The 60,948-nt window shown below is 38.1% G+C and overlaps 2 protein-coding genes and 1 pseudogene across 4 annotated transcripts; 1 reads left to right on the top strand and 2 right to left on the bottom strand.

Moving 5' to 3' along the window:
- Positions 1-895: 895 nt before the first annotated feature.
- Positions 896-37,100, bottom strand: LOC149827867 (uncharacterized). 2 transcript variants are annotated; one of them, XM_090019698.1, is made up of 7 exons: positions 36,923-37,100; positions 2,871-3,012; positions 2,577-2,724; positions 2,417-2,492; positions 2,144-2,255; positions 1,930-2,021; positions 896-1,207 (listed from the first exon to the last, which is right to left on the bottom strand). In XM_090019698.1, the coding sequence occupies exons 1-7, from the start codon at positions 36,956-36,958 to the stop codon at positions 1,163-1,165; spliced, it is 651 nt and encodes a 216-aa protein (XP_089875824.1). In that variant the 5' UTR covers positions 36,959-37,100; the 3' UTR covers positions 896-1,162. The 2 variants fall into 2 exon arrangements, 1 of the variants encoding a protein (XP_089875824.1); XR_016434972.1 differs by having other exon boundaries at positions 1,173-1,207; positions 2,089-2,255; positions 36,923-37,083.
- Positions 37,101-46,237: 9,137 nt separating this feature from the next.
- Positions 46,238-46,639, bottom strand: LOC149827866 (secreted RxLR effector protein 161-like). The gene has a single exon (XM_090018585.1). The coding sequence runs from the start codon at positions 46,637-46,639 to the stop codon at positions 46,238-46,240; it is 402 nt and encodes a 133-aa protein (XP_089874711.1).
- Positions 46,640-55,757: 9,118 nt separating this feature from the next.
- Positions 55,758-59,756, top strand: LOC149827865 (pentatricopeptide repeat-containing protein At5g19020, mitochondrial pseudogene; annotated as a pseudogene). Its single transcript, XR_016434970.1, has 3 exons — positions 55,758-58,459; positions 58,538-58,750; positions 59,327-59,756. The product of XR_016434970.1 is annotated as a pentatricopeptide repeat-containing protein At5g19020, mitochondrial pseudogene (transcript).
- Positions 59,757-60,948: the final 1,192 nt, after the last annotated feature.

The raw sequence follows: 60,948 nt of genomic DNA, 5'->3' as shown, positions 1-60,948 counted from the left end.
AAGGAGCATTAATGACTGATGACAACTTACTTTGATCTATGTTATAGACTCACCCCTTAAGTTTTAATTTTTACCTTTTATTTTTAAAATAATAACAAAAATAAAATCAAGTAAAAAATGCTCTACGCTTAAACATGTGGTTGACCATGCTGAACTTTGTTTTCAGTCTTCCATTCAAGTTGAAGCATACCCATGCTACATTTCAATCGTGTCATGTCATAACGACAGTTGGAGAACTGTGATATAGATTAAAAGATGCTAGTCAAAGGTGTGTATATATTTGCAAGATGCACATATGAGCCAGTTGTTCACTTGCAGAACTATAATGACACATTTTTCACAATGAGACAGTTCAAGCAAATGTGGAAATTTTAACAGAGTAGCTCAAGATTGATCATGCAACCACAAGGCTATTCAAACCCCAATTGTTCATAAAGATTTGATCGCCACACAACAACTCTTTCAGTATTTGCCTCTAAGAATACATTGATTTAAGCAAGATGGCATTAGATTAAGACCAGCCTATCAGTATTTCTCAACAATCCTGTTGGCAAGGGTACTCGTAACTGAAGAATAAGCGTATTGGAGTATCGCTTCCTCTCGGATAATGAAAATCACGTAATGTTCCAAATTAAGAGCTAATGATTCATACAAGAAAAAAAAGGTGTGCATTTGTGAAACAAGTTCTGCAACTTAATTTGGTGCAATATTTGCTGTAAGTTGCAGGTTCTGCCAAGTTATCTTCAACTAAACAAAGATAAATACATCCAAGTATCCTCCGTTCTAGATTATAATGTATGGAGTAATGAACAGAAGCATTCTGTGCACATGCATGCACACAAAAATAACAACCTAAATGACAACTAGAACAACAACAAAAACGGTAGGCAACTTGAATCTTCAAGAACTATTAGAATTACACAGGACCGGTGTGAAGCTTACAAGGAAGCATTTTAAATACATATTACAGGAAAATGGCATATGCAGCTCTTTATATGCAACGTGAAGAATCAATTACATGAGATGCCTATTCAGAGACTTGGCAAATATGGCACTCATCAGTGGATTTCAGCAAGAAAACCGTAAGAACCACAAAATAATTCGAAGCAAGCCTTGACCATCCCATAAGGGTCTTACCAGCCTTTCAAATATCACAATGCATTTAGCTCCTGAGGAAAGCCTTCAATGAAAATGGCGGAGGCCCATCCTGGTAAACCATCAACATGAATACCTCAAATAGAAACAAAATCTGGCACACCCACATACAGCATTCTCGATAACCATCACCATCAACAAACTTGTTTTAGATGTGATAGACATGCCTAGGCACCAGGCCCCACAAGGCGCTTAGGTGAGGGCTAAGCAAGGAGGTATCACTTAACAACCACACACGCATACCACAGGCCCTACTAGATGTTTGCCTAGTAACCTGCGCCCTAGCCTTACCTAGGACTGGGCTGGCAATGAGCTCACATGGGCATGTCTTTAACTATACAAGATCAAGCCTTAACATATATATATTGGGCTCTTCTCTGTAATAGCTTGAAAAAAAATAACAAACAAATTACTAAACTGCATGGCGATAATGGTTTGTTCGCGTTGAAAACAGGTGCTCAGCAAAGGCAGCTCATACTTAGCTTTATTTCCTATAAAACTTAAAGAGGAAAAGTAAAATTCTCTAAAATCTGGTCAAGAATTTATTTGATTTCATTCATAAAACTAAAGAAAGAAAATCCTTAAGTGCATGATTTTAGACATTTTCTAAACCAAAATAACGAAAATATTTTTCCAATCTCGTGTTCTAGCAAACAGATGCATTAATATGAAAAACAGAAGATACATATATATATATATATATATATATATATATATATATATATATATATATATATATATAACTTTTCCAAGATAAGAACGATGGCACATTACCTTCCCAAGCTCTTGACTAAGACACTGTCTAACGGCTGCTGTCTGCTGAATAAGCCTTTCCAGTGATGGATAGCTAGGCAAGTTGGAATGTTCTGCAATAATGACAAGATTTGAATTAATGTTCACGGATGGAATTTTCCACTAAAGAAGCTGACTAACCAGGAATTTTAAAACCATCTTGCAGCCCACGACACAGAAATGTGGACATATATACCAAGGATTGCCCGGTTTAGACTATCAGCAACATTTTGGCGATAATCCATACTCAAGAGATGAAACATAGGGGATTTCTCTGGCTCCTCATAAGCTAAGAGTGCCATAAAATCCTGCAAAAATATCAAACAGGAACAAGGATGAAAGTTTGTGGCATCCACCTATAAAACTGAACAGAGAGTGAATACAGGCATGTTCCTTTCTACTATAGAGCAATAAAAACTAAATACTAAGCCCAACCAAAAAGTACTAACGGGAATAAAGAGAAAATTACTTCTAGCTTCTCAACAAATTTTTGTATCTTCCCGAATGGTGTCAGCTTGGTCTGAGCAAATTCCAGAGCTTCTGTGCTGCCATGAAAGACAAAGCCACATATTTCTTCTGCATTTATTCACTATGAACTACCAAGACAGACATCAAAACCATTTACTCACCATTTCCTAGAGCAGACAAGTTCCACAAAATGAAGAGTCAGAAGATCAAAATGCAAGTCTTGGTTTTTCTCCAGTAAATCATGTGCCAATTCTTGTGTCAACTCTATAGCTTTAAGAGCATTTCCCTCCATTGCAGAAAGAAATATTGCTGATATACATCAAGCAGAAAGCATATGATTAGATGATATCAGTCAACATAATGTAAAATATGTGAGTTTAGTTTTCTCAAATGGCCACACCAACATTCTCATAATTATAAATTATATAAGAATTAGGTTGTACATAATGACTCACGCTTCCTTTTCTCCATCTCCAGAGGATAGTCTGCCGGTTGATTCATCCCAGCACAAGAAATGAATCTCTCTGCAGTCTCCTTGAAGCAGTTGTGTAGAAGGTAAGATTGTATGATATTGTTGACATCACTATCATTGATAACCTGTCAATAGTGCCCCAGAGTAACAGACCCAATAGATATATTATAATGATACACAACACACTAAGACATCCCTAACTCACATGAAACTTAATACTTGGAAAAGGTGCTAAAAAGAAACAAAGACAAAATATGTATTCATGCAGGACTAAGCATGGTAAAAGATCAACAGAGATGGATATTTATATGCAATGGGGGAAAATCATAAAGAATTTTTGTGCATAATGATCTTCACTTTCACATGTTAATATCATCACTAAAACCAATTATTATGGCATAATTTAGTATCACATTAATGTTTCTAAAAAAATTCAAGAGTTGAAGCATGGCTCCTTTAATATTGAGAGTTTTCACATGTTATCAACATAATGAAGGCCTTGCATCTAATTATCCAAGTCTTGTAGTCCAAATTAACTTGCTGTTCGCAAAAATCATAACTCCCTTTCACATTATATGAAACTTGCATCAATTGATGTTTAAGGAACACATTCCAAATTATTACTACATAATCTTTTTTATTTTAGGTACAAAATCAGAAATATCTAATGACGTCCTTTGTTTCAATATGCTACATAATAATTTTACCACAGAGATGGTGATGCTTCAATTTTGGCAGTATCTAGAATTATTCACTTGAACATAAATTAATTTTAAAAGAAAAAATCATTCACGAAAGCCTGTGCAAAGTGGAACATTAAATGGTGATGCTACATATAGCAGAACCTGCCTTCATAGTGAAGCATTGTGCTAATTTGAGGTGTACCAACAGATCAATGAACGTCATTCATCACTAATTCTCAGTCTATCCTTGAAAGTATTTAATAGAGAGAAAACATGCTATGTGCCTATGCCTGTTCCTAAGCAAACATGATTACTGTAAAAGTTTTAGGATGCATAATTATGTAAACCAATCATGTTGGTAGAGCAAGTTTTCACTGAAAGATAGGGATGCAGGTCTATAGTAGTTTTAACTTTCAACAACTAAAAAGGATTTCGTAGGGCAGTGACCATAATGTGGCACGTGATGTTTTTGTGAAAATAATGAAATACTTGGCAGTCAAGAAATGAGATAATTATCACTTGATGTTTCTGTTTTCCCAAGAATAGGGAGGCACGTCATTGAATTCAGCTACCATTTTTTATATGTTATATGCAGTAGCCAATTGGTGTTGAATGATCTCAAAAATGATAATTTGAGAGGACAGACTTGAAATAAGAACCTGAGGCTCATTATGAAGTATGTAACTGGCAATCAGAATAATAGCCTCATGCAGCAAACACATTAGATAGTGGTCACAATTTAGGGTATGTTTGGTTGAGCCACACGAGATTTGGATTCTCATTTGAATGAGAATACAAATCTCATTTGACCTGGTAACCAAACAAAAAAAAATAATGATGTGAGGAACCGAATCATATTTGTTTTGGTTCCTCACCAACCCGTGAGATTCAAAATCTCACGGGCGACCATCACACCCCATGGCTGTCAAAAAGTAGACTCGTTGGGTCTCTCTCTCTCTCTCTCTCTCTCTCTCTCTCTCTCTCTCTCTCTCTCTCTCTCTCTCTCTCTCTCTCTCTCTCTCTGTGTGTGTGTTTTAGGGGCGCTGCAGCGCAATGGAAGGTGGAGGAGGCTCTCTAGAGAAGGACCAACCTGCAACTTATGCTGGGTAGAGAAGGGAGGTGTGTCATGAAGCTCGCCGGAGAGACAAGTTCGGAGGTTTCTTCTGGATTTTTTGGTTTGCAACCGACAATGATTGGGGGGTAGTGAAAGGAAACAAGGTCCTCCAAAACACATTCACCAAAACAACAAAGTGGACACTCAAAAAGTTCCACCAAAGCACCAAAAACACATTCACAAGCCAGAAAATGGGCTCACATACACAAACACCCATTAAAGGGGCAAACACGAGAAATAAAAATAATATTTTATTGATCAAGACTATACAAGAAGCATTACAAGGGTTTTACCCCATATTTATACACATGAAAGAGGGGCTCAAGAGAGAATCGTTGGGGGTCCAATGACTCTAAATAGAGCCGTTGGAACCCCAACGTCCCTCTAGGTTGACTAGTCAACTGATGTTGACTAGTCCTCTCCTAACCAAAAAGAAAGGAAAAAGAAAACTAGAAAAAGGAAAAACTAATCTTATCCTAACTCTAGTTACACATTAATAAATATACACATTTATATATATATATATAAACATATGTTATTTACATTTTTAACATTCTCCCTTAAACTTAAAGTTGGATAACCGAAAGTTTGTTCAAGAAAAAGTGAAATCTAGGAGCAGCGAGAGGTTTGGTGAAAAAATCCGCCAATTGATATTTTGAAGTAACAAAGGGAAGATCGATAGTGCCATGTAGATATTCCTCTCGTATATAGTGGCAGTCCATCTCGATGTTTTTGGTTTGTTCGTGGAAGGTCTGGTTGCTGGCAATATAGATAGAACTTTTGTTGTCCCAACACAATCGTGATGCTCCTTTATTCTGAACTCCCATGTCGGCCAACAATCTCCTCAACCAGACCACCTCCATAGTGGTTGTAGTCATGGCACTGTATTCTCCTTCAATTGAAGAGAGAGAAACTTTTTGTTGCTTCTTACACCTCCATGAAATCAACGAGTCACCTAAAAACACACAAAAACCAATGGTTGAGTGTCGGTTATTTGGATCACCTCACCAGTTAACATCAGTTTAAGCAATTAAATCTAATGATGAAAAAGCAAGCAAGAAAAGTCCTCAAAAAATATAAATTTTAATATATCTAATAATATACAAAAATGCTCCCATATGAACAGTGGTTGGAGCATATTGAAATTGACTCGTTGTATAAACTGCATGCACAATGCCAGGTCCCGTAATTGAGAGATATGACAGAGCCTCGACAAGTTTTTTGTATGGTGTTGGATTTTCAAGTTATAACAACCCCAACTTATCCTCGTGAAAGGTGGAAAAAAAAATTTAACAATTGTGTCATAGACTTAATAACTATGTCACATGGGTGCGGGTGCGGGTGCGACACGGGTGCGGCGCAATTTCAAAAATTTTGGACACGGGGACTCGGCTATATATATATTAAAATATATATATATATATATATATATATATATATATAAGACTCGGTCAAAGTTGTGCCCATTAGGGGACAGGTGATGAGTTGTGAAGGCATTCTGTACACTTTCTTCATACAGGAATAATTCACTTTTGGGCACTTTCTTCATACACTATAATAATTCACTTTCTTCATACAGGAAAAAACCACAAAAACTTGAGTTGTGCCCATTCTGTACTTAAAACTTGAAAGTGTACAGGTTTTTTAGTTGTGATGGGTTCTTTTCCTTACAGCTGTAGCCCAGAAAATTTTAAAAAAAAATTTCAAAAAAAAAATTCCAAAAAATGGACCAAAATGACCCTGGGTGCGTTGACCACACCCAGGGTCGGGTTGACCGAGTCCGAGCCGCACCCATGTCCGCACCCGTGTCGGTGCGTGTCGACGCGGGTGCGGCGACCTTGGAGCCGAGTCCGTGTGACATAGCTTAATAATTACCAAACCATAAGAGATTGTGCATTTAATCAACGAAAGAATAACCAACTTTATTAACCAATAAATTAATGTCATAGAAACAGAAATAAACGAATAGTCTGCAACATAGTCACTCTGACAAGAACATCATATTCATGTCACGCAAACTCACAGGCCTCATGTAGCAGTCACCCCCATCACTGAGCTCCTGGTCCTGAAAAACATTTTTAAATACAAGATAAGAATCAGAGATTCTTTGTACGAATTCCTCTAAAAATTCAAACAGAAAGGAAAGAGCATAAACCAAATTCATGCATAAATTTAGAGAAATATAACAACAATTTCATAATCAATTTATCATTCAAGTGTTTAAAATAAATACCATGCAATAACAATTTTCATACGAGAGAGAATAAATATAAATGCATGAACTAATGCAGAATAATAAAGATGCATGATTCAATGCACATGCATGAATAACTTATTAAGTTATTATCAGAGTTTTCTTTTGTATGCATGTACCTATTAAATGCACATAATTTTAGTTTCATTTTTTTATTAAACTCGTGGATACTTAAAACGGGCACAACAATTTCCGAAGTCTAAGGTAGATTTTCAGTTGTAGCTTAGCACACAATTTGTATTTTATTAGTAGGTTTCACACTTATTCCTCGACCAATATCAAGAATCAACAACATCCATTGGAACATTATAAATCAACATTTAATATTGTAACATCAGGAAAATCAGCATCCACTGATGTTACTTTCTTAGTATACCAATAACAACAGTTGTGTCAACAACACAACCCCCAAACAAAGTGGTTGAAATCTTCCTAAAATCATGGTCGACAGATGAACCACCACATCGGGTTCAGGAGCATAATGGCACACAAAATTTTAGTATCCTCACGGTTTTCCCAAAACCACCATCCAGGATACCCACACTTTGGAAGGGACATCCAGGAAGAAAATTAATTACATTGTTTGTCTCTTTTAATTTTTTTATGAATTCGAGTTCTTTACACAAGAACTGATTTGTAAATCAATATGCAAAACCCAACTCGAGACCTGGCCCGTTACCATTTTTTAATGGTGCAATTAAATTAGAAAGCCAATAACTCAGAACAAATTTTGCAAGGCATAAAAACAAATTTTAGAGCAACACATGCTCTTGGCCCACATGGCCGGCAGTGGTTCTCAACAAACCACATATATGCATCTTATGCAAAATTCTTAGTGAACATGTACACACTTGTTCAAAACATGTTCACAATGCACATTCGATTACACACAACAAGAATGCACATATAAAACAATTTGCATACGCATGCGAACAGATGCTTTCAACATATACTAACTGCTTTCAACATATACTAACATAGTCCAATTTAGGCATAAGCTCTCAAACATGCACATGATCATATTCTTGCAAACAACAAAATGAATTTCATAATTTGCAATGCGAGCATTTGCAACAGAATAATTGAATGAATAACGTATTTAACATAAGTACCCTACAGCCCATACGAATCAAATTTGAACATAACTACAATGTTTAGAAAAAAACATAGCATACTAACCCTTACAAATATGATCAAAATCCATGAGACACACCATGGAAACCTAACCAGATTGCATAAGAATCGAGAAGGGGCAAATCTGGACCAGAATTTTACCGGACCAAGTTCCAACTAGCATGCCATACTTAAGCCGCCTCACATGCGCAGCAGCATGATGGGCATTGGCATGTTGCTGCTGCAGGAATATACAGCAATATGCTGCAAACAGCGGAACAGAGATATACTAAAATCTGCAGCACCATAATGCCCAACACAGTCCACAAAAACAGACAGGCACAACATATTTTTCAGCAATTATGACGGTCCATATGGCAGCGTGAAAAAAAACAGATTTGAAGCATCAAACATTTTTGACATACATAGCAACATCCCAAACACTTTTGATATTTATGACAGCATCAAAACAGTTTGATACTCATGGCAGCATCAAAACAGTTTGATACCTATGGCAGCTCACATTTATTTACGAAAATTCATGCCCAACGACATGTTCAATGCATCTCATTGTTGCACTGAAGAGGTCAGCACCATGTTGCTGCTACACAGATACGCACGGCAGCATGCTGTCGACAGCATCCCATGAGCAGCAGCATGTTGCTGCTGCATACATGTGCCCAGCCACATGCTGTTAACAACATGCTATGGCTGCACAAGTGCGCAACAATGAACTGCCCTCAACAGCCACAAAAAAAAAATGTTTCATAATAGTGTTGAGGGCATGCCAACATAACAACTTCAAAACTGTTTTGATGACATTCTAGTGACATCTGCAACACAGGTTTGTTTATATAATCAATCCGCTAACAGTCAAGACAGAAATAAAGAAACAGAATTTTTTTCGACTGGTAAAGACACACACACACACACACACACACACACATACACATACACACACACACACACACACATATACATATATATATATATATGCATGCATCAAATTCAAACACGATCCAACTATATATATCAGCTAACTTGCAAATAAACATATAAATTCAAGTTTACAAAACATGATCAACATTCTGATCTATGCATGCACATATATGAATCAACTCGTAAAATCAACAAACAGAATTTTAGACACATTTTTTTTATGGTTCATGCTCATGGACTCGATAACTATAAATACGCAAGGCAGATTTATGAATCAAGCAATCGGTACATAAAAATACATAAGTCTAAATCATTGTCCATGAAATCCGCAACTAAACAAATACATGATCAGATTTCTTGAAATTGATAACTAAAGAAATACATGAAAGCGTCATTTAATGCATGTATACATACATATTTTTAATCAAGATTTTCCTTTTTTCATCTAGACTTGACATGAACCCAATTTAAGCATCTTTCTTCCCGTAAGAACCTAGAGAGAAACCCGTACCTTGGATTAGAAACGAAAATAGATCGAAAAAATCATCAGATAATGGGTGGAAATGACAGATCTTACTTCTTCTTCTTCTTCTTCTTCTTCTTCTTCTTCTTCTTCTTCTTCTTCTTCTTCTTTCTTTTCCCTTTTTCCTTCTCTCTCTCTCTCTCTAGAAAACGAAATCTAGAGAGAGACAAATTAACCCTCTTATAATTTTTTTTATTATTAACTAATTTGGGATCTATGTAGAACACCTATGTAGGTAGAGTTCTACTCCACGTAGAACTCCACCTTATCCAATAAATAAAATTTCGAATTTTAATTTATTTAATTTTTTTATTAATTATTTAATATTGAATTATTAAATAATTGATTTTTAAAATATTCCAGAGGGTGTCTCCCCCCTCTGGAAGTCCTCTCAACGTGGAATTCTAAATCAATTTAACCTTTAGATTGAATTTAAAGTTTTAAATTGGTTGAACTTGGATTTCGGGTCTAGATTCGGATCCAAGATCCAAATTCATATCCAAAACCCATATAGATCTCAACCTGGACTAGATCTTAGTTTATATGGATCTTGGGCTGAGTCCAGATCCATATGAACTTGGATCAATTGGATCGGATCAGAACGATCCGATTCAATCCCGAAAGTGATAAAAAATAGAGGCGGGTCATTTTTGAAAAACGTCATTTTCAGGCCAACCATAACCCAATTTCAAAAAAATAAAATATCAATATTCTAAAAATTACGAGACACATCTAACAGTATACTTTCCTAATTTCGCCTTTGAATTTCGCATGAATTTAACTTGAATTTCACTTGATTTTCGCTTGATTTTAAGGTTAAAAACAAAAAGTTTCTCAAATATTATTCGCCTCATTTTGGTCTGGTCTGCCCTGGGCCACGCCCAGACCCAGCTGACATCACCTATAATTGAGGATATTTTCTATGATTTTATCAACTTTATAAAACACTTAGCCAAAATTTCAGAAATTCAAAATTTAAAACTATAGAAAAACACACGATATTACACAAGTGGTTCTCCATCATCAATTTTCATTTTGATATTTACAACTTTGAGAATGCCAACCTTCTTATCATCTAAGATATCAGACCTGATAACAATATCTAAGGAAAATTTAGATTGAGTCAGTAAATAACCTCTAGAAGAATAAGCAACTTTTATACCAAGAAAATATTTTTAAAACCCCAAATTAACCATTTCAAAATGTGTTTGGAAAAGTCTTTTAATGTGTTCAACTCCCTGTTTGTCGTCTCATATGATGGTCATGTCGTCCACATAAAAGAAAATGATAATAATACATGCATTAGACATCTTAACAAACAAAGTTGTGTCAGTTAGACAAGATTGAAACCCAACATTAAGTATAACTTAATTAAACTTATCATACCAAGCCTTTGGCGTTTGTTTAAAGTCATACAATGCCTTATCTAAACAAAGAATCTTTATTTTAAGAATAACTATACCAGGCAGTGCTTCCATATAGACTTTTTCAACCAATTTTCTATTGAGAAATGCATTTTTAACATTCAATTGATATATAAGTCATTTCTTCATAGAGGCAAGGGCTACTACGATTCTAACTATGATCATCATAGCATCTGGGGCAAAGGTTTCCTCATAATCTATTCCTTACTCTTGGGAATATCACTTAGCAACTAACCTAGCTTTGTACCGTTCAAGAGTTCCATCATTCTTAGTTTTTATCTTATATTCTCATCGACAACCTATGGATTTCTTTCCTAGAGGTATATCTTGGATATTCTAGGTATTCACCTTTTCTAAAGCATCTAATTATACCATCATGGCTTCTACCTATTCAGGATGTTTCTTTGCTTCAAGATAGTTTGAGGGTTCAATATAGAAATGTATCAACGCCATGTAAGTTTGATACTTTGTGAAAATGACCCATAGGACACAAATTTTTTTGGGGGGGGTTAATATTTTGGATGACTTCTAGTTTGTATTTCTGCATGATTATTAGTGTATTCTTCAAGAGCACATGGATGTTCAAAATTACTACACCTAGAATATAGGATATAGTTTAGATTTCAAGATTGTTCTTTACTTATCTCATTATTATGAGATTCTTCTTCACTCACTATATCATTTTTGATTTCTTGATCTTCATCAAGATCATCAGCATAATCATCAAACTTTGGAATTAAATCCAACAGAAAAGAATACTCAGTTATTTCCTTAGGATTTTCAAAATAAAAAAAAAACTTTTTCTAAGACATTTCTTGAAACATACAATTTTTTATTTTTAAAGTCAAAACATCTATAGCCTTTTTGGTTATTTGCATATCCCAAAAAGGCATGAGTAGCACGAGGAGAAAGTTTACCATTTTTATAAGTGAAAACAAAACATTTGCAGTCAAAAACTCTTAATCTAGAATAATCAGGAATCAGTTTAAAAAGCTTTTCAACTGGTGATATATTTTTTAAGGTAACAGATGGCATTCTGTTAATAAGATAAATTGCAGCTAATGTGGCTTCGGCCCAAAATTCTTTAGGTACTTGATTTGAAATAAGCAAAGTTCTTATGGTTTCTATAATATTATATGTTTTCTTTAGGACAAGTCATTTTTGTTGTAGAGTGTAGAGATAATATTTTTGATATGTAATACCATTTAAGTCTAGGTAATCTTTAAATTCTTTTAATAAAAATTATTCCCTTGAATCAGTGCGAAAGATAGAGACATTTGATTGAAATTTATTTTTGACCAAATTATGAAAAATTTGAAAGTATGAAAAAACTTCAGATTTGTGTTTAAGTAAATAAATCCACGTGTGTCTAGTAAAAATCAACAAAAATTACATAATATGCAAACCCATCTTTAGACATAAGTGTTGGGCCTCAAACATCTAAATGCACTAACTTAAGCGGTCGTGTAGAGACAAAGTTCTTGAAAGGGAAATCTTTTCATTTTGCCAAAAATACAATCTTCACATGTAAAATTTTCAATATTACAAAATTTTTCCATATTTGGAGAGTATTGGATTTTGGATACATTAGGATGGCCAAGTCTTTTATGTCATAAATCAAAATCCAGTTTCTGAGCATTATAACAAAATGTATTTTTAGGTATTTCCAAAAAAATCATGTAGTATAAGCTCCCTTCTCTATGGCCTTCCCCAATCAGCTTCCCTGACTAGTGATCCTACACTCGACAACCAATAGAAGAAAAGGAAACATTATACCCATGGTCAGATAATTGAGAGATAGATAAAAGATTTAGGTTTAATTTAAGAATATATCTAATTTTTGGAATAGAGAACCTTTTTGAAAATTTTGATTCCCTTTATCTCAAGAGATGTTCCATCAGCAGTAAATACATTTGACCTGCTTGAGTTATGATATTCGGATAAAAAATCTTCATTTGTTGTCACATGAAATGAGACACCTCAGTCAAGAAGCTAAAGAGATTTATCGGGGTCAGAGATGCCAACAGAAGAGACCGCAACTCTGGTTAATGAAGCTATTTTGAGTAAAGGTTGAAGAGCTTCTATGAGTTGAGTCAAGGACATACTCCCAATGGATGAGGATGATTCTTGTGTAGCTAACAGAAGCTACCTTCTTCTCATAAGGTCTCTTTGGTTTAGGACAATATGTCTTGACATATCCCCGTTCATGACAATAATAGTAAATAATTGTTTTCTTCTCAAACTCATTGTCTTGCTTTCCATAATTATCATTGTTTGGTCTCCCATAATATGGTGGTTTTTAACCATGGACACAGTTTCCCAACTTAAAAATAGCTAGGATTGAATCATCATTAGACGTCTTCTTTTTTTAGTCTATTTTTCTTCGTACTTAGCTCTTCAATGGTATCTTCAATAGATAGGACTTTCCCTCTAAAAAGGAGAGCCGATTTGGTAGACTCAAACTTTGGTCTTAAATCATTAATAAATTGATAGAAGTATTCCACATCAATTTGTCTTTGGCGGAGTTCTATGTCTTCGAGACAATGGCATCTAGGCTCAAGAAGAGCTAACTCGTTCCAAAGATCAAACAACTCACTAAAGTATTCTCTAATACTTTTTTCTCCATGAGTCATAGTACGTATTTTGTCTTGTAAATTGCATATGTCTGCAACATCTTTAAGATAGTACATTCTCTTAAGATAATCGCATGCCTTGTTTGCATGTTTAAATTTTGCTAGACTCGAGCACTTTTTGATATCAACACTACTAATGAGCCAAGACATAATCTTGGTGTGCCTCATTCTTCACTCTTTCCATTTTTTCTCATAAGTGGTTATAGCATTGGTCTTCTCTACCTTCGTAAGAGGTACTTCTTTTTCTCTTTTTACCTTAGTAAAAATTAGTTTAGGTTCCAAATCGGACTCATCCCCACAACCCTTTCCCTCATATAAGGTGTTTCATAATTAAAGCTCATGTTACATTGTTTGTGTCATTGAGCTTGATTGGTTTTATGGTGACTTATCATTTCATCCATGTTTACAAGGGTTAAAAAGAGTAAAAAGAAGAAACCAAAGAAGATCACAAGCACTTTTACCAACAAGAGAGCACCTCTTATGAAAAGCATGAACACACGAACACTCCACCACCAAGAGAGCACCTCCAATAAAGAGCACAAACACTCCTCCACAAAGTGAGTACCATAATCTCACGAATACTTAAATGGACTTGTAAAAGAGACTTTATCTCCTCCAAATCTTGAGTAGCATGCTTTCCAATGCACCAAAAAAACAACTTGATCTCCAAGCTTTGATACCATGAAAGGAAACAAGGTCCTCCAAAAGATATTCATCAAAACAACAAAATGGACACTCAAAGAGTTCCACCAAAGCACCAAAAGAACATTCCCAAACCGCAAAATGAGCTCACACACAAACACCCACTAAAGGGGCAAACACAAGAAATAAAAATAATATTTTATTAATCAAGACCATGCAAGAAGCATTACAAGATAGTGGGGTTTTACCCCATATTTATACACATAAAAGAGGGAGCTCAAGAGAGTCATTGGGACCCCAACGTCCCTCTAGGTCGACTAGTCAACTGATGTTGACTAGTCCTCTCTTAACCAAAAAGAAAGGAAAAAGAAAACTAGAAAAAGGAAAAACTAATCCTATCCTAACTCTAGTTACACATTAATATATATACATTTATATATATAGATATACATTTATATATATATAGATATACATTTATATATACATATAAACATATGTATATTTACATTTTTAATAGGTAGCTCGTCGGATGTTCGATAAACTCCACCACCCCTCATCCAATACCCAAATAGGGGTTTTCTAGGTTTTTTATGTCTGCAACCTACAATGATGGGTGGAGGGGCCCGGGGGGAGCTCGTCGGACATCCGATGAGCTCCACCGTCCCTAATCTAAAACCCAAACAAGGGCTCTTTGTCAGAGAGCCTTGTTTGGGGCTTTTTCCTCTCTCTTTTTTGTCTACAATGAACGATGATGGGGGAGGAGGGTGTTAAATTATATTACGAAACCTTGTAATCTTATACATTTTATATATATAAAGGATGATACATATATACATATAATATATATGTATCTATCCAATTATATATATAAAATATATATATATTTCCTTATTTTAGTAATAGGGGTAGTTTAGTCATTTCCATCGTTTTACGCACATTCACTTTTATGAATGTCATTGTAATTTATTTTTATTTTTTTCTATTATTTTATTTTTTATTCCTTTTCTTTTAGTACCAAAAGGTACCTTAGGGGGCACTCAAATAGATGTTGGGCCCCTCTAACGGTCACATTTGTGACCGTTGGAGGGGCTCCAACGTCTATGAGTGGAGCCCCTCCAAGGCTCCTTTTCGGTTGTTATAAATAGGGGTTCTCCCCTTTGTATCTTTCATGGCTTTGGGTCAAAGCCCAAGTGATTAATAAAGTTTTTCTATTCTTTTATGCTTCTGAGCATTTGTGAGATTTAGTGGGTTGTGCTTTTGTGCACAAGTGCTCTAAGAGTTCTTATTGTGCATGAGTGCACGTGTTTTATCATCAAGAATATTAAGGTCTTGATCATAGTATCTTATTGAAGATACTTTCACAGAGGGTTCCTCATTTGAGACTCAAGAAGGGGCTGCCCTTGTTTGGGGTTTTTCAGCTTTTTCTTATTTTTTTCCTGCAATTGGCTATGATGGGAGGAGGAAAGGCGAGAGCACGTCAGACGTCCAACGAGCTTTTGAAAACTTTCCTCACAATAAACAAACATGAGAACTGGAATAAAATGATATTCCAAATCACATGATTTTGAATCTCATGTGATTCCATTTCACTTTTGTAAAACACAACCAAACATACACTTAATGTCAGTCAACATAATAGAATTGTTGAATCATATACAATAGGTTTACTCTCAAGCTTCCAATTCCTGTCTCATGCATCTAAAGCTAGATTGCAAGGTAGGAAGCATGATGGTGCTTTGATTAAAGTCTTGTTATGTTGCAAATACAGGTTTTGGGGTCAATTAACAGCTATTCATCATCCTATGCTAGATGAAAACAGTTTATATTACCTTAATAGTCTAGAGCTAGTACCAAAGATTGCATCTAATGGTCAAAGATCCTCTTTCAACTTTTAATTTTTTGCTACCTATTTTATTTGAGTATGAAGCAGTATTTGTAAATCTCAATCCTAAGAATAATACATTTAATAGTTTCGTACAATGTTTTATCATGCTTGTGGTCATGATCATGGGAGGATAATAGAGATTGGTCGCAGTTGTGGAAGGAGTGCTCCAAGTCATGGTTTTTATTCTTTTGCAACCACTATTGGTTGTGATGTGCTACTTACTCCTAATGTCAAAATTATCTTATATTTTTTTTAATTGAATTTCTTCGGTTCAAGGGTGGAGAAAAGAAACCATGGAACTAAAATAACTCCCTCAAAATTCCTTCCAAACGATAATGTAGCGATTTGATCAAATAAACCCTCATGGAATGAACACTCTGCTACTTTCAAACCCGCGGGTATTATTTTCTTTAATGTTTGTTCAATTAAGTGCAAAACAAATGCTTCATTTGCACATATTGTAGAATGCATCATCACTTTCTATCCAATTTATTGGCAGTATCATGGAAATATTGCAAATAGAATGATTCTAAAAGAAGACCAGACAATAATGCATCCACACCCAATGTGAAGTTCATAAGTAGAAATAGCAACGTTGGTCCAAACTTAGATAATGCAGCATTAATGTATCAAATTTGAGTATGAAGTGTAACGCCCCAAAATTTCAAACTTGTGAACCTTTCAGAAAATAGGCAAGAAACTAGAAAAAATCTCTTTCCTTTCAGAATTTATTTATGTAATCAGCGGAAGATCATTCTTTTTTTGAATTTAGAAAGAGAAGCTGACAACTTTGGGCACGTTATCTAAAAGAACCAAAACTCACTACACATGTTACTTGCAAAACACTTGGAAAAGCCACTTTCATTTAAAGAAGTTCCCAAATAGTATAAAATTCGGATATCCCAAGGAAAATTCGTGACAAAACCCAAAAACGTTCAGGACGCAATCTAAGAGCAGGAAAAAGAAATCTTGAAGTCATCTTGCAATCGCGTCATCGCCCGTGGTGTACCTAATCATCACTTGTACCCATAGAATGGGTTAGTTTCGCGAAAAACTAGTAGGTACATAAGAGAGACTACATGAAACCGAATTAAGAGCATTTAATTCAGCATGCTAAGCAGTTTAAAACAGATCAACAGTTAAACAGGTAAGCAGTTCAAAACAGATAAGCAGTGCAACTGTCAAACGCAACATGACGATTCATTTGATCGTAAGTTGTGAACTATCACGCAACTAGCAAGTCTTATGACCCATCAACCAGTGTGAACAGACTTATTTTCGATATTACTGGCCTGCGGGTACGCACAGACAAATCGTAGAAACAACTGAGACTAGTGAAAAGAAGTCATCACGGTGTAAATGTCTGACCCGATCCATTTATATATTGGATCGGGTCCAGACCCAATTAGTGTATATGTATATTAACATGTTCAAAGGGGTATTTTCGTACCCTAGTTTTTATTTTCTTAATACATTAAATAGATCGATAGGGTCAGCCGATGATCGACTGAACCCCTTTCTCTAAAAAACCTCTCTCTTCTCTCTCTCTCCCTCTCTCTCCTCTCTCTCTTTCTCTGTGACAGGCAAGGTGAGATCGAAGGCTCTTTTCTTTCATGGTATCAGAGCGGTGTGACGACTGTGCCTGAAGAATTGTTTCCGTTTCTCGGTGGCTCGATCTCACGGTAAAAGACAAAAGCTTTTTCAAGGTGAGTTCGTGATATCGACCCTCTTCACGGTGAGTTCGTGATATCGACCCTCTTCACGGTGAGTTCGTGATTTTAAATTGATCCTCTCTGGAAATATTCAGAGTGAGTTCATGATTCTGAAATATACATCTCCGAGTTCATGATTCTGAAACTGTTGCTTCGTGGGTTCTGGAAATCGACCCTTTCTGGAAGTACTCACGCCGAGTTCGTGATTCTGAAAAAGGATATTTCTGAGTTCATGATTCTGAAATTGTTGTTTCGTGACTTCTGGAAGTATTTCTGTTGTGTGAAAATTTTTGTTTTCTCTGAGTTCGTGATTCTGAAATATATGTCTCTGAGTTCGTGATTCTGAAAAGTTTGTGGCTTCTGGGAATCGACCTTTTCTGGAAGTATTCACGTCGAGTGCCCTGTCAGCCGAGATCTCGGTTGTGGTTATAATAAAAAAAAAAACTGTTCGTGATTCTGAAACTGGTGTTTTCGTGGGTTTTGGAACTGCTGTATCTCCCATTTCTGCTGATCTATACCTAAGTGTCAGACCAGGTTTCCATGGATTCCTCTTATGGACAGTCATGTCTGTCCTCAAGCTTTCTCGGTCAGCTAGTCTCTGAAAAATTGAATAACTCCAATTTCTTAACCTGGAAAAGACAGATCATTCCATTTATAAAGAGTCAGGACCTCTCTGGTCATCTGGATGGATCTGTTCCACCGCCTCCGGAATTCCTCTCACAGGAAAAGGCGGACGATAAAGGAGAACAATCTGTTGTTCTTCTTAAGAACCCAGCATATGTTACTTGGATGAAGAGGGATCAATCGTTAGTGGCCTACATCACTTCAACTCTCTCACAGGAAGTCCTCATTGCTCTTCCTGATGATTGTTCGGCCAAGGAACTGTGGGATGAGTTAGTTCGGACGTATTCACAAATTTCTGAGGCAAGAATTATGTATCTTAAGCGAGAGTTCCAAATGCTGAAGAAAGATTCCATGTCTGTTATGGAATACTTAAACAAAATGAAAGGCATCACGGACCAGCTGGCTGTTGTTGGGTGTCTTGTCAGTGAAAAGGATAAAGTACAACAAACCTTGAGTGGATTGGGGTCAGACTATCATGTTATGGCGACTACCTTATTATGTTTACCAGAACTTCCAAAGTTTGAAGATCTTCGTGCGAAATTATTGCAATATGAGATGACTTTGAAAGGATCTTCTGAAGATTCTCATGGGAATTCAAGAACACAAGATATGCTGGCCATGGGAATGAATTATGGCCGAGGAAGAGGAAGTTCTTTTCGAGGAAAAGGAGGCCAAGGGAGAAACACCTATGGAGGTCGTGGCATACTTCCGACACCCAATATACAAGGACAAAGACCCATTCCCACTTGTTTTCTATGCAACAAGAAAGGGCACATTAAAGCAAATTGTTGGTTTAATCCTCAAAACAAAGGGAAAACTCCACAAGCAGAGTCTAGGAAGGATGGCGAAGTAAAGGAGTTGCTGTTGGCAGCCTTGGCAGGATTGAATATGAAGCAAAATGATAAAGGAATTTGGTATGTCGACTCTGGAGCAGCTACTCATGTCACAAGTGATGCAGGTAAACTCTTGACTCTTACTCCTTATGTTGGTAAGAATAGCATAGTCACAGGAGATGGATCTCATCACTCAATCTCACATACTGGAAATGCCATTATACCAATGTCAAAGTCGTCTCTTAAACTTCTAAGTGTCATCCATGCACCTAATATTCAAAAGAACATTGTTTCTGTCTCAAAACTTGTTGATGATGCCAATGCTTCAGTTGAATTTACTCCCTCTTCTGTTTATGTCAAGGATCTTTGCACGAGGAAGACATTCGCTGAAGGAAAACGATGGGGCAACATGTATATCTTTCAAGAAGATCCTTCCTCCATTCATTCCGACTATTCATCCTTGAAGCCTCACCAACGTGAATTTTTTGATTCTGATTTCATATTTAATATTTCTGAATGTAATAAGCCAAGACTTTGGCATAGTCGTCTTGGCCATTGTGGTCGTCATTTTATTGAAAAACTTGTCTTGAATAATTTTATTCCTAAGTCCAGTCTCAGTTCAGAGGTCGTTGATACAAAGTGTTCTAGTTGTCTTTTATGTAAGAGTCATGTCTTACCATTTGCTTCCATCAATAAAAGAGCTTCAAGGCCATTTGAGGTCATTTGTTCAGATGTCTGGGGTCCTGCCCCAATTACTTCCCTTTCTGGCAGTAAATACTATCTTATTTTCATTGATAGTTACTCACGTTATACTTGGATATTTTTTATGAAGCACAAATCAGAAGTTTTTGGATTGTTCCAAAGATTTCATTCTTTTGTTCAAAATCATTTCTCTACCAACATTCTCAATTTCCAGTGTGATGGAGGAGGTGAATTCTCCTCGAATGACTTTGTTGGTTTCCTTCAACATAATGGGATAAAGAGAAGAGTGTCTTGCCCGCATACACCTCAACAAAATGGGATTGCTGAGAGGAAGCATCGACATATTATAGAGACTGCAATGAGCATGATGCACGGGAGCAATCTTCCTGTATCATTATGGACTGAGGCCTTTCACTCCACAGTCCATGTGATAAATCGATTGCCCATGAGTATCTTAGAAAATAAGTCACCATATTTCTCTCTTTTTGGCATACAACCTGATTACCATGCATTACGTGTGTTTGGGTCTGTTTGCTATGTTCACATTGACAGCTCACTCAGACACAAGTTCCAAGATAAAGCCTTAAAATACAGGTTTATAGGATATGCAGAAGACTACAAAGGGTACAAGTGCTATGATCCTCTGAGTAGGCGTGTCAAGGTATCAAGGAATGTAATTTTCGATGAGATGAACTTTGATGCTCAGGATGCTAATTCAACCCTTCATACTGATAACTCAAGCCCCAACATTGAGATATACTACCCATGGTTAAGCTCAGAACTCTTTTCAAATGGTAAAGTAGACTGTCTAGAAAATTGCAGTCAGAAGGAAACCCATGAGGAATCAGCAAATGGAACTCAAACGGAAGAAACTGTTCCACATGTCTTGGAACCAACAAGGTATAAAGGTATTGTGTACACCCGGCGAGAGAAAGAGCCCTCATTCGTCTCTTGTACGAGTACAGATCCATCTTCAGAGACAATGGATATCAGAAGATCCTCACGGATTCGACATCCACTTGACAGGTGGATAAGTTATAAAAATTTCTCATTGGATTTTCAATTGTTCTTGACATCCATAAGTAAAGAGGAAGAGCCCCTCATGTTCTATCAAGCTGCAAGTTCTAGAAGATGGGTAGAAGCCATGAATGAAGAAATGGAAGCTCTACATGAATGTGGAACATGGGAGATTGTACCCAGGCCACAAAACAGAAATGTTGTTGGGTCAAAATGGGTGTACAAGATAAAGTATAAACCAGACGAGAGCATTGAAAGATACAAGGCTAGACTTGTAGCCAAGGGATTTACACAAGAGGAAGGCCAAGACTTCGATGAAACTTTCAGTCTTGTAGTTAAAATGGGGACCATTCGCATTGTGTTGGGTCTAGCCATTAAATATGGATGGACCTTGAGCCAACTGGATGTAAAAAATGCTTTTCTGCACGGGGATTTAAAAGAAGAAGTTTACATGGAACAACCCACTGGATATGCAGAACGAGAAGCCAAAGAATATGTATGCAAGTTAAAGAGAGCACTCTATGGTTTGAAACAAGCCTCTCGTTCCTGGTTCGACAGTTTTTCTCTAGAGATACAACGGCATGGCTTCTCTCGATCCCTTCTGGATCACTCATTATTTATTCACAATGAACAAGGAGTCACTACTTTACTATTAATATATGTTGATGATATCATCATCACAGGGAACTTTCCCTGTAAAAGTCACATTGAGAAGGTGAAGAAGTTATTAAATCAGAGATTTAAGATGAAAGATTTGGGAGAGCTGCGATATTTTCTTGGGGTAGAAGTTGATAAAAGAAATGATACACTCACCCTTACTCAGCACAAATACACGTTGGACATTCTCAGCAGAGCAGGCATGACGGATTGTAAGCCGTTGACAACTCCAAGTGTCATTCATCAGAAACTGAGTTCAAAAGAAGGGGACATATATGAAGATCCCACTAAGTATCGCAGCTTAGTTGGCATGTTGCAATATCTGACTTTTACTAGACCTGATATAGTATATTCGGTTAATCAGGTATCCCAGTTTATGCATGAACCTCATATGCCACATATGGAGGCAGTCAAACGTATACTTCGTTAGCTGAAGGGTACAATTGATGATGGGCTGGTATACAAGAAAAGGGAATTAGATCCAGGCGGGGGCCATGAGGGCCATGAGATCGTCACCTATGATGATGCTGATTGGGCGGGTGATCCAGACGAACGACGATCAGTATCCGGTTATTGCAGCTTCATTGGGCCAAACTTGATATCCTGGAGCAGTAGAAAACAAAAGGCGGTTGCTAGATCGAGCACTGAGGCTGAATACAGATCCATGGCCACTGCCACGGCCGAGGCTACATGGATAAGACATCTCCTGACAGAAATGGGAGAACCGATTGCTCGGTCACTGTTGTTGTGTGACAATCAAAGTGCCATCAACATGTCTTTCAATCCCATCCACCATAGTCGAGCAAAGCACATTGAAATAGATCAACATTTTATTAGAAAAAAGGTTGAAGATAAAGAGATTGAGCCTATGTATGTGCCAACTGAAAAACAAGTTGCTGACATTCTCACTAAAGGGTTGACGAAGGACAGATTTTGGTTTCTGAAAAGCAAGTTGTACATGGTTCAGCACCATGCACAACTTGAGGGAGGCTGAAAAGAAGTCATCACGGTGTAAATGTCTGACCCAATCCATTTATATATTGGATCGGGTCTAGACCCAATTAGTGTATATGTATATTAACATATTCAAAGGGGTATTTTCGTACCCTAGTTTTTATTTTCTTAATACATTAAATAGATCGATAGGTTCAGCCGATGATCGACTGAACCCCTTTCTCTAAAAAACCTCTCTCTTCTCTCTCTCTCTCCCTCTCTCTCCTCTCTCTCTTTCTCTGTGACAGGCAAGGTGAGATCGAAGGCTCTTTTCTTTCAACTAGTTCGGGCGTCTGTTATTCTATGTAATTTCAATAACCCGAATAGCTAGTTGAGTCTGCTCCTAAGGGAACGGCTTTAGCCGAGAGATGATTCCCCAAAGGCAGGTACTTGGCAATGGATGCATCCAACTTCTGCAGAAGTCCATGGAATCTACCACCTAAGATAATGTCTGGTAGTCCCTTCCCCTAACTCCAATGACTGAGGAGGTCGGATCTTTGCTCGTGGGGTGGTTATTAACAACTTGTCCATTAGAGTGTGTACCGCTCTGTCCTCTCCCTTGAGAGACTACAAGAAGTGAATGAGTGCGTCAGAGGTCAATTAATTGACGACTCATTCTATATGCTCTGGTCTTTTGACCAAATGAGCATCTTACTTGTGAAAGTGATATAATTTTTATGTGTTTACAGCATTGTGCATTTAGCACTGTTCGAGGTCACACGACCGTCTCATCCGATCATCGCAGTACTAGCGTGTAGTGCACGACTACAAATACTCTAGGATGAAAGGGATATAGTTCATTAATAGGAGCCTCAACAAAAGTATTTCACAAAGATATAATGTTTCTCAAACTTTACTTTTGACATTATTTATCTTTTGAAACAGCCAACAGCTTGTGTGAACATTTGGCATGCGATTTTATAGAATCTCATCCGCTATTTGGTATCTACATGCCTTGCATGACTCGATACCGGCCTCGATGAACGTGATACGGGTTTCTCAACAGAACCCCGCAAATAAGTTCGCTCAAGCCCCAATTTGGGGTTACTCGAGATATGTCGAATAGACGAACAGAACCAGTCAATCGCATCCTTTCAAATACTTCAATTTGGGCAGTTTTTGATGCTTTTGCGCAGCTTCCTAAATTCTCAAGTCTACTTTGCAGGACTGCTCACTCGAAAAGCCAGGATCCCTGCTAGGGATCCCTCTCCTTAGATGAGGATGTATCGTTAAGCTCCTGACTCAACTCTTGTCGCAAGAGGGAGAGTGGTAAATGCCTCTTGCATCCTCCGTGAGAATGTCTTTTATAGAGCATGCAATGAGCGAAAACTTGAGCGTCATCTGCAATGGCAAGAAAATAACAAAACATTTACAAAAGCAGGAGCCTGGGCCAAAGCGCGACGGCAAATGAAAGACATGACAGAAAGTAAAGGACAAGAATCGCGAAACCACGTCCTTGAGTTAAATGCATACTCGTATAAATATATATATATATATATATATATGTGTGTGTGTGTATGTGTGCATATATATTTATTTAATTGTCCTTTTTAGTTAATTGAACTCAATTCAATTATCCAAGTCCTCCGTGCAATCTTCCCCTACCTTGGGGAGTTGCGAGATTGCTGACATCTGCGGGTGTAAGCGATTGACGGCTCGAGTCGTGAGGCACGAGCGGGATCCATCGTACGAGCTGCAAAAGCGAGACGTCAACATGCTATCTCAATCATAAAGGTAGAGAGGATAGGGGCGTTGCACCCCTGCCTAACGATGGTTCATGCAGAGGCAGGGGTTGCGCCCCTACCTTCCGAAAGCGAGAGTAGGCAAGGGTTGTGCCCCTGCCTGACAAGGTGGAATATAGGCAGGGGTAACGCCCCTGCCTAACAAAAACAAGGGAGGCAGGGGGCTTCACCCCTGCCTGCCGAAGGAGCAAGGAGGCAGGGGTGAGGCCCCTGCCCGTCGATCACAAAGGGGGAGGCAAGGGGCTTCACCCCTGCCTGCCAAAGTTAGTGGAGGCAGGGGCGACGCCCCTGCCTACTAGAAGAAGAAGGTGCAGGGAGGAGGCTCGACCCCTCCCCTGCACAAAAGGAGTGCACAGGGAGGGGCTTGGCCCCATCCCTGCCAAAGGGTACGCAGGGAAGGGGCTCAGCCCCTCCCTTGCATACAGGGGGTACAAGGAGGGGGCTCGACCCCTCCCCTGCCGTCAAAGGGAGCAGGGAGGAGGTTGGGCCCCTACCCCGCTAAAGGTGGTGCAGGAAGGGGGTTCGACCCCTCCCTTGGTCGTAGGGAGCACAGGGAGGGCTCGGCCCCTCCACTGCCGAAAGGAGACGCAGGGAAGGGGCTCGGCCCCTCCCCTGTAAACAGAGGCCACCATGAGGGGGCTCGGCCTCTCACTTTCAAAATACGGCACAGGGAGGGGCTCGGCCCCTCCCTCGCTAAAAGAAGTCTCAGGGAGGGGGCTTTGACCCTCCCCTACGATTTAGGGCAGCAGGGAGGCGGCTCAGCCCCACTGCTTGTGCAACAGAGAGGTGAGGGAGAGAAAAACGAACAGAGAGGAGGAGGCTGTGCATACCTGGAGGGTTGCCGGAGGGAAGGTCGTCGTCGTGCAAGCATCGTCGGAGGCCGCTGCTCGGCAAACGCAAGGAGAGTGGGAGAGGGGGTCGGGTACCAAGAGAGATACGAGAGAGCGAGAGGCGGTGGCGAGGGTGCAAAGAGAGAGAGAGAAAATGGCAGAACAAAGGGGAAGGAGGTTTCGAGAAACCTCCCCTCCCCCCCCTGTCGCTGTGTGCTTTTATAAGCACGCAACCGACTAACACCTAACGGATCCGGGTCAGGCCTGGCCTAGGTCCAAATAAATTTTTATTTTATTTTTTTGTGGGTTTTACATGCAGACCATAGGAAATGGTTCATGGCATGTGGATATAGGGTCGTTATCATGTAATGAAGTATGCGGAAGAATTCAAGAATGCCAAAGCATTCACAATGTCCAACACGGACAAATGAAACAAGCACAAGAGAGAAAATCCACCAAGGGATATACGAAGGGCCTTATAATAAGGCTACACACATAAAAGAATATTTCTTTTATTGAAGAGGAGCTCTCTAAGAGCCATGCAAAATACAAGGGGGGTTCCCCCTATTTATAAGAGAAGGGAGACCAAAGGGAGCTCCCAATAGAGTCGTTGGGAGCCCCCAACGGTCACAATTGTGACCGTTGGGGGCCCCAACGACTCCATTGTGGGGCCCCTTTTTGGTATCCCAAAATACATTTAAAAAACAAAAAAACAAAAAATAAAAAACAGCAAAATAAAAGAAATAAAACAAGTACCCCTATTGAGTACTTGTGAAAAGACCATAAATACATCTATATTTATATATATATATATATATATGTATTATTACATATGTCTTAACACCCCCCCTCAAACTTTACGGGGAAATGACCGAAAGTTTGCCAAGAAGGAACAAGAAGCGAGGAGCAGGCAGGGCTTTGGTAAAGAAATCTGCAAGTTGATATTCTGAAGTGACATATGACAGTGTAACTGTCCCACGAAGATATTCATCACGTACATAGTGACAGTCCATTTCAATATGCTTAGTCCTCTCATGAAAGGTGTGGTTGCTGGCAATGTAGATGGCACTTTTGTTGTCGCAACAAAGCTTCGAAGCACCGGTAATTTCGACTCTCATATCTTGAAGAAGACTTCGAAGCCACATAAGCTCTATTGTAGTAGTTGTCATAGCCCTGTATTCTGCTTCAGTAGAAGACAATGAGACTTTCTGTTGTTTCTTGCACCTCCAAGCAATTAGCGAATCTCCTAGGAAAACACAAAAGCCAGTAGTTGAGATTCGATCATTTGGGTTTCCTCCCCAGTCAGCATCAGTATAAGCCAGTAAGTCTAAGGAAGAGAGTGAGGATAAGAATAGCCCTTTAGTCAAAGTATTTTTGATGTATCGAATGATCCGGAGCACAGCACTCATATGCACAGATGTAGGAGCATGCTGAAATTGGCTTGCAGAGTGCACAGCATGAGCAATATCTGGCCTGGTGATAGTCAGATAGGTGAGGGAGCCAATGAGTTGCCTGTAGGGCGTAGGATCATCCAGCAGAACTCCATCCTCCAGTCGAAGTTTAGCATTGATAACCTAGAGAGTCTCCACCTTTTTGTCATCTGAAATCCCAGATTTAGAACATATGTCTGCAGCAAGCTTCATCTGTGACAATATATACCCTCGAGGAGAGTATGTTACTTCTATACCAAGAAAGTACCTAAGAAAACCCAGATCAGACATATCAAAATTATGTTTTAACATATTTTTAACATTAAGAATACCACTTTCATCATTGCCAGTGATGATCATATCATCAACATAAAGCAGAAGGATGATGATACTATTACCTGCACGTTTAACAAAAAGAGCAGTGTCAGTATAACATGAACGAAATCCCAATTTTAACATGATAGCACTAAATCTATCATACCAAGCCTTAGGGGCTTGTTTAAGACCATATAAAGCTTTTAATAACCGAAGAGTTTGACCTTGGTTAACATTAATTCTCGGCGGAGGGTTCATATATACTTCTTCATTCAACTGACCATTAAGAAAGGCATTTTTAACATCTAATTGAAATATAGGTCATTTCTTAGATGATGCTACCGCTATTAGAGTTCTAACGCTTGTCATGCGAGCCACGGGGGCAAAAGTCTCCTTATAATCAATGTTATATTCTTGTGAATAACCCTTAGCAACTAATCTAGCTTTATAACGTTCTAGGGAACCATCACTTTTTGTTTTGACTTTGTAGACCCATCGACATCCTATAGCTTTTTTATTTGAAGGAAGGTGAACTATTTCCCAAGTTTTAGCCTTATTTAAAGCATCTAGTTCAACTTTCATTGCTTCAACCCAATGAGGAATATTTTTTGCTTGATTATAGTGGGAAGGTTCATAGTAAGAATGCAAGGCAATTAGACAAGCTCTATATTTAGGTGAGAGAGTTTCATATGAGACAAACCTATTAGGTGGAATTGATTCTCTAGAAGAACGCCTAAAGAAGGTTTCTTCTAGGGGTTCATTAAGCTGCAAGAATTTTTCTAAAGCACTAATAGGTTGTGCTTCCTCACGTCGAGTGTATACTTGGAGATTGTCACCACTAGTTGGTGATATACCATTATCATGAGTATTTTCTAAAAATTCCGGATGACTCAAAAGGTCATCATTTGAGTCTTCTAAAAGATCATTGATAAACATATAATCAATTTTATTTGGTTTTTCCAAAATTTCAAATCCATTTTCATCTTCTAAAAAGGTCACATCTTTGGAGACAAATAATTTATTGTTCTTATAGTCAAAGCATCTATAGCCCTTTTGATTTTCACCATATCCTAAAAATACGCATTTTATTGCTTTAGGTGACAATTTATCTCTTTTATGTAAAAGAACAAAGCATTTACACCCAAAAATACGAAGACGATTGTAGTCGGGTGTCATATTGAAAAGTTTTTCATAAGGAGAGATATTGTTCAATTTTGAAGATGGCATCCTATTGATTAAATAGGTGGAGGTTAACATGGCTTCGGCCCAAAAACTTTTAGGAATATTTTTGGAAATAAGTAAGGATCTAGTGGTTTCTAAAATATGTCTATGTTTTCTTTCCACTAGACCGTTTTGTTGAGGAGTTCTTGGGCAATATTTTTGATGACAAATGCCATGTTGTTTTAGATATGATTGAAAATCATTTGATAAGTACTCTCCACCCGAATCGGATCTAAGAATGGATATTTGACTTTGAAATTGATTTTGAACTTTTGCATGAAATTCTTTGAAGAAGTTAAAAACTTCCGATTTAAAGTTAAGAAAATAAATCCATACATATCTAGTATAATCATCAATAAAAGTAACATAATACGAATAACCACCTTTGGATAGAACCGGAGATGGTCCCCATACATCGGAATGCACCAATTCAAAAGGTCTTGTTATCACAAAAGTTCTAATAGGAAAAGGAGTAGACTTCATTTTTCCAAAAATGCAATCTTTGCAATTGATATCTTTTTCTTTACAAAACTTGTTTCCAAAAGGAAAAAGATACATTTTAGAGCAACTTGGATGTCCAAACCTTTTATGCCAAGTTTCAATATTTTTGTCTTGGACATAAGTACAAAATGAGGTATTTGGAAGTATTAAGTTATCCATAAAATAAAGGTCTCCCTTCCTATGGCCTTGCCGAATCCGCTTCCCGGACCGGAGATCATGCACAAAGCATCCTTGGGATGAGAAAGATATTTCACATCCATGGTCGGCTATTTGAGAAACGGAAAAGAGGTTAAGATTTAATTTAGGAACTATTTTAACTTTTGGAACAAGAAAAATTTGAACATTTTTAGAATCAAGAGTTCTAATACCATTTATTTTGAGAAAAGTTCCATCGGCCGTAGAGACACAAGATATTTTTGAATTGGTGTGCACATTGGTTAATGCATTTTCATGATGAGTCATGTGAAAAGAGGCTCCGGAATCTAAAATCCAAGAGTACGTACCGGGAGGTGATGATGAGGCAATGGCGGCACCGGAGGTGGAAGAAGTAGCCTTTAGAATTTGTTGGAGAGCCAAGGAGATTTGTCCAAGAGTATCTTTGAGATCCCCGTTCTTGCCGTCATCTTCTTTGGTGGATGATTCTTCAACGGAAGTCACCTTTGACTTGAATGCCCCATTTAGCTTTGGGCAAACGGGTTTAATATGTCCCGGCTCATAACAATGATGACATATAATCATTTTTCTTCCTTCACTCCCTTGCTTACCAAAATGAGGTGGTTTGTATGTTTCAACATGATTGCCGGGTTTAGATACGGCAAGAACTTCCTCTATCTTTTTACCCATGCTATGCCTAGTCTCTTCTTGAGTAATCTCGGCAATAGCCTCTTCTAAGGGAGGAAACGTAGATCTATGGAGAAGTGAGGATCTAACTTGTTCAAATTCGGGACGAAGCCTAAATAAAAATTGAAATAATCTATCTTGTTCCATTTGTTTTTGTCTTAGTACCACATCCTCCATAACCACCCATTTAGGCTCTAAAAGAGCCAATTCATCCCACAAAGGATTTAGAGCACTATAATAATCTTGTATGCTCATGTCACCTTGTTTTGTGGTTCTTACTTTTTCTTGCAAAAAATAAGCTCTTGCAAGATCCTTTTGGGTAAACATACCCTTCATAAAAAACCAAGCTTCATTTGCTCGGCGGAATTTTGCAATATTTGCACATACCTTGAGTTCGACATTATTCATAAACCATGCTAGGATTTTTGCATGGTTGCTCTCCCAATCTTCCATTTGGTGATTATAATCTTCAATGACCTTGAGACGAGCATCGCCTTCAAGTGCTTTCTCTTGATCTCCTTCCATCTTTGTGAGCTTAAGTTGGGGTTCCGAAACGGTTCCCATTACATAACCCCAAAGCTTCTTGCCTTTGAGATTATTCTCCATTGCGGATGCCCACATCATGTAATTTTTCTCATTGAGTTTGAATGATAGATCGATCTTGACTTCCATTGCTACAAAATGAAGATGTGAGAAAGAAATGAAGTAGAGAGAGACACGATTTTACCTTAGAAGATCGTATGGCTCTGATACCATGTAATGAAGTATGCGGAAGAATTCCAGAATGCCAAAGCATTCACAATGTCCAACACGGACAAATGAAACAAGCACAAGAGAGAAAATCCACCAAGGGATATACGAAGGGCCTTATAATAAGGCTACACACATAAAAGAATATTTCTTTTATTAAAGAGGAGCTCTCTAAGAGTCATGCAAAATACAAGGGGGGTTCCCCCTATTTATAAGAGAAGGGAGACCAAAGGGAGCTCCCAATAGAGTCGTTGGGAGCCCCCAAAGGTCACAATTGTGACCGTTGGGGGCCCCAACAACTCCATTGTGGGGCCCCTTTTTGGTATCCCAAAATACATTTAAAAAACAAAAAAACAAAAAATAAAAAACAGCAAAATAAAAGAAATAAAACAAGTACCCCTATTGGGTACTTGTGAAAAGACCATAATACCCCTATCGGGTATTATGGTAAATACATTTATATTTATATATATAGATGTATTATTACATATTATTACATATGTCTTAACAGTTAATCACGTTTCTGATAATACAGATAATTTCATATGTTAATCTCCTATATAGGAAAAGGGAAATTTATAACAATGGTAACATGTACATTGTACCCTATGTCTCATAGAGACCTTGCACATATTCTTACATCTTCAGTTTGAGTCTTCCATACACTCTTTTTGTTCCAAAAAATTAAGCACTTTTGTTTTTGTCTCGTCCTATTCATAATTATGACTTTAATGTTATTTTCTATGGACATCCCAATTCATAGATGTGAATCTCAAACCTATGCATATGGATATTCCTGATACTCACAAAGAAAATAGTATGTGATTTGGGCACAAAGAGAACTTGGACAAAAAGAAATGGCCTCCTGTTGTTAAGAAGGATCCATATACAAATCAAGTATTTGCTAAGAATGATCAGCATTGAAACATATATGTGTTAAAAGCTATGTCACATGGACTCGGCTAAGGAGGTGTCGCACCCGAGTAGACACGCCCCGACACGGGTGCGGACTCGGGTGCGGCTTAGGACTCGGCCCGGACTCAGTCAACGCCAAGTCGAACTCGGTCAACGAGTCCAGGCCGAGTCCGTCCACATTTTGGACTCGGTCAACTTTGACTGAGTCCAAAAATGTCCATTTCGACTTTTAAATTACATTTTGGATCTGGGTCGGGTTCGGACCCGACCCAAATCCAATTTTCTTTTGCAGCCGAACCCTAAAAGGGGTTTATCGACAGGGGGAGGGGCTTACCCTCTTGATTTTGCTTCTCCCCTTCAGCCCCTACAGCTTTCTCCTACACCCACGCCGGCGATCCAGACTCTGGCGACGGTACGCACAGGCAGCCACCGTCTCCCCCTCCGTCAACAGGTATGTCGATCAACCCTCCCTCTGCTCGCAGCCTCCCTTGCACCCTCTGCTCGAAGAAGAGGGGCTTGGGCCCTCTCTGTGCCTCCTATTCACAGAGGAGGGGCTAGGCCCCTCCTCGTTTCGCTTATGCCAGGCAGGCCCCTCCCCCTGTACCCTCTGCTCGCAGAAGAGGGGCTCGGCCCCTCCCTGTACGTCTGATTCATAGAGGAGGGGCTCAGCCCCTCCTCGTTTCCCTTTTATTGCAGGGGTAAGAAGTAGGAGTGGGGGAAGGAGGGGGCTCGGCTGACAAGCCGAGCCCCCTCCTTCCCCCACTCCTTACCCCTGCCGAACAAAAGGAAAACGAGGAGAGGCAAGGCCCCTCCTCGTTTCCCCTACTGCCTTTGGCTTTTTGGCAAGGGCGAAGCCCCTGACACGGATAAGGTTCAGCAGGGGCTTGCCCTGCCCCTCTTTTTTTGTGTTAGATAGGGGGTAGCTCCTATTAATATTATTTTGAAATTTGAAGTGTTTATTAACTTTATTTTATTTACTTATTTTCTTTTCAGATTTCACTTTTCAGATATAATGGCGAGTTCTAGTGGTAGTGTCAATACATTTAGTTCAAGTTCTAACCCTGAATTAGAAGTTTCTCAACCACTTTGGAGGCTTGTGACAAAAGGGGTAAAAGCTAGTAGTGGTGGTGGTGGGAATGTGCAGTTTCATTGTAATCTATGTAAGATTGTTTTCACAGGTTCTTATACGCGTGTGAAAGCACATCTTTTGCATATTCGTGGTTAAGGAATTAGGGCATGTTCTGGGGTTGACAAAAACATGTTAAAGCAATTAAAAAAAGAACAAGAGGAAGCTGAAAAGAAGAAAATTGCATAGATGAAAAGCGATTCGATTAATTTGTCTTTTCCTATTGCTAGTGATATACAAGAAGAGCTTTTAAAGAAAAGAAAGATGGAAAGCAATAAAACAATACAAGCATCATTCAAAAACATGGCAAGAGCAGAAATTGATAAAAAGATTGGTCGATTCTTTTACTCAAACTTAATTCCTTTTAATGTAGCTAGAAGTCCATACTGGAAAGATATGATTACATCTTTGGCTAATTGCAATTTGAGTGGTTATGTGCCTCCTAGTTCAGAAAAACTAAGAACAGTCATTCTTGCAGAGGAAAAAAATAGAATTGAAGACTTGTTAGAGACTCAAAAATTTGCATGGAAACGACATGGAGTGTCGATTGTTTCTGATGGGTGGACTGATATACAAAGGCAACCACTGATAAACTTCATTGCTTACTCACTTAATGGGCCAATCTTTTTGAAGACTGTTGATGCATCTGGAGAGTATAAAGATGTTGAATATTTAAAGAGATTATTTGTCGAAGTGATAAAAGAAGTGGGTGAAGAAAGTGTGGTGCAAATCATTACTGACAATGCTCCAGTTTGCAGTCGTGCAGGAATGAATTTGGCAAGTGAAGATACATATTCACATATTTTTTGGACTCCTTATGGAGCACACCGTTTAAATTTGGCACTTAAGAGTATATGCAATCCATCAAAAGATAATGCACATGCACATGAAATGTGCTTATGGATTGAGGAAATAGAACATGATGTTCGAAATATTAGAAATTTTTTTGTAAACCATCACCATGCCCTTTCTATATTTAATAGGCATTCTGATCTCAAGTTACTGAAAGTTGCTGAAACTCGTTTTGCTTCTCTCATTGTTATGATAAAAAGAATTAAGCAACTCAAGAATGCATTGATGATGATGGTGGTTGATCAAGATTGGGATTTTTATCGTACTGAAGATGATGTCAAGGCTCAAGCTATCAAAAAATGCATCTGTGATGATTTTTGGTGGGATAAAATTACATATTTTGTTGAATTTACAGAGCCTATTTGGGAAATGTTGAGAGAAGTTGACAGAGATGTACCCATGCTTCATAGAATTTATGAAATGTGGGACAATATGATTGAAAAAGTTCAAAGTATCATTTTTAAACATGAGAAGAAAGATATTGCACTTGATGATTCAGAATTTTACAATCATGTACATTCAGTTTTAGTGAGAAGATGGGATAAAAGCAATACACCTTTGCATTGCATGGCATACTCTCTCAATCCAAAATACTACGCAAAAAAATGGTTGACAGCAGGTGTTGGTCGTGTTTCTCCAAATGAAGATCCTGAGATATCAAAAAATAGAATGATATATTTGGGAAGACTTTTTAATGATCCTCACATGTTTAAGGTTATAAATAGTGAGTTTGGCAAGTTTTCTACTAAGAGATTTGATTCTTTAGCAGCACTTGTGGCAAGGGACGAGGAAGATCCCCTTAATTGGTGGGCAACATATGGATCAGAGACACCAAATCTGCAACGTCTTGCAATGAAGTTGTTATCCCAACCTGCTACATCATCTTGTTGTGAAAGAAATTGGAGTACATATGCTTAAATTCACAACATTAAAAGAAACAAACGCACTAGTAAAAGAGCAGAGGATTTAGTTTATGTTCACTCAAATCTACGATTAATTTCTCGCCGCACCAAAGAAGAGTATAGGTATTTTTTTTTTGTATTCAAAGTTTGTATTTAAATATTTGCATTCAAAGTTTTAAGTTATATACTAATATAGTCATTTTGTGATGCAGTTGTGGACCATCCAAGAATTGGGATGTAAATCCAGAAGATTTTGACTTGGAGGGAGAACATAATTTACATACTCTCAACATGGACTACCTCGATCCTGTTTTTCCCTCTAATTCAGACGATGAGGCAGATTTATGATAAGTTTTGTTGTTTATCACACTCACAAGCTTCTTTATGTGTTATATTTTGGTAAGTTTGTGTTGTTAAGAATTGTTTTTTTATTTTTGCTTTAAAATTTACAATCTTTATGTGTTAATTTATTGTTATATATATATATATATAATTGTATATATTTAAAAAATATATATTTATAATATATATTTTTTAATATATATATATATAGCCGAGTTCCCGTGTCCAAATTTTTTGGAATTGCGCCGCACCCGTGTCGCACCCGCACCCGCACCCATGTGACATAGGTTAAAAGCAGCTCCTATGGAGGAATGTGGTTAGTTAGCATCTTTTATTCTCGTGTTAGATGTTTAAATTCATGATAAAGAGTGTAATAAGCTATGGCATAGTCATCTTGATCATTGCCATAATGAGTTTTTAGATGCTTTGCATAATAGTGGTGGTATATTCTGTTTTTTATGATAATTTCAGTTTAAGCATGTGAGAGTTGCACATTTTGTAAAAGTTATCTTTTACTATTTAATAAATAAAAGAAAGAACCTTTTCATACTCTCCATTCAGATGTTCAGGAAAGAACTTGTAATTATTTACTCAATTTTTATACATTATATGACCTTCATTTATGATTACTCTTTTTTGAAATGAAATTTAATGTATTCTCTGTTTTTAGGAGTTTCAAGACCTTTATTGAGATCAACTTGAGACATGTATTAAAATTTATAAAAGTGATGGAAGAGAAGAGTATAACCACATCGCTTTTAAGTAACTGCTTGTAGATAGTGCAAATAACTAAGAAATTTCTTGTCCCTACACATAATGGTATAGATGTATGAAAGAAAGTGCAAACATGGTTGAGACTGCTGGTACTATGCCCTATGCAAAGGCTTAAGGAAAGACCTTCAGTCAGAAGCCTTTCATAGTATCTTTGAATAATTTCATGCCACCTAAGATTCTTGAAAAAATCTCCCACAAATACTTTTGAACAAAAATCTAACTTACGCTTTCCTAAAGGTGTGCAGCTGCATTTGTTATGTCCATACATATAGATAGTGATATGTCAGTTATAGCTGATCACACAAAAAATGGCAGTCCAACAATGTAATGCACATAAATTTTAACTATCACCTATATGAAGCAGGCCAGACATTTTGTGCAATCGGTAACCTCAGAAGAGATCTGAAAATACTGCAAAAATGAGGTGCCCCTATCATTTGCAATTCCATATCTAAAAGATTAGCAAAAACAGAGCTTGCAAGATAAAATCCAACACATAGAGATGGCCTCAACTTGCTGAAGTGAAATGATATGCTTGTTCAAATTTCAGGACCTATGCAAGTGGTGGATTTTGCAACTGACCAAATATAATAAGCTACAGCACTGGTAGAAACTAGCACAGTTACAACCTAGATCACTGAAAAGTCGCACTTGGAAGTCATGTATCATCCACATACCAAACAAGGTAAGTCATGTCAGCAAATTCTGGCCAAACCAGACTCCTGTTGCCAGATTGTCATGCGTAAGATAGAAAATCCTTTGAGTAGCCTTGCATATAGCTAAGACTTTCATTTAACTAAAATTTTCAAACTGAATGTCAATCCATAGGAGACCAAAATCCATTTCTTTTCTGACAACCTATGCATCACACTGGATTTACCATTTTGGGGAAACGTTACAGATGCACAAACATAACAGTCCTCAAAAGGGCTCCGCACAGCACAAACATCGAGCCCGGAATAAAATCCTTGATAATGTGCATTCACAATCCCTTACCATGAATGACACTATTGAATTCTATACGACATCTCCTAAAAGTGCACTAACACTTACCCTCCAAACAATGCAAAGTCTATACAATGAGATGTTCATGATACTAATAATACATATTGTTGCAACATGATATCATATAACCAGATTCTAGTACAAGATACAAAGTACCCAAAAGAAGGGTCATATAGTAGAGTGTTCCATATTAAATGATGCTTCCAGTAAGACAATAATGCAAATACAACGAACATATTTCTAGTCGTATATGGAATTAAAATCTTTTTGTAAGTTACAATAGTAGCCATCTCAATGCAAAACCCATTCATACAACCCCCCACCCCACCCCCAATCACCAAAAGAAAAATCAAACTTTTGAATAAACCAGAGTCAGGGAATCCCACAGTTTTAAACCATCCAATCTGAATAATAATGGACAAACTCATAAAATAATAGATCACATCAAACTCCTACCGTCTCTATCACGGCCAACAAAGGGAAAAATAACAAAAAGAGATGTTTTTCTACCATTTGCAATCACAAAGAAGAAAACCATTTACCGAATACCGCCATGTATAACTTAGACGCCACACAATCCAAGCAACAGCAATACCATCAAAATAATCAAACAAGAGAATCCAAACTCCAATCAGCCAAAAATAAAGACACCACATAATAGTTTCTGGCACTAATTCCATATTTAATCTGATACACTAATAATCCATCAGATTCAAAAGGAAGCACAAAAGGAAATCCATACCACATGCTCATATTGACGAGAATCCACGTCCATCATCCAAGATGGAATCAAAAGCGAGAAAAATAGATCACATCAACAATTGTTGGGTACCACCAAACACGTTGAAGAGATCAACAGAGAGAGAGAGAGAGAGAGATGAACACGCGAGAGTCCCGGTTACGAATGGGATCATTCCGTCAGAAGTTTCTACGTTAATCTAGATATTTATTTTCTTAAAAGAAACGAACTTCCCCCCTTTGTGTAAAAGCGCTCGGTTCATGTCTTGTGTATACTCCTTGTGGGGCACACGCGCGCATCCTAATGTTACTCTTTCGGTCTTCTTGACCGAACCGGGTTTCTGACTCGGCACGGCTTGGGAGAGGCTCAAGAGGAGGAACACTCAGACTAGGTCAACACCCTCTTGGCTTGGGACTTGGTCTGCAGTCAGTAGGATCGCGTCCACCGATTGTTAAGTATCCCAGTCAAAGACTCGGCTTGATGCAAAAAGACCTAGTATGACTGCTCTTAGTTGAACATGACGTGAAATTAAGCGAGCTTTTTGCGGCTAAGGGGTAGACCGAGTTACCGAGTCGAGTTCAACTAGTCGGTATGCAATGTCAAGTAATTATAAAGGAGTATTGATTTCCGCTATAGTAGTAGGAAGATGGCAGTCCTTGACTAAGTCATCGAGTCGGGTCGGCGCCCTGAATCAGATTGCTAACCGCATTGCATTATTATTGTTGCTTAATTAAGAAGATAATGACACAATTTTGGAGAAATTAAGGGGTTTGTTTTGCTAAGTGTCTAAGTTTACTTCTAAGGATATTAATTACATGTGCATGTTGCTTATTTACCTTATATGAGATCAGGTTCCATCACATGGCACACTTCGAGTGTGCCTCTGCATCTAGCAGCCCTCCATCTCGTTTTGAGCCCCAGCTCGAGCTTTTAGGGCTTTCATAAACTTGTAAAGATCAAGTGCAATATGATTGCACAAATATTTATGCATTAAGCACCGAATCACCCTCCGTCTTGAAGACAGGACTCTGCGCAGAACCTAAAACCTGATGGAGGGCGATGGAGTGCTTAATGCACAAAAAATTGTGCAATCATATCACACCCGAACCGGACTCTTAATAAATCATGTTGTTGCATGTGGGCCCGAGGCAACTAGGTTTGCACAGGGTCCCTCCGTGAGGTACTACTAGCAAAACAATAGTGAAACATTGCATATGGAAATGCTTAGTTACGAAATACCGTGAGATTTGTGAGATTTTTTTTAATCTTATTAAAAATTCTCAGCCAAAAACGAATGTGTTTTTTTAGATAACCAGGAAAAAAAAAACAGCCTTCCTCACCAAGTTTATAGGTAAGGAGTGTCAAACCCTATAGGGTTCGAGTATGGTGATGGTGATAAATAAGAAGACCTGATTAAGACCTAGGTCTGAACTTGAAGGTTCGATTAATACATGGATCCGGGTATAGTTTGTCAAATTTTATAACACACAGGGGCCCGACCCGAGTTTCGATTATGACCCACAAATTTTCAATGTAAAAATGATATAAAATATTATTTTATCGAGTATGGCTCGGGTCTGGTTCATGTAGTTCTTATCGGGTCTGGGCATTAGGGATGCACACCGAACCAAGCTGGCTCGGGCTTGGCTCAGGTTTGTCTGCTTTGTAAATGAGCCGAGCTATCGAACCGCGCTTGAACGACTTATTGAGCTTGATAAGGCTCAGTTCATTATAAACCCCATATATATATATATATATATATATATATATATATATATATATATATATATATATATATATATATATATATATATATTTGCAAAAGAATTCAAAATTGCATTGTTATCCTAATGGATAGGGTGTTAGGATGTGCATGTGCATACACTAAATGGATGTATTTTTGGCACGTGCACCATGACATGATTGTTCATTTGTTTACTTTGAGAAAGTGTATGAATAAAAGTATGCAATTGGCATGGTTATGTGAACACATGCATATGAATATAATTGTTCATGCATATTTCTAAATTGGCATATATGATTATGCGTTGAAAAGCATGTGAAAAGAATGCATAAGTGGCATGTTCTTTATAATTTTTGCATATGGATGCATCGATGATCAAAAGTGGATCATCGTATGTGGTGAGAGCCTTGAGCATATGTTGCTTCTTGGTTTAGTTGTTTTCATGCATCACAAAAATCAAAGTTAATATTATTGTTTTAGTTATAATTTTTTATGTTGTCACGAGCTATGGTCCTGTGAAGAGGTTCGTATGTTGATTTGTGAACCTGTGTTATTAATTCTGCATGTTGAATTGCAAATTAAAGAAGTTAAATGAATAACAAGATAAAAGAAAAGAACAGTGTAATCTACGCTTTTTCGATCTCTCTTCTATAGTATGAGAATCCTAGACATTGTGGTTTTGGGAACCATAAGGATACTAAGATTTTGTGTGCGTTGTTATGTCCCTGAATCCGATATTGAGGTTCACCTTCCGACCACGATTTTAAGAAGATTTTGTCACTTTTCTTAAGAATGGTTTGTAGACACAGATGTTGTTTTGGTATACCAAGAAAGTATCATTATGGTTATTGATTTTCATAGTGTCTTAGTATTAGATGTTGATTTCTAATGTTACGATGGATGGTGTTGATTCCTGATATCGATCAAGGGCTAAGTGTAAAATCTAGTAATAAAATACAAATTATATATTAAGCTACAACTAGGGACCCACTTGACCTTAAAAATTTTGGCCCATTTTTAGTATATGAGGGTATCAGTAATAAAAAAATGAACTAAAGCTTATATGTATTTAATAGGAACATGCATATAAAAGATAATAATTTATTCATGTATGTGCACTGAAATCATGCATATTCCTGATATACATTAGATCATGCATATTTATTTGTTCTCTTATGATGTATTGGCGATTGCATGATATTTGCTTTTTATTGCATGATAAATGTCTTTATTGATTAATTGATGTTCCATATTGGTAATAAATGTTTTCTCTTGCTTAACGATTGTTCCATATTGCTTGAATGATTATTTGGATTATGAATTTATCATAATTGCATCTCTTTAAAATATTGTATGAATTTTATTTGTGTTTTTTTACTTATTTGACTATATGCAGGATCTTTGGATTCTCACACCCTTACTTTTGAGTTTTTACAGTCTATCAGGCCCAATGAATGGACTTGCTTTGCGATGAGCTACAAGGGCTATGCGACTACTTGATAGATTCTTTTGGGACAGCATGACTCCACATTTTTTCTTTATTTATATTTATTTGCACGTGTCTTTTGGACTCTATGAATTTAATTAATAAAGTTGGTTTAGTTTGGAAGATGGGTATAAGATATCTTGTGGTTGTAATTGTATTATAATTGTAAAGGCCTCGGGTCTCTAAGAATGTTTCTGTAATTATTTTAAAAAAAATTACCACTTTTTCATGTGTACGAGTTGGGGTCGTTACACCATGATCCATCTGCGTCATCCTACCCTCAACGCAAGGCAATGTATAATGGCAATAGAAGGGAATACATGAGACTGTACTCTCAACACCCATAGGAGGAATTATAGGAATGGTTGTTTTAGAGACAACCTCTTGAATTCCAAATAGATACCTGGCTTTTTCTGATACCTGGCTCTGCTGGTAATTTTGTATCTATTTGAAGATATTATTAATGTTATTTTCTGTTGTTTTGGTGCCTATATATGTTACATATTATAATTAAGTCATTCTAATGTGAAAATGATGACTCGCCACACGAGAAAGAATCTGACTCCACCCGATAAATGGGCAAAACAATGAGGGTTCATCATAGAGACCCTCAATACTCTTGCCATGATTATTCGAGATCATGCCCACAATAGACAAGGTCGAGAGTCTATTCCTAGGAATTGTATCACAGGAGGGGTTATATACAAAAAATTTCTAAAATTAGAACATTCGATGTTTGCTAAAAAGGCCAACCCAGAAATGGCAAAAAGCTGAGTTGAGGAGATTGAAAGAGCTTTCTCAGTATTATCTATGCAAGAAAACAAGAATATAAACTTTGACACATATAATTAAAGGATAATGCTCAGAAATGGTGGGACACCATCAAAAGAATTCATTTATCTAGAAACAACGTAATTCCTTGGGAAGATTTTTGAAGGATCTTTTTAGAGAACTATTTTCCTCTTCATGTAAGGGATAAGAAGAAGGTAGAATTTCTCAAATTATGTCAAGGGAGCATGAACTTAGTTGATTATACTACTAGGTTTCAAAACTTGAAAAGATATTGTCCCAACCTATTCATCGAGGATAGTGAGAGAGCGAATAAATACATAAGGGGACTAAAGGAAGAGCTTCGCTTCAAAGTCCTAACAAGCATGCCACAAACTTTTCAGTAGTAGTGGTTGCGATCACTTTGCTGAATAATGAATATGAGCAGTTGAAGTGAAGTTTTAACAAGAAGAAGACAATAGAACAAGGAGGAAACGACAAGAGGCCATATCCTGATGGCCAGACACGACGACCACCATTTCAAAAGAAGAAGTTCAGAGGAAAAAACTCTAATGCACCCACCCCAAAACCATCTCAACAAGAAAAAATTGCTCCCCAATAATAATTCAACACCACTTGCCCCAAGTGTGGTAGGGAACATCTGGGGTAGCCTTGCCTCAAGGACACGAGAGGTTGCTTATATTATGGCAAGATGACCCACTACATCAAGGATTATCGTAAGAAGGCAGCAGATGATCAGAGGAGAGCCTCAAGAGGAGGACAATCATCCTGACAACCTCAACCTCAACAGCAACCACATAAACCAATAGCAGCAGGTCGCGTTTATACCTCTACTATTAATCAGCTCACTAAGGGCGACCTAGTGCAAGGTACAATACTGATTGTTGGTCAAGATGCATTTATTTTATTCGGATGTGGTGCTTTACATTCATTCATTTTGGTAGATTTTGCTAAACAGTTGAATATATTCATTGAACCTCTGAACAACACATTAGAAGTATACAATCCTATAGGATACACTTCTCTCTATGTAACTTATATACCAAACCTAAGTGTTGAAATAGAAGGACAAAACCTGCCTGTGGATGCAATCCTACTTGATATGATGGAATATGACTTTATATTAGGCATGGATTTGTTACACCAATACTTTGCTAAGATCCTATGTCGAGAGGAAAAAGTTGAATTATCTCGACCCGAAACCTTTATGTTAGAATTCAGATTCTCAAAACTTATACTGAAAGATTGAGTGATATCGATGCTAAAGGCTCAGAAATACATGAGGAAAGGTTGCACAACCTTCTTGGTTAACATATCATCGGTAGAGCCAATATTTGTATCTATTGATAACCTATAAGCTCAGAAATATATGAGGAGAATGTCTTTCAAGAAGAATTACCAAGACTTTCTCCTCATCACAATGGAAATGGGAAGAAGTAACAATGGATTTTATTATAGGGTTACCCAAAACTCGGAAGCAACATGATGCCATCTGGCTAATCGTTGATCGTTTAACTAAGTCAACACAATTTCTGTCAATCCGTGTGAATCAATCTTTGAAAAGTTTGAACGAGTTATATATTCAAAAAATTGTTAGATTATATGGGGTGTCGGCTTCGATCATCTCTGATCATGACCCTAGATTCATATCTCGGTTTTAGAAGCAACTCCAACAAGATTTGGGGACACAATTAAAATTTAGTACCACTTTTCATCTCCAAACAGATGACCAATCAGAATGAACAATACGGACTCTGAAAGATATGTTATGAGCTTGTATGTTAGATTGGAAGAAAAATCGGGATTCTCATTTACCACTTTCAGAATTTGCATACAATAATAGTTTTCATACTAGTATAGGATGGCACCATACAAAGCTCTATACGACAAACCCTGTCGATCCTCGATTCATTGGGATAAAGTGAGAGGACGAACAATAGATTCACTTATTGCATTGCAGCACTATACATAATAAGTAAAATTGATTAGGGAAAGGCTGCGTACATCTCAAAGTTGTCAAAAGAGTTATGCAGATCTAAAGGACAAAGAACTCACTTTTGCCATTGGAGATAAAGTTTTTGTCAAGGTATCTCGGACAAAGCATGTATTTATATTCGGAAAGAAAGGGAAGCTAAGTCCCAGATATGTCTGACCCTTGAAGATTTTGAGAAGAGTCAGTGGAACAGGTTACCAAGTTGAGCTTCCTCTCAAGTTTTCGCAAATTCATAACATGTTTCATGTTTCAATGTTTAGAAAATATATCCTTGACCCATCTCACATTATCCAGTATGAAGATATAGATATTCAAGAGGCTATGAGTCTAGAAGAAAAACCCATAGAAATCGTTGATCAAAAAGATCAGGTGCTAAGAACGAAAATCATTCATCTTGTTAAAGTAAGATGCCAATATCATAGAATTGATGAATGCACCTGAGAGCCGGAGTACACCACGAGAGAAAGTTACCCCAAGTTGTTTGTATAGAGCCTAAAATCAAAATTTCGCACACGAAATTCTTTTTTGAGGGTAGGTTGTAATATTCACAAAATTGCTGAATAAAAAAAAGAGAGAAATTCCTTGTTTAAAGTCAAAAATATATATATACGCCTCTAGAGAAAAAAGGGGTTAAGGGCAAAATTATAATTTTTCTAATCTATTTTAGAATTTTAAAGATGGAATTGCATTCATATCAAAATTCTAAAAAGAACGATTTTAATTTCATAACAATCAGACAAAGGCATGGGCACCCCTTCCTTTAGAAATCAAGGGGTTCAAAACCATGGATTGTCCCATGGTTTTGAGGGGTGGTTTAGTTAGGTTTTAACTAGGTTAGTTAGTTTTTTAGTCTAGTTACATAGGTTAGTTTAGTTATCTTTTTACTCAGTTTCCTTTTTAAAGTAGATCCCTAGTGAAAATTTTCTTTCACCTTTTGGGGTATAAAAATGTATGGATTTAGATAAAGAAGAGTTCTATGGGGTTTAACTTAATCTAGTCAATAAGGATTGGGACAACTATGACCTTCAAGTCATATTTGTCCTTGAAATTCTAGAAAAATACCACTATGCCCCCAGAACTTACTGGGAGTGCTCTGGATGTGTTCTGAGAAGTATTTTTCTCGACCTGTGATCCATCGAAATCATCTGATCCAAACTTCAAGTCATAAAAACCCATTTTTTATTGTTCAAAAGTTTGAAACAAAAAAATCAAAATTTTACTCAAAAAATCTCGAGTCAGGGGTTTCGAAATCATCTATGAGCACGTACCCCACTTTTGCAATCGTGAGAAAGATGAACACCTTGTTTTGCTATCATTTGAAATTGGTGTCATCAAACTAGGACAACATGACCAACTTCTGGTTTTCAACCTTCAGAGTCATCATTTTGCAGAACTATCGCTTGAAAATTGTTAAAAATATTGCTTAACTTAGTGGGTCACGCAACTAAGCTTGAACCAAGTATGCTCGAAGGCATGCATATACACACACTATCTTTTAAGCGATAGTTGCCCTACTTAGGATCATTTTTTTATGCAATGAGTACTCGTGCAACTATGCTCCTAGGATACAACCGAGCTTTCACCTTCTCGTGAATGATCAGATCACACCCTATACTGGGTGAACCCAACAACCTTGACACAAACCACCATGAACAACCTCTTGAGTAGCATTGAATTAGGTATGGATATGAATTCTAACAGCAACTGCTTCGGGATTTGAACAATAACTAGATATGGGTCTGATATGTAACCAGATCTGGATCCTAGATACGAATTTGAACTATAACTTGATCTGGATCATGGATAAAGATCCAAACTATAACTGAATTTGGATCTTGGATAGGGATCTGAATTACAATCATATCTGAATCTTGAATTAGGATCCGAGCTACAATTAGATTTGGATCTTGGATAGGGATCCAAATTAGAATCTTGAAAACCCAAAAGAGGGGAGAGAAAGCTCGTGGGAGAGGAAAAAATTAAGAGAAAGGGGAGTGGACAGAGCTGAGGATGAGATAAATGTGAGAGGGTTGGAGTTTATATAGGCCTCAGGCCACCCATTAAAGCCATAATGGGTCTTTTAGAGACCATCACCTTAAACAACCTCTTGAGTAGGGTTGAATCAGGTATGGATTAGGGTTCTAACATCAACTTTATTAGGATCTAAACAACCGAATATGAGTCTAATTAGTAACTGGATATGAATCCTAGATATAAATCCAAACTATAGCCAGAGTTGGATTTTAAATAGAGCTTCAAACTACAACTGAATTTGGATCTTGGACAGAGTTCTAAACTGCAACTGGATCTTGATCTTGGACAAGGATTCGAACTGCAATCAAATTTGGATCCTAGATATGATCCAATTTAGAATTGTGAAAATCCAAAAGAGGGGAGAGAGAACTCATGGGAGAGGGAGAGATATGGGATGTAACACCCCAAATTTTGTATCCCGAAAATCATGAAAATTTGTTTTTTTTAAATACTTTTGAATTCTTTTATAAAATTGCAATAGAAAAATCAAATGGAACAAAAATCTGGCGCATTACATTCTCGTTTATATTCAAACCATACATGCACTTAAAATTCAGAAATTAAACATTTAAAAATTGAATAAAAGTTTATACATGTCCAAATTAAATATAAATATTCATTTAACAAATTAAATTAAATTATCAGAGTCTTTGAGCAACTAAAATTGCTCTCTATCCAAAATGTTCAGAGATTGAGAAAGGCATGGCTCGGTCTCCATCACAACCTCCCGTCATCGCATATGAGCTCATTTACTTCTTCAAAACATCAAAATCCATATAGGGTCAGACAACACTTGTCTCAGTAGGGTAGAATTATATAAAATATGTAAATTAGGAAAAGTAAGCAGGAATTACTTCCTAATTTTATGCGCTTAATAAAAGTAAATACAACAAATTTAAGCATGTATTTGTGAAACTAATCTTAAACCATAAATCATTCAAACATAAATAATTAAAATTACATGAATGGTTAAGTCAGTGTACATGATTGCAGGATTTCAAACAAGCCCATCCTCTTAACATGTTCGACATATAATCCCGGGGCCAAACCCTTAGTAAGAGGATCAACTATCATTTCCTTAGTCTCAATGTTATCAATATACACCAAAAGATTCTTTGTCCTCTCCTTTACAACAAAATATTTCAACTCCATATGCTTACAAGATGTAGTACTTTTGTTGTTATTGGAGAAGGATACAACGACTTCATTATCACAGAATACTTTCAGTGGTCACCTAATGGATTCAACCACCTGAAGTCCTGAGATGAAGTTTCACAACCAAATGGCCTGTGAAGTTGTCTCGAATAGAGCTATGAACTCAGCCTCCATGGTGTGGGCAGTAGTAGTGGACTGCTTCTCACTCCTCCAAGAAATCGCACCACCGGCTAGCAGAAAAATGTATCCTGTGGTAGACTTTCTACTGTCAGGACAACCTCCCAGATCTGCATCTGAATAGACAATAACCTCAAGGTGGTCCGCCTTTCTGTAGATCAACATATAATTCTTTGTCCCTTGCAGATAGCGCATGACTTTCTTAGCAGCCTTCCAGTGAGCAAGACCAGGATTCGACTGAAATCTGCCAAGGACCCCGACTGCAAATGATATGTCAGGGCGAGTGCATGTCTGAGCGTAGTGCAAGCTGCCGACCACTGATGCATATGGTATCATGGTCATCTGTCCTTTTCTTCTTGAGTCTGTGGGTAGTCTTTAAGGCTCAATTTATCTCCTTTTAATATGGGTGTCGTAGTAGGAGCACAATGCTCCATCCCATATCTTTTGAGAATTTTATCAATATAAGCTTTCTGAGAGATGCCTAGTACACCTTTAGACCTATCTCGATGAATCTCAATGCCGAGAACATAGGCAACCTCTCCCTTAAGAAATCGTGCTAATGGTCTTTCCCGTTGATCCACCTCAGTGAAACACCCATAGTACTCGCCACCTTGATCTGATCTAACTATTTTTATTACGTCCCCTCTTTGTTTCTCTACTTCTTTCTTGAAGTCTTTGAAAATATTATAGACTTCAGACTTTTCAAATAATAAGTAGAGATACATGTATCGGGAGTAATCATCAATGAAGGTGACAAAGTACCTTTCTTCTGTATAACAAGGAGAGAAGGGTCTACATACATCCGTATGAACAATTTCCAACTTGTGGTTGCTCCTTTTGGAACCTTTCTTGTATGTGTTGGTTTGCTTGGCCTTTATGCAATCCAAACATGGTTCCTTAACTGTGAAATCAATGGATTTAAGAATCCCTTCTTTCACAAGTTGTTGGATCCTATCTTTAGAGATATGATCGAAACGACGATGCCAGAGCATATAGGATTGCTCATCTAATAAGCCACATTTATTGCCAATCAACACATTTTCTGAGGAAAGGGTTTCATAAAATTGGACATTAGTTTCCAGACGATACAATCCATCACATGCATTCGCAGAACCAACAAAAACTGAATTCTTATAGATAGTCATTTTTGAATTTTCAAATTTAAAACAATATCCAATGAAATCCAGTTTTGACACCGAAATGAGGTTTCTGCTGTATGTAGGTACATAAAATGTATCCAATAAGTCCAAAATAAAACAATTTCCTAAAGTTACTCTACAAGTTCCAACGGCCATAACATGTGAGCGCATCTTATTTCCTGAGAAGATGCTCCTTTCATGATCCGTTGGATTCCTTCTGTTCAAGAAGACCTGCAAGGTATTGGCAATATGTACAGTGGCACCCGAATCAATCCACCAGCTATTAGTTGGAATGTTGATTAAATTACATTCATGAGAGACGAATGACAAATTACCTTTCTTTGTCAGCCATTTCTTGTGCCTCATGCAGTCTGCCTTTAAATGTCCCTTCTTCTTGCAAAAGAAGCACTTGATAGAAGATTCTTCATGGGACTTGGGGACTGACCCATTGGACACAGACGCATCTGAGTTCCTCTTTGCCTTTTTCTTAAAGACATTCTTCTTTGGTCCATGCCTTTTGTGACCTTTATGAGAAGATACGTGAGCACTATGTATCTTCTCTCCTTTCAGTCTCTCTTCTTCCTCAACACACTTGGACATCAAGTCATTGAATGTTCATTCATCATTATGAGTATTGTAGGAGATCTTGAAAGGTCCATATTCACTAGGCAGAGATGTCATTATTAAGTGGACCAGAAAGGAATCAGATATGCTGACTTTCATGTCATTCAATTGAGTTACCATATTTCTCATTTCTAGAATGTATTATCGGATGTTCCCCCCACCGGTATATTTCATAGATATTAACCTTGTCATAAAGGTGTTAGCCCTTGCTTTATGTGAACTGACAAACTGTGCCTCTATAGCTTCCAGAAATTCTTTTACTGTTCTGCATGTGGGTATGGCGCTCCTGATATTCTTAGCCACACGAGACTACAAAAGAAGTAGACTAAGTCTATTTGAGCGCTCCCACTTATCAAAATCAATTTTCTGTTCAGCTGTACTATTGTCAGTTAAAGGTGCAGGCTCAGGCTTGCGCAGAGCTAAATCTAGATCCATATAACCTAATGTGATTTGTACAATTTCCTTCCAATCATTAAAATTTGAGCCGTCTAGAAAAGGAATATGACTTGGACCATCAGAAACCACAGAATTGGACACTGTAATGACAAAAAGAACATAAATATTCAAGCACATTCAAGATTTGAAAAGGTAAATGCAATAATAAGACCTCTTTATCATTTACACTTTTCTAGGCAAATGTTAGGGGTCATTATGGTCCCACTTTGGTGAGTACCCATAACACGCAAATGCACTTCGCCTCCCACTATTTGATAAAACTGAAAAAGACATGTAGCCAGAGACAAGTCGACATGGCACCTTTGGGTGCTACATGTTTCATGTACTGGGATACATTCCTTTCATTTTATCCTCCTAGACTCTGAACATGACATCACTGCCTTTGGGCAGTCCATCATTTAATCAAGTCTAACACAATTCTAATATTGACTCATCCCATTATTGGTACAAAATAACTTAATTAAGCATACATTTGATCACTTTGGTGATTACAAATGCATTTTAATCATAATTCAAATACCATTCTTTATGTCAATATTGTCCATATGATGCACAAAAATACATATTTCTAAGACATTAATGAAAACATCATGCATCATAACATAATGTGAGAAATAAACTAAGTGTTATACATGTAAAGTGCTTAAAACTTCTTAATTGATTCTAAACTGAATGAATCAATCACAACCATACTCCAAAATGGTCTAAGAGAGCCCCAAAAACATTGAACCGACACCATAATCATTCAAACCGATCATTTTATACATAAAATATTAAAAAAGAATGAAGAAACAGTGAAAATGGCTTCTGAACCGGTCATAAAGCAGTGAAACGGTCAAAAAAACCCCTAAATCGGTTTGAAAAAGCTTTGAATCGATAAAAAAAGTACTAAAACAGTCAAAAACCGGTTTTATAAAACATCGAACCAACCCTCAAACGCCTAGAACCAATTCAGTTATGCCTAGAACTGGTCCCAGAAAACAAGAAACCAGTCTGAAACTGATAGAACCGGTCCCAGAACCAGATGAACCGGTTTTGGAACCGATTTGTCCAGTTCCAGACTTATTTGTTCTGGAACGGGCTTTTCCAGTTCCGAACAGATCGGTTCTGGAACCGATTTGTTCCCTGTTATTCGGTACGGGAACTCGATCGGGTCAGGTTCAATGAGGAACAGTATTCAGGATCCAAAATCCAAATGGATCCGGGTACCGGGTCATTAGTCCGGGTCAGATACAGTGTCAGACCCGGATCCAGAAAGCTTTATTGGATCCGGGTTGCGAGTCCGGGTCTCCGAATCTGAAGGAGACCCGAACCCCGAGACGGGTCGGGTCATGACCCCCCCGGATCGGGTCTGTAAACACCATACCCGATCCAAAAAGTAAAATAAAACCTATTAGGGTTTTATTTTCATTCTTCTCGAAACCTCAGAGAGAAAAAAAGGGGGAAACGGCTGGCGGTGGGCCGACCACCAGCGACTGGTGGGCTGACCATCGGTGACCGGCGGGCGGACCACCGGCGACCGACGCCTCTGAAGGAACACAAAGCATCGCCGTTTCTCGGCGTTGAGGCTCGTCCCAAAAGCAAAAAGGGGGGTAAAGTCGAGGCAGCGGCAAGCGGACGTCGGTCCTCCGACGACCGGCATCTCCGACAGCAAGGAGCAGAACAACATCGGGAAAAGGTTTTCCCGACGTCACTCAGCCACCTTACACCGGCAGACATCCCTCGGATGCCGAATCAAACCCATTTCTCGGCGATAAACCCCCTCCTCTCTGGCGCTTCAGCCCGCGGTGACCTCGCATCCAATTGTCCAGGCGGTAAGGCCCTTTCCTTCTCTCATTTTTTTTAGCAGTATCCCGACGACTGATGTCGTCGACCGAGACACGAGAGAAGAGAAAAAATGGCATAGCCGAGTCGGGTCTCAAACCGAAACGGTTTGATTCCCGAGACGAACGATTCGACCCAGTTTAATAAAATTGGGTCTCTCTACGGGTCAAGTCTAACTGGATCTGACTCAGATCCAAAAGGATCCGAGTCAGAACTGGTTCCAAAAATGGACCCAACCCTAAGGAAAAACACTGGTTCCTGTTTTCCTTCTTTTCTGTTTTAACAGAAATACAAAGAGAAGAAAAAACATGGATCGTAGGGGGACGAACCATACCTATAACCTGGCTATGATACCACATTGTGGAGAATCATAGGAGAAACACATTGTGTATAACACGTTGGTGAAGAGATATCGTCACATACATGTCCCTGCCATGGCGTTTATGCGAGAGACGGACGATCTCCTCAGCCGAACTGCTCCTGTCGATGAGTACAGACCTTCAAACAGTGGATGAGCAGAGACCGGTCTCTGTAAGCCTTCAATTTCACACACAGCCACTGCCCCATCATGTGGTGTATATGTAGGTATCCAAAGGATAGTTCCGAAGGGTCACCCTACATCATACCAAAAGGTATGATGTATGAGAAGAGGCACTTCCGAAGGGTCACCATGCATCATACCAAAAGGTATGATGTATGGGAAGAGGCACTTACGAAGGGGCACCTTGTTTCCCAACAAAAATAAGTTCTATAGTGAGAATACCAATTTAACCAAATTTTTTATGTAAGGTACTCGTATATTTTTTTCTGCATCTACAATATATCCTCACACATTTTTGCAAATTTTATGCTCCATGCTACATAGGCCAATGAAAAAAAAATCAATTCCTTAATCATAAAAAGGTGCATGACCAAAATCAACAACAAATCTTATGTTTCATAATGGATTTTGTATGCCATCAAATACTCTAATAGATATAAACCTTTATCTTCTATTTGCCCCTACAAAGGTATGTTTAACTTGCTAATCTATTTCAAGAAATGTTCAAGTTTTAAAGTACGACAAATGCGAAGAACAGCAAATGAAGAAATCTAAAGTCACCTTCATATCAAGCTAGCATCTTCACATTCTCCACACTAACCTAGTCACTTCTCTACATTTCAGAAAATTTTGTGCACGTAACATGTATCAACATACAAAAAAATATCTACATATATTGAGCTCCTTAATTAGCTAGATCTCTTCTAGAAGAGTATCATGTAATCAGAGAACTCCTGAAAGCTTACATGATCTAGAGAGGGTCATTCCTATCACTGAGGAGGTCCATGAAAATGAAGAGAATCTTAGGGCCCACAGGTACTGTTTAGCTAGCAAGTTCATATATAATTGCCTCAACATCCTCATGCTCAACACAAAGGCCAAGATGTTATGGGTCCAGGTGGGGAGAGGAGTCATTCTTTATGCCTATAGGCAGGGAAACAGACTATTATATAATCAATACAAAGAATGAGGAGGATATGAGCATGGTTCTCAATTAAGGGCCTTTGTTCTTTGGTATCGAAAAAATGTTGGTGTCTAGGCTAAGAGGTTTGGACCTTCCTTTGATCCCATATTGGATGATTTTGGAATCAACTTTTGTTGAAAAAACAAGGTACAATATCTGCTTAAAGCCTATTTTATGACAGACAAGATCAAATTGAAAAACAAATCACAAAACAAATAGTTGGCTTTTATATATAGGAAGGTTACATTGAAAATCAAGCTACAACCGTCTTAAAGATTAAGACATTACATCATAAGAAGAGCTCTGTTAAGGAGGATTCCTTTTTTATGTTTTTCTATTGATATTTTCTTTACTTTCTTTTGGCCTGTGAGAGAAGAAGACAACTACTCTCCAATAATGTGGCTAATGGTTGGGTTTTGACAAATAGCAACTGAAATAACAAGGGCACATAGAGAGGCCAAGACCTAAGAATGATAAATAAGCAAAGAAAAGTTATAAGGGTTATCAATAAACTAATGAAAGCTTTAATTCCACTTCTTTTTTCTTTTTTTCTTTATTTATGGAAGAGGTCAGAAATAAAAAATGGAGATAGGAAAGAAGAAAATACCAAAGAGGGTCAGAACTAACAACAAACAAGCACATGCAAACCAAGCCCATCCAAGACTGTTGACAAAGCCTTTGTACTTGTGAACACACTATCTTGAAATCAATAGAAAGAAGAATTGGGTATCAATTATTATCTCATAGGGCATGAGAAAAAGAAGAAAAGCAGGAACATGAGACTTTGAAGTGGTTGATTCATGGAGCCATTGACCATCAAAAGATTGTAAGACCTGAAAAGAACAAACAAATTGCCTGAACATGAGTAAGAATGCAGAGAACAACATCCATCCCTATAAACTTGACAACAACTTTATCATACGCATGAGCTAGAACATCTAAACCACATTAATATTAACCAAACTGAAAGCAAAATTAAAGATTTTCTTTGAAAAAGAACGTTGAGAAGGAAATCAAGCAAAGAGAAAGAAAAAAGGGTATCAAATTATCGTATACCGTGTAGCAACGTGAGTTGTATCAAATCCACCTATATCAGAGAGGCATCTAGATATCAAAACCCCATGGATCTGTACAAAATTTCCAAAATTAGATGCCAAAATCGCAAGGTAAGATGTAGAAATCCAAATAGTAGAAAAACCAAACAAAAAAATAGAAATAAAACATAACAAATAACATCACCTCAGTAATCTGCTTTGATTGAAACCAAAGTCCGACATAAATCATGCCCTACTCAAATATCATGGTTTGTACCTATGTCACATAGGTGTGGATGCGACGATGCGGCACTTTAAAAAACTTGGGTGCCGGGGTGCGGGGAGAGTATATATATAATTTTTAACAGTTTTAAGTTAAAACTAATTAAATAAAAACAATTATCATATCATAAATTCATCATGTATAAATTCATGCAATAAATCAAATTAACAATCTACAATTGCTATTAGGGGTGGGCAACCGGCCCAGCAGCCCGATGGGCCAAGCCGACTCGACGTGTCATAGGCCGGGTTTGGGTCATGATTTTAGGCTTGAGCCCATTAGGTACTGGGGTGAAACCTGGCCCATTATATACGTGGGTCGGGCTCGGGTTGGCCTAACGGGCCTGAGTTATTTATTAATTTTTAATAATATAAATTTTTTAAAAGTTAACTATTACATAGTAACTTGGATAACTATTATTATTTACTTAATTAGTGGCATGGGAACTTGCTATTTATTAATTATTACTATTTACCTAATTAGTTGCACTAATTAAGAATTAGTTGCATGAAAACTTAGTATTCTCTCATTAACCCATAATTTCAGTCAAGCATTTATGCATTTTAAGATTGAGCCATGCTGGACCCAGCCCACTTCATATTGGCTCATTGAGCCAATGGGCCAAGCTAGGCCATGGGCTTCTATTCAAACCCGAGTCCGTTAAGAATCAAGCCAAAACTCAACCGGTTAGTAAATGAGCCTGGTCAACGGCCCGGTGCATTAGCCACCCCTAATTGCTCTTCCTCATCAATAAAAAATAACACCACTGGTGTAGAGGTGTGTATATATATATATAAAACTAGACTTGGTTATGGTTAATTGAATCGATTTTTGGATAGAAATGAACTTCAGTACGGTTGACTAAACTTGACACACAAGAAGTCGTGTCCAAGTGTCGCACCCACACTCGCATGCCTAGTGCCCTGTTAGAAAAGTCTGTGTTACGTAGGTTTGCACTAATACCATGATAAATCTTAAGTCATATCAGAACTCACTGCAAGGTAGAGAGAAGGAGACATAGCAAATTAAGGTTGAAGCTTGCACGATTATTATTCTTCATTTATATATTAAACATACAATCTTTTACATGACAGAAATACCCCTGTTAACAAATAAATAAATACTATACAAGTAGTGGTAATAAAGTAAACAAACAAAGAACATAATAAGACTGGATCTCAGATCCACCATCCAATCCAGATTACATCACATGACAGCTGAATAGTTTACACCACAAACACCGAAACAGAGCCACGGTCAATGTGTCCCCTCTCGCCCATATCTTGGATCACTGAAGCATAACGAAGATTTCTCATCCTAAAATTGAAAGGAAAATCTTCCTTAGGAGAACCTGATCCACAATCTTCAGGAAAGGTTGTACCTGCATTCTCATGTTATATTGTTATTTGTTCTTGGAATTTCTAAACTAGGCTAGAACCTTTTCATTGATTCTAACACAACGGATTTGATGTCAAAGGAAAAGGGACAAAAGCTGTTCCAACAAGCCCATAAAAGGAGGAGAAATTGGCTTCCAACCTTGTTCCTGGCCAGATCTAAAAAAGATCAGTCCCTTCAAAGGCAAGACCAAGGACCAACACCAAAATCACTTGTAAGTGCCTCAACCAACAGTAAACCAAAGCGGGAAGGACTTTCTGAAACGTGTACTCGATTTTTGGAAGCAACTAATTTGTAGTTAAAACAACACATAGGTGCTAACCTGCGCACCTAGGTGACTTATCTGCAGGCCTAGCACCTAGCAGCATATAGGTGCCTGGGTGAGTGCCTTGGTGGGGGGCATCTAACATGATATTGTTAAATTTATTTTTTATAATTTTTAAAGCATTATAATCATGTTCTGAGAATTACTTTGATTTTTTTTAAAAAATTCAGAATTTTCTTGTTTTAAGATTTTTTGTATTTTTTATTTTTTAAATTTTGATTGTATTTTTTTGAGAGTGTGTAGGTGACGTCTGGTGACTAAGGGGGCTAATCCGGAGGCACTGCTAGCAAATTTCTAAAGAAGTTAAGTAAAAGCAAATCATGAGCAAAAGCAAGAGAACAACTCCCTGCTTCGAGCATGCCGCCGCCGCCTGGATCCCCTCTGTTCTGTCTCTCTCGCCGAGCACCGTCGGAGGTGCCTCCCCTGGTTCGAGAACCGCCTCCGTTGAGATGAGCCCCGACACCCCCATCGCCTTCGGCTGAGACGAGCACCGCCTCCCTGGTTTGGGTGTCGAAAAAGCGTTCTGAAGGTAACAAAAAAAGTTTTGGAGGATGTTATTTGGCCGTTGGAAGCTGGGGGCTTTTTTTTCTTCTTCTTCTTTTTAAATGCTGTTGATGCTTACTTGCGTGAAAGCTAGGAGGATATGGCTTAAAAAATGTAGTCTATCAGCAGAATCCCATGACTATGGTGAGCAACATCAAGAAACACAGGATGAATGAGAGATACATGCAGATGATGTACAATAGAGCTCCTCCCACTCCCCCTGCTGCGATTGCCTACTATCACTACCAGTCACGCTCTGAATTAGCAGAGTTGCTATTCATTTGTTCGGTGATGATCACATCTTTGTGGTCAGATTGAGTTGACAAGTTGATAATCTTAATCACAAACTTGGATTCCAAATGGGTTTTCGAAATCGGATCCACGCCTCCTGCAGGACAGGATTCCTCTGAGGAGGAGAAGGAGATAGCATGAAGTCGAGAGCGGCAAATGTCGTTGCCCCTCTTGGCTGCTTCACTTCCTCCCTCCTCCTTGCTCACCATGCAGAGAGATGCAAATGCATGCGAGAACTCATGCAGATACATGCTCTTGCCATCACCACCCAACTCATACAAACCGACGCTGCCATCCTTCGTCGTCTTATTTACTTCTGTGCTCTCTCGAGAAATGGCAATCTGGGTTATGCCCGCACCCTCTTCTCCTTCCATGCTGTTACTGTTGGTGCTGGTCACCTTGCTAATGATCCCTTCCTTTGGAACACCATCATCCGCGGCTACGCAAGGTCTTTGCAAGTAGAAAACACCCTCCTTTTCTTTCGTCAGATGCTTCATCAATCACTTAAGCCTGATTCTTACACCTACCCATTTATTCTGGGGGCATGTGCTGCTTACAAGAAACCTGAACCCGGCCAACAGATACACGGGCACGTTCTGAGGCTTGGATTTGGATCTGATGTTTTTGTGATGAACAATTTGCTTCAGATGTACCTAAATTGCCAAGGAGCAGAAGTTGCACTGAAAGTGTTTGATGAAATACCTTCGCCAGATACCGTGAGTTACAACACAATTATTCGTGGGTGTTTTCTTGATGGGTTTGTTGAGCATGCCCGTCAACTTTTTGAGGAGATGCCTGAGAGGAATTTGGTCTCGTGGAGTATGGCACTGGATGGTTATAAACAGTTGGGATGTTACGGCGAAGTGCTAGCTCTATTTTCGGAATTTCTCTTGGTGGTTGGTCGGCCTGATGGATGCATTTTGGCCACAACTCTGTCAGCTTGTGCAAGTCTGTGCTCACTTGAATACGGAAGGCAGATTCATTCTTATGTTTTTAAGTTTAAAAGCCTAGCTATGGATACGTTTGTTCTAAATGGCATTGTTCATATGTATGCCATGTGTGGAAGCGTAAGTGTTGCTCGCAGAATCTTTGATGGAATTGTTCATCAAGATGCTATTGCTTGGAATGCAATGATCGCTGGATATTCAAGGATGGGTTTAGTGGAGGAAGCACAAAAGCTCTTGAGCAAAATGCCTTACAGAGATGTGATCTCATGGTCTGCTCTAATTTCTGGTTGTTTGCAAAGTGGGTGCTATACCGAAGCGCTAATGACGTTTCAAAAGATGAGAACTACAAGTGTAAGACCAAACGAGGTTACTGTTGTTAGCGTGTTGTCATCATGCACTAGATTGATCAAAGTTCTTGAAGGAAAAAAGATCCATGTTTATGTTATCAAGTGTGGGTTGGACGATAGTAGATTGCACAATAGTTTGATTCATTTTTACTCTGGATGTGGGCTGATGGACGACGCATTGAAACTGTTCAAGAGGCATGAAACAAAAGCTGTGGGGTGGTCTGCGCTGGTGATGGGGTTTTGTAGGTGTGGATTGGTGGACCATGCCCGAAGATTGTTTAATAGGATGCCTGAAAGGGATTCTGTGTCATGGAACACTATGATTTCTGGGTATACACAGAGTGGGAAGCTCGGTGAGGCTTTTGAACTCTTCATTGAGATGCAAAAATCAGACTTTGAGCCAGATTATGCCACTCTGGTAAGCTTAATATCGGGATGTACAGACTTGTCAGCATTGCATCAAGGCAAGTGGCTTCATGCATACATGTACAAGAAGGGAATTGAGCTGAACTGCAATCTCGGTGCTGCAGTTGTGGATATGTATGCTCGCTGTGGAAGCATAGAGACTGCGATTGGTGTTTTCCATCTGTTGAAAGCTAAGAGTAGTTCAGCATGGAATGCTTTGATTCGTGGGTTGGCACTGAATGGACGTGAGAAGGATGCATTGGACATGTTTACAAAGATGCAGCTTTCAAAGGTGGCACCGGACGGTATCACATTCCTTGCCTTGCTTACTGCATGTCGCCATGCAGGTTGGCTGGATGTAGCATGGCACTTTTTCAATTGGATGAAAACAGTCCATGGGATTGAACCAAGTCTTGCTCACTATGGGTGCATGGTAGACCTTTTTGGTCATGCTGGATGCTTGGTTGAGGCGGAGGAACTGATTGTCAGTATGCCAATGAACCCAGGAGTCTCAACATGGGGAGCACTTTTGTTGGCATGCAAGAGCCATGGGAATGTTGAAGTTGGCAAGCGTGTCACTCAGCGGATACTTGAGCTTGATCCAGGGAATATTGACTGTCAGTTGCTACTGTCTAACATGTATGCTGAAGCTGGAGACTGGGAGAGAGTTGCAGATGTTAGGAACAGAATGAAGGATGTTAGGAGGGGTCTGCGCACCCCAGGATCAAGCTCAATTGATGTGGGCAACATGGTTCATGAGTTTGTGGCAGGTTCTCGCATGAGAGGGAGAATGATCGGTTAGAAGGGCTCATGCACTCTTCCCTCCTGATTTGATCGGCACATCTGCTCATTGCAGAAAACTCAGGAAAGAATAATAAAATGGGAGGTGAGGAAAAGCTTAGGTTTTGACCATCATGTTTCCTCGTCCTGTGTTGTGTCTGGCATGTATAAGATAACCTTTTCCGTTAGGCTGCTGAAGGCGCATGGGTTGTCGAGCTTCAAGGTCTACTAGAGAAGATGCGAACCCAAATAGATTTGAGGGAGGTGGGCTGAGAAATCTGTTCATTATATTTCATATATGATTTTTATTGTCAAGTTGCTAATGCTGTTTCTTTTTATCAGGATCACTCAGCCATACTCCTAAAACAAGGGATGCAACAGTTGGGGAAAAACATCATTTGTTTTAAATCTAATCCATAATTTTTGATTTGGATGGAGGACTGGTTTTTGTTTTCCCAGTTATAAAAGGCTTAATGTACTTCATTTTCTCCATTCTTGAGGTGCACATCTAGTATAAGATTTTGGAGGTGTACACCCCAATAATTTGATTTACAGGTTTGTCGCTTCCTTGATTTAGTATTTATATTTTGTTTCCTTTAGTATTTATTTTTTTGATATACATGAAACTGAATTGCATAAAGTGTAATAACCAAAAGCTAAAGTCATTAGGTCATATTCTCATATACCCATGAATGAAGTCATAAATTCTTTGATATTCTCTTATATCCTATTTATGGTTGAAGATATTAATTTTTGTATTTCTACAAAACGTATATTCATACAAACTTTTGGCCAGTGTCTCTTCCGTTATGAAGCTGGCCATGCTTACAGGATTTTGTAAGCCTGGGAATTCATTTTGAATTATTGACTTGAGGAACAGATATTCTGCAGACAGTGACTAAAGTATTTGTAATGGTTGGAATGTATTTGCTATGTAAGATTCAGCATGTAGACTTTTAATTCTAGAGCATTCCTGTGGTTGTACAGTCAGATTTATGGCATATGGTTCAGTAATCTCCTAGTGTATTTCCTATTATTCAATATGCACTAGTCCATTTTGTGTGTCAGTATTAGTTACTCCATGATCTTGGATATTTAATTGTTTGACTGTAATCGTGGACATTTCAGCAGTAATTACTTGAAAAGAAGAGGAGGTTGCCTTTGATGATGACATCAACACCATCAACTTGTGCTCCTACATGACCAGATGATGAAGGTCTCTATATGCTCTGAGAAACGCCAGCTTCAGGGCTCAAATTGTCACTCAAGGTGGTTAAGCACTGTTGTGTTTCTAAGAATGCTATTAGCAAAATGGGTTGCTCTGAGGTGGAGGAAAGTGGTTCTTGTAGGAAGCTAATCATCAAAAAATGTTGATAGCACCTACACAAATGAGACTGAGACAAGGATGCTTTAGAGATGGAGACAGATCATGGTTCATCATTGAAGATGGCCTGATTTTGTGAAAATGATCATTGAGGCTAGTTCCAGTCTTTTGTACCATTTTAAAGATATTTTTGAGAAAGTGAATGTTGATAGGCACTGAAGATTCCTGTCAAGAAAATTTCTGCTGTTATACCTTGTATACACCAAGTAGGTTGCATATCTTTTATATTGTATAGTGTATGTCATGTCATTGTACCATATATATATATATATATATATAGAGAGAGAGAGATAGAGAGAGAGAGAGAGAGAGAGAGAGAGAGAGAGAGAGAGAGAGAGAGAGAGAGAGAATTGACCCTTGATTCTTCTTTTTTCAACGAAACAATTTTCTGGGTGTTGAAAATTTGGTACATTGTAGGCTGTTGTTTTTTTAAATCCTGGAAAATGTGACATACATGTTGGACAAACATGATTTAAAGGCTGAAAAAAGGCTGTTTTTAATAAACCAACTTGTAGATCACATTTGGAGAGTCAGATGCGGAAAACAAGTAAAATATAAAAGAGGAAAAAGTTAAGAGCCTTACACTAGAGGTTTTGGAACCCATGAGGGTGGCAAACATTATCCCATATGCCCCTTCATAGAAATGTGAAGCACATGGAGAGGCCAACCATTTGTTTCGTAAATTTAAGGAAACAAAATCTATTTTAGTAAACACTAAGATAAGATTAAATATATTATTAATTAAAATTATTTAACTTTAGCATTTACTTGATTCCAAAAGTGCCTTATTTTTTCCACAAGGTTCCAATCATCTGGTGTGTGAGACTCTTGAACAACACCAAGTTGAAAGGTGTCACAAGTTCAAAACTCAAGGGCATCCACTCTTTGCTGCAAGACTGAAGCTGGGTCTACTCCATGGTAGCCAAACGAGACCTGGGTTTTACACCAATGAACTAGGTAATCAAGGTGGTTTTTCCCGTCATATGGAAAAAGGGAAATTATTTAAGAACACGATTTACTTGAAGCCTAGTAACTATATTAGACGTTAGACTATTAAATAGCCCATATTCTCTTTTTGATAACAAGGAGAAACCATCGTTATGGTATGGATGCCCTGTTACAGGCTGAGTGCCAAGTTGACTGTGGTCTTGTTTGAGTGTCCATGATGTAAAACTCCGCGAGTACTCCCCCGTGCCCATCGAATATAGTTTTCTATTGGCTTCGACCTTACAGCAAGGAACACCTTGAGTATCGAGCTGATGACATTTTCAACTTGAAGGCCTTGAGTCAACCCACCCAGCCAAGTATGCAGAGCCATTGTAGGCGTTAAGTAGCCAATATTAGATATACTCCAGTGCAAGACAAAATG

This window comes from Nuphar pumila, chromosome 10, assembly GCF_984573655.1.
Source record: "Nuphar pumila chromosome 10, dmNupPumi1.hap1.1, whole genome shotgun sequence".
Lineage (NCBI taxonomy): Eukaryota > Viridiplantae > Streptophyta > Magnoliopsida > Nymphaeales > Nymphaeaceae > Nuphar > Nuphar pumila.
Note: the sequence above shows the minus strand (reverse complement) of the source record. Positions and strands in the feature narration are given on the sequence as shown.

Excerpts from the sequence above, each read along its gene's own strand:
- LOC149827867 (XM_090019698.1), bottom strand. The coding sequence starts at position 36,958 with ATGATGGACGTGGATTCTCGTCAATATGAGCATGTG. Across the intron at positions 3,013-36,922 it reads CTCGTCAATATGAGCATGTG|GTTATCAATGATAGTGATGT; the intron begins GTATGGATTTCC and ends CACTATTGACAG. Across the intron at positions 2,022-2,143 it reads TCTAAACCGGGCAATCCTTG|AACATTCCAACTTGCCTAGC; the intron begins GTATATATGTCC and ends TCATTATTGCAG.
- LOC149827866 (XM_090018585.1), bottom strand. The coding sequence starts at position 46,639 with ATGACCATGATACCATATGCATCAGTGGTCGGCAGCTTGCACTACGCT.